Source organism: Anopheles marshallii, chromosome 2 (assembly GCF_943734725.1).
Source record: "Anopheles marshallii chromosome 2, idAnoMarsDA_429_01, whole genome shotgun sequence".
NCBI lineage: Eukaryota > Metazoa > Arthropoda > Insecta > Diptera > Culicidae > Anopheles > Anopheles marshallii.
The window spans coordinates 66,009,740-66,078,564 of record NC_071326.1 but is presented as its reverse complement, the minus strand read 5'-3'; the positions used below and the strand labels follow the sequence as shown (position 1 = coordinate 66,078,564).

The 68,825-nt window shown below is 43.1% G+C and overlaps 12 protein-coding genes across 13 annotated transcripts; 8 read left to right on the top strand and 4 right to left on the bottom strand.

Annotated features, from left to right (window-relative positions):
* Window positions 1-12,456: 12,456 nt before the first annotated feature.
* LOC128709967 (phospholipase D2) lies at window positions 12,457-19,472 on the bottom strand. The gene is made up of 9 exons (XM_053805004.1): window positions 19,409-19,472; window positions 16,531-17,020; window positions 16,275-16,464; window positions 16,024-16,206; window positions 15,173-15,952; window positions 14,222-15,107; window positions 13,282-13,852; window positions 12,968-13,208; window positions 12,457-12,897 (listed from the first exon to the last, which is right to left on the bottom strand). Exons 1-9 carry the CDS (start codon window positions 19,470-19,472, stop codon window positions 12,457-12,459), a joined length of 3,846 nt encoding a protein of 1,281 aa, XP_053660979.1.
* An 8,433-nt stretch (window positions 19,473-27,905) lies between these two features.
* On the top strand, window positions 27,906-39,054 carry LOC128707771 (uncharacterized). The gene is made up of 7 exons (XM_053802728.1): window positions 27,906-27,930; window positions 29,213-32,192; window positions 32,609-32,903; window positions 33,422-38,340; window positions 38,406-38,529; window positions 38,603-38,782; window positions 38,863-39,054. Exons 1-7 carry the CDS (start codon window positions 27,906-27,908, stop codon window positions 39,052-39,054), a joined length of 8,715 nt encoding a protein of 2,904 aa, XP_053658703.1.
* An 801-nt stretch (window positions 39,055-39,855) lies between these two features.
* LOC128715503 (aladin-like) lies at window positions 39,856-41,387 on the top strand. The gene is made up of 3 exons (XM_053810412.1): window positions 39,856-39,918; window positions 40,004-40,955; window positions 41,047-41,387. The coding sequence occupies exons 1-3, from the start codon at window positions 39,856-39,858 to the stop codon at window positions 41,385-41,387; spliced, it is 1,356 nt and encodes a 451-aa protein (XP_053666387.1).
* A 1,063-nt stretch (window positions 41,388-42,450) lies between these two features.
* LOC128715492 (zinc finger protein 28) lies at window positions 42,451-44,061 on the top strand. The gene is made up of 3 exons (XM_053810401.1): window positions 42,451-42,657; window positions 42,733-42,972; window positions 43,042-44,061. Exons 1-3 carry the CDS (start codon window positions 42,451-42,453, stop codon window positions 44,059-44,061), a joined length of 1,467 nt encoding a protein of 488 aa, XP_053666376.1.
* Window positions 44,062-45,850: 1,789 nt separating this feature from the next.
* LOC128707971 (troponin C-akin-1 protein-like) lies at window positions 45,851-46,330 on the top strand. The gene has a single exon (XM_053802928.1). It carries the CDS (start codon window positions 45,851-45,853, stop codon window positions 46,328-46,330), a length of 480 nt encoding a protein of 159 aa, XP_053658903.1.
* A 519-nt stretch (window positions 46,331-46,849) lies between these two features.
* LOC128718413 (putative gamma-glutamylcyclotransferase CG2811) lies at window positions 46,850-47,302 on the top strand. Its single transcript, XM_053812040.1, has one exon. It carries the CDS (start codon window positions 46,850-46,852, stop codon window positions 47,300-47,302), a length of 453 nt encoding a protein of 150 aa, XP_053668015.1.
* A 1,404-nt stretch (window positions 47,303-48,706) lies between these two features.
* Window positions 48,707-50,282, top strand: LOC128706977 (7-methylguanosine phosphate-specific 5'-nucleotidase). Its single transcript, XM_053801921.1, has 4 exons — window positions 48,707-49,071; window positions 49,566-49,758; window positions 49,846-50,079; window positions 50,166-50,282. Exons 1-4 carry the CDS (start codon window positions 48,707-48,709, stop codon window positions 50,280-50,282), a joined length of 909 nt encoding a protein of 302 aa, XP_053657896.1.
* Window positions 50,283-51,469: 1,187 nt separating this feature from the next.
* LOC128708004 (nuclear exosome regulator NRDE2) lies at window positions 51,470-54,558 on the top strand. The gene is made up of 2 exons (XM_053802960.1): window positions 51,470-51,521; window positions 51,605-54,558. Exons 1-2 carry the CDS (start codon window positions 51,470-51,472, stop codon window positions 54,556-54,558), a joined length of 3,006 nt encoding a protein of 1,001 aa, XP_053658935.1.
* Window positions 54,559-54,859: 301 nt separating this feature from the next.
* Window positions 54,860-55,217, bottom strand: LOC128719979 (mitochondrial import inner membrane translocase subunit Tim10). The gene is made up of 2 exons (XM_053813624.1): window positions 55,067-55,217; window positions 54,860-54,994 (listed from the first exon to the last, which is right to left on the bottom strand). The coding sequence occupies exons 1-2, from the start codon at window positions 55,215-55,217 to the stop codon at window positions 54,867-54,869; spliced, it is 279 nt and encodes a 92-aa protein (XP_053669599.1). The 3' UTR covers window positions 54,860-54,866.
* Window positions 55,218-55,327: 110 nt separating this feature from the next.
* Window positions 55,328-55,618, bottom strand: LOC128708773 (uncharacterized). The gene is made up of 2 exons (XM_053803752.1): window positions 55,581-55,618; window positions 55,328-55,481 (listed from the first exon to the last, which is right to left on the bottom strand). Exons 1-2 carry the CDS (start codon window positions 55,616-55,618, stop codon window positions 55,328-55,330), a joined length of 192 nt encoding a protein of 63 aa, XP_053659727.1.
* Window positions 55,619-56,413: 795 nt separating this feature from the next.
* Window positions 56,414-57,832, top strand: LOC128707113 (uncharacterized). Its single transcript, XM_053802059.1, has 3 exons — window positions 56,414-56,455; window positions 56,573-56,645; window positions 56,757-57,832. The coding sequence occupies exons 1-3, from the start codon at window positions 56,414-56,416 to the stop codon at window positions 57,830-57,832; spliced, it is 1,191 nt and encodes a 396-aa protein (XP_053658034.1).
* Window positions 57,833-59,505: 1,673 nt separating this feature from the next.
* On the bottom strand, window positions 59,506-64,819 carry LOC128719670 (ankyrin repeat domain-containing protein 13D). 2 transcript variants are annotated; one of them, XM_053813297.1, is made up of 5 exons: window positions 64,712-64,819; window positions 64,251-64,383; window positions 63,105-64,181; window positions 62,676-63,021; window positions 59,506-59,770 (listed from the first exon to the last, which is right to left on the bottom strand). In XM_053813297.1, the coding sequence occupies exons 1-5, from the start codon at window positions 64,817-64,819 to the stop codon at window positions 59,506-59,508; spliced, it is 1,929 nt and encodes a 642-aa protein (XP_053669272.1). The 2 variants fall into 2 exon arrangements, with proteins under 2 accessions (XP_053669272.1, XP_053669273.1); XM_053813298.1 differs by having other exon boundaries at window positions 64,721-64,819.
* Between the last annotated feature and the right edge of the window lie 4,006 nt (window positions 64,820-68,825).

Genomic DNA, 68,825 nt, shown 5'->3' with positions numbered 1-68,825 from the left:
CTACTTTCACACATTCATTTTCATCGAAGCAACCCACGCTGGTTGCCTATCGCAAACAGGCTATTACTTATTTTGTTTAGGTGTGAGCTTTATCGTCCTACACAAACAAATGCTGGCAGGTGGAAAGAAACGTTGTCAACTCATGGAACTCGTTTACGGAATGGTTGTTTTGACGGTGCACCGTCTGTGGGATGATAAATGAATGAATGAAAATGCGTTAAAGGGTATTAGGCGACTACTACTACAGTCATCCCACACTGGTTGGGTTTCTCGATAGTTAGTACCTCAACTATCGAGAACCCTTCATAAAATAAATCCAACTAGTGAGAAATAATTGTACTTGAAATAAACCTGTTTTATAGCAGAAACATTTCATACAAAAAAAAAGTTGCAATATTGCAGTGGTCCGCTTTATTCCGCGAATGATCCGCATATCTCGAATTTCCGCATATGTCAAATCCGGGACTACAATTGTTTATACTTGCAAGTTATAAAATAGATTTATTTCTTTGCTCATTATATATTCAACATTTCAGGTTGACATTGATGAAATCATTGATAAAGATATAAACAAAAGAGTTGCATCGAGTTAGAAAGCATTATCAATATTTTATCTTGGAGGCCTGAATTTTGAACTCAACTATCAAATTTTAAAAACTAAATATCTCGGTAACCGAATGCAAAATAGCTTCCACTTATTTAACTTACGATTAATCAAAAGTATACAGCTAAAAGGACTAGAATCCCTAACATTTGTGCATTCCTGTATAAAAAAACTATAGAGGCGGCACGGTGGTGTATTGGTAGCGGTGCCGGTCTTCACACGATAGGACCGGTCCAAAATCCCGTCTGTTCCAATCCCCCGTATACATGACTGACTATCCTGCTACTAGCCAGAAATGGAAGGGTCAGAAATTACGAGTACAGACAGTCCCCGAAATACTCTATTATAGCGGTCCACTTTAATCCGGGAAAGATCCAGGTATCTAAAATTTCCGCGTATGTCATCCGCGTATGTCATCGTATGTATCCTGGTGCAATTACATTTATACTTCAAAGTTCAAGAATTCAAGACTTCGTTCGTCAGAGTCGACTTCCTTCTCTGCTTGTTTATTGTATATTTAGTTTTCTTTTTGAAATAAAACAATAAACAAATGTTTTATAATCCTAATTTACTAACTTTTTTCTTATAATTTTTACTAAGGGCTAATTCAGTTGTCAAATTTGCCAAAAACGACGTATCTCCGAATTCGCGTATAAGACAAACAGGGTATCTGAGGAACTGCCAGTATTAATATGAAATACTATTTTAAACATTTTAATAAGCAATATTTTATTCAATATTTTTAAAAGTACCGTCAACCAACGATATGTGAAAATGTTAATACTTGTAGAATTAAAGTGTCTTCATGAATAGTTGTGCAAATATTTAAAATCTGTTACAGAAAGTAATTTATAGTAAAAACGAACAAGCTTTTTTTATTTTTTTTTAAACATTGTCCATATTTGTTTAAACTCACTATCACACACACACACAACAATACAAGCAAGAAAAAATCAATACGACCATCTGCTTGCAGCGTCCAAGTGATGGGGGATGAAGCTCATGACACACGCTGTAGACAACCGTTACCGTTCGAAAAAAAAAACACGCTAACTATTTCCGGACGAATCAGCTTAGGCGATGCGAATGGGTGGTGTTAATTGAGCTGAACGTAGTAAAACCGAGAAAACAAAACTCTCAGCCAACCCATGCGGATGGTTAACGAATTTTAACGCTCCATTAGGATGAGCAAAAAAGAAGCAGAAGGTGCGGAAGGTTCCGAGGACGAGTACGAGGTCGACGACGATAATGAGCCATTCGACAACGTTGATCACCGAATTATGCTCGCGGGTAATGTTTCGAGGATTAAACGGTTCGTTTGGTATGACAGCATCCGATGATGATCATGCAGCTGTTGGTGAATACCAAACGTAATGTTAAGGAAAGTATTTAAGGAAAGTTTTTGGGAGTGCACACATGCATCAACGATATTTTTTGTACATTCGATTAGTATGTATTTATGCCTCAATCTCAAACAATCTCTCTGCTAGATGTAAGTTTATTGAAATCTTTCTCATTCGCTATACTATAACTATGAATCTCTCTTTCACACCTTCCATGCACAGAAAATCTATTAGCCCAAATCACAAATAGTACATTGTCTCGCGTGATTTATTGTGCTGCTCATTAAAACCAAGCCCCGCCAAGAACTCGCTGACATCGGGCCGTTTACACTGACAGATGCTCGTAAAACTAAACTTTACTTCCAGAGCTCGCCTTACCATCGACACCACGGTGCGAATTCCAGAAGCCACACTGAGCAATCTCGTCGTAAAGTTTTATGCATGTCTTCATCTCGTCTTTGAGCGAGCCACACTGACCGAACCGCGACTGTGGCCCTAAGCTTGGGGGCGGAAAAGTCGGCACGGGTTAACGCGGTCCATGATTCATTGATTTCTAGCTTCCGATCGGAATTCCTGTGAAGAGTTTTGACCGTAAGGGCGTGCGGAAAATCGACGTTTTTTTTGCATTTATGGCTTTCATTCTTAGAACCGATCAACGAAACTGCAATCAATTTCCTTTCTTTTGCGCTATTTTATCTCTGCCCCTCCATGTGTAGGATCCGGAAACGACACACGTTCCGGTGTAAAATCGCTAAACGCCCATGGAGACGTCTGCGTTCGAGAGGACCCGGCCGAAACACAATAGAGGCACTGTTGGGTATAAACAAAGGATAATGAGCAAGTGGGAATTTATGTTGTATGAAGCAGAAAATAAGCATTCAAAATCATTGCTAAAAAAAGTAGACGAGTAACAGGAGAAACAGGAAATTCTTTCATTCATGTGGGACGTGCTGCATGATTTGGGAGAATAAGATTTGGGGGTTTCCACTGGTCTTATAAAGTGCGCTGTTTAATGCATGTGGAATGTTCATTACATCCTTTCATTACAAATCTCGAAGTTTTTAGCGCATAATCTTTACCAAAGTAGAATCTTTAGCTTTTACTTGTTAAAGCTAGGTTGGGCAGACGGATTATTGATACCACCCTACAAACAGCGTTGTCTTCTTCTAAGCATAGAAACATTAGAAGTCAGGCGCAATAGAGCTCAGGTTATCTTTATCGCTGGACTGCTACTAGGAACCATAGATGATCCGTCGCTAGTATGTTGCATTTCGTTTGCTGTCCCACGATCGGTATCTAAACACCGACAAATGTTGCACGAACCTCGCGCTAACACAGTATACGGTACTAACGCCCCACTTAAAGCCATGATTAGGCGATTCAATCAATGTTCGTGTCAGTTCGATTTTACGATGTCTATGTCCCAATTTAAAAGTTCTTTGCGTTTATTGTAAGTTCCTCGTTAAAGTTCTATAAGATCCTCGTTAAACCGTTCTCGGTGGACGAATTATTTAATAAGCATTAAACATTAAACTTGCCTTTATAATACTTACTACTACTGATTCTACCATTCTGATGATAACTTTGGCTTGCAACTGTGCTTAGGTGCTTTACGTATGTGAAGACGAAACCATACGATTTTAAATTCAGGCCTCTTTTGAAGAAAGCGTTGTTTATCTTAAAGTAAAAAAGCAGCGCCCGTCTACGCACAAAAGCACCGGTCCAAAATCCTTTCCAGACCGATCCTTCGTACGCAGGACTGACTATCCAGTCACAAGTAAATAAATTCGAGTTAAGCCAGCAAGCCAGAGACCTCTGGAGGTTGTTGTACCGATAAAAAGGTAGAGTAATAAAACAAATTGAAGAGATAATCGATTTCTGAAACGTATGATTCCGTACTGAAGAATCGTTTGAATGACTCTTTTTAAAAGATTAATGAAGCACAGTACTAGGTTATTTATTTTGTTTGTTTAAAAATAGTTTTTTTATTTAGTTATTCATTTATTTAATCGAGCATGCGTGGGACGAGGCAATAGAAAAGAAGGGATGCCTTGAGGAATTCGTACTCTTCGCAGTCAATATATGACTGATAATACAGCTAAGAGCCCTTATAATTGTTTTAAATAAATAAATATTGAATCTACCCATCTAATTATTCATATGCTTCACAAAGTATGACATGCTTCTAGGGCTAATTAATGTGGATACTTATACACTAAAACAAGATGGCCAAGGAAACGGATGAAGAGGAATCAAGATGGTCACGTAGAAGAAATCGAAAATGGGATACAGGAATGTTGAATTCGAACAAGTTGTAGGACTCCATCAAAACCCGACAGCGTCTTTAGAAAATGATCGTTTCGACCGTACCACCTGACCCGAGTAGGAATGGCGATTGGAGGCGAGAATGGGCATAGATGGAAGGAAAGCGACGTCGATATATATGTAAAATTAAATTTCTAAACGTTGATCCATTTTTCACAAATTGTAGTTTACAAAAATGATCCCTTGTGTCATTCTTTATGTCAAAATGCGATGTCCTTTACGATTCTGTACAGAATGATACAGCCCGGTACCTGGATTATTTGGCAGATACAGGCTTAAAGCTTAACCTTTCTAACTTAGAGTATGATCTGCCCCATTATGGAAAAGGGAAATGAAAACAGCATGGCATGTGGAGTGTCTTCTCTTGACAGAATCGAGCCCGCGGAGGTGGCATCAAATCGGACACTGCGGACACTGCGGTAACGTCGCTCGAGAATCGTTAAGGAATTGACGGGTAGCTACCACTAAAAATCACGAAAAAAGGATCCATTTCTCCATTAAAATGTTCTTCTACCAAGCTAAAAAAATGTGTTTGAATAGCTTCTTCTACTCATCCATTCCCATTAAACGGAAGTAAACATCGATGCGGTCCACTTCCAGAACCATTCAGAATATACTTTGTAAATAATCAACGCTTATCTAATTATCTTATTTAATTCCCTTTCTTTTCTGAAACCCAACCACGTACTTGCTGTTTGCCAAGCATCTGCCGCAACACAATAAGTTACCTCATATCCTGCATTAACGTCCTCCGCCACCAAGAGCCAAGAGGAAGACACCACCGTATGCGACCCAACAGAACACATTCACTCAGATGGTTTACTACATCTGACAACAACTAATCCAAAGAACACCAAAGGAAGTGTTGCGAAAAAAAAGGTTCACGCGGGCTCTCCGGGCCCACTTAAAGTCAGTGACCGAGCGACGTGGTTGGCCCGGAACCGGGAATAGCGGACAACGAAATGCGATTGGGCTATACGCGGGTCGCAGTGCGAGTGCAACATATGTATGCATGTCGTGCCGTGTCCGCCTAGCGTCACGCACGAAAGCGAAAACATGCCGCCACAACCAAAGCACACAGCACACGGCACGAGGATGTGGCCGGATGGATGGGGAGACATAAAACGGGAACGTGGCCAGCATAAATATAGTTCGGGGGGGTTGTGTGTCAGGGAGAGCCAAAAAAGCATCATTGTACTAATGCGCATCCTATCGCTTTCGAGGCGATGTTTTTTGTTCGGTTTGTTCGAGATGTGAACAATTTTCCATCACGGTGATAAGAAGCAAACAAACAAAATGATACATTGGGAATGGAACATTTGTCCTAAATGGTTTAGTATTTATTTTAGTTCGACGATTGATATTCTTTTTAGCGTGTTGATCGTAATTTATACTTTCCGGGTTCTCGCTTGCCCTGCAAGACAGGGTTTTCGCGAACAAGTGGTAAAGTTGGAACCATTTTGAGGAATATTTTCCATATGAATTCAATTTTTGTAGAGGAAAATCTCTTTACCTTTCTTAAACCTTTTCATTAGAGAATAATTGTTAAGTTGATCTTTATACAAATTCTTTCCCGAATTCGAGACGCGCGAAGCTCGCAATTTTGACAGTTCGTGTAATTTTGTATGCTGAAATGAACTTTTTCAAATTTCAAATTTTCCCAAAAATACGATACATATTACTATTTTAAAAATCAGTTTTGGTATGAATTTACTCTAATTGTCAAAATGAACCTAGAAATATCAATTATGAATGTACTTCGTAACGTGAAAAGAAGTATTGAATCCCTGAATACTAAATGTTTATGATATTATAAAGAGAAATCGACTTACGTGAAAATTCGAGTTGCGCGAATTTCTCTGGCACGCATTATTCGCGTAACTCGAGGAAAGACTGCTCTCAATCTGCATAACTCAACACATTCCAGCTCAACTTGAAAAGAGTCCAGCTCCGACTGTAACATTCGCAAACACGAGTGGAGAACGATCGGATCATATGATTAATCGGTGAACTAAAACTATTTAAATACTTTCAAATTGGGCAGCTAACCTGGCTTCTTCAAATATGTAATATGTTTTAAGAAGTTTATGTCTTTGTTTTGTTATATTTTATTTAAGTTTATTGTGTAGATAACAATGTAGATAACAACTGAAGTCTATTCGCCGATGCCAAGCAACAGTGAACCGAATGTTCCAATAATGGACATTCTGATGACAAGGGACCTGCCGTACATCAATATCATTTTCAAATTCGTCAGAGAATACTACTGTTTAAGACGTGTAAATGTCTATCTTTCCTTCTACCTAGACTCCCAAGTAGTAAGTGTTGTATCGCCTGCTCATATTTACGTGAGTATTGTTACACGTGCTGCGCATCGAGGCACAACAGACACGAAATGTAAAAGATTCCAGAATGAAACCCCAGCGAGATGACAACCAATGAACAACTGGATCCTGAGGCACCATAAACTAGCCCGGAATAAGGCCATTTTGCAGCAAGAAATCTCCGCTAATGAATTAAATTATTCTTAACCTCAGCCGAGATTTGGCTAAACAATACAGCATAGTGCGTAATACATTAAATAAAAAAACAATTGACGTTTAATTAAATGTATAGTGAAACTGGCTATAATAACGAGGAAGGCAGAAAAATCAATAATAAATAAATTAAAATCTAATTACCTTAATAAGAGTCAAAATAAATAAATAAAAAACTTATAAGCTCCAAAAAATTAAACCAATAAATATTTTAGTGGCTCTCTGTGCTAATGTGTGTTTCAATGTAAGGAAAATACTAAATTATTCTGACTTTATCACTGCTTTCTGTATGAATTCATTTAATATTCCCTTCTAATCCGTGTACCGAACGATGTAATTTCGAGATAAAATTAATTAACCAACCGCTTCAGCACTTTACCTCCAAACTGGGTTCAAATTTGGGTTTCTCTACCATCGTTGAGCTGTAGCTTGCCTACCTTACAGTGTCGTAATTCACTTCGATCCCAACACTTCACAGCGCGGTAATCTAAGTCAATGTTTACCGATAAAGATTCTAGATTTAACGCCATTCAAACCGTCTAGCCACATCAGTTTTGTGTTCCCGTTTTTTTCGTTTCTGATACACTACAAAAACAATGTTTGCCTAGCACGGTGCACACTTTTAGCCCTTTTTTTTTGCATCGACGATTGTGAAACAGGATGGCATTGGACAGAGCAAAATAAAACCAGCCAGAACGCCACCTCGCGACAGTGTCAGGAAACAGCGTTCGAGCATGAAAGGTGAGTAAACTAATAAAATTTCACCCAAATGGATTCTGTCTGGGCTACTGAACTGGCGCGCTCTGCTGTTACTCCTTACCATCAACGCTTGAAAAGGAACGAGAGAAAGAAGGCGAGTTTGCAGCAGCACGGAAAAGCTCACCGCACCGTGCGATTAGAATGCGAAAGCCACTTCAACGTGCCGGTGCACGTGTCCTGTGATGGTCGTTACATCGTTAGAAAGTAAGTTGGTGTCATGGGAATTAAGGTTATCAAATCTAAATGAAGGGGCGAGAAATGGTACCTATAATAGAGTTAAACACAAACCAGATGCTAAATAGAATATACTAGAAAACATATTAATGGTTATGAAAATTGACACGACGGAAAAGCATGCTGTAATTGTAACCGTCTTAAATAAAAAAACGGGAAAACAAACACATAAAAGATAAAACATATAAAAGCACTTGATATCGTATAACTTATCTTATAACCTTATTTATATACAACTTATAACTTGATAAAGTAATGAAATCGTTTAATTACAGTAAAACAAAACAAGATTTTTATTATTATTATTAAAATGTGTTAAATTAGATTTATCTATTTCACAAATGAATACAACAAACTGATCTTTCTAGCTGAATGAGAGATGAATAGGCAAACTTACGTATACACTCGTGTTTACTTACTTTCTATAAGGTTTTGCTAATTTTCTCTTTCACAGTTAGTTGGTAATATGGTTTATATTTTTTATTTCTCTTTTAGACTGTTATGTTTGTTATGACTGTTATGTTATGTTAAGTTATGTTTTTCATCTCATGGGATTCCTCTTTTATTTTATATTATTTTTTAAAAACAGCTATATTTACTTACGTACAACTGCTTAACAGTACTTCTGGGATTTTATTAGTGCATTTTATCAATTTATTACAGTGCGAAACAGAACTATAAATTTTTTTAGATAACAAAAAAAGAAGATACAGCAATTGGAGAGAAAAGTAAAAATGATGTTGTGCAAAGTTATCAAAAATGCATCTTTTCATGAGCGGCACATATTTTTGCGCACACTTCTACGTAATTTTTAGCAAGGTAAAAAAACGCTCCATGTAGCATAACTATAAAACGAAAAATCGTAACGAAAAATCGTTATTTTGGGGTGCGTATTCCCAATTTAGAAATCGTCAAAAGCGTTCACTAACTTAAAAGCGTTAAAGCTAATATAAACACGCTTTTTTACCATTTTTGTTACAGTGTGGTAACTCCTAGTATGCAATTCTAAAGCGAAGTTTCATATGTTTTGGTTATTTCTTTTTTGCTTATTTTATTTTATAGCTTATTTTATAGCTTTTTCTATAGCTTATTTTATAGCTTTTTCATTTTTTTTTTCATACAATACTCATAGCAAAACCATTCAAAATATGCATTAACAGTGTTAGTACAACACCTACAACATGTGCAAGAATAAAATTAAAACAGAGAAAAAATGCTAATTTTTCGATGCTACGCGCTTCAAATGCATCTAAAGCAACTGAAAATCGTAACAAACTTAAAATTGTTAATATTAAATTAAAATTATTTGTGTTTCGCATGTTATCATCGATGTAAGAGTAAAACGATTTTCTAAACGAATGCAAAAATGCATTAACAAAAGTCTGTAATGTTTCTTAAACTATTGATTATTTATTCTTCGAATGGCTTAATGCTACTTTTACTACAACTTATAATTTATTTAGAATCAATTAAAAACATTATTTCAGAACTCACCCAATTTTTCCACTTCGTTATTATCTCTAGCTTTTCGCTTTTCCGCACCTTATTTCCTTTCCTCCCCTACTCCACTACTGTTAATCGTAAATTCCACCGCTTCATTCGTAAACTGCAACGAGTGCATAATAATAAGCCAACATCGCTCACCACACAAAAATGCAAATTCGGTCGCTTTGGGTTGAGCTTTTGATTTTTTGACGATTTTACCTTTCCTTCGTTTGCTCTTTCCGTGCGAAACCGCCCCCCTCAAACACAAAGCGCAAAACAACAGCCAAAACGCAAAGCGCCACACACCCCACCCTTCAACCAGGGTGTGCGTCTGTCTGGTGGCCTTTGTCTGGTTGTCGCGGCTGCTGACATAATGCGCGAAACATGCTCCACGCCACTAGCAACCGCAACACCGCCAACCGATCCGCGTTTGTTTTGGTTCGGTGTTTTGCTGTTGGGCACCGGGCCAACGGGGCCAACAAACTGATGAACGGCTGCTACACCTGCACCTCGACCCTGCCTACCTCTACCCGTGGGGGAGAACCCGATCAATACCGGTAAGCTGACCGTGAAAAAAAAATTGCCCACTTATCGCTCCGCACCGCTCGTTGTCCGCTGCACAATTTTTGGACATCATCGTTGCCAAAAAAAACAGAAAGATCTATGAAAGAGGCAGAAGTGAACGGGCGAAAACGCGGTGCCGGGAAAAATGATGGGGAGGAAAAAAACATTAACCTTTGCCTTGGTTCGAATTTCGGGGCATTCGTTTTCGTGGGCCAGTTTTTGTTGTCGTCTTCTGTATTTGTTGTTTTTGTTGATCCCGTAAATAGCCCTTCATCACTTCATTCATTTTTTGCGATGTGTCTGCGCACACATGAATCTGATCGGTGCTGTGTGATATTGCAGTAATGTTAGCATATGCTCAGCGAAAGTCTTTTTTTTTTTTTTTTTTTTCGTTAGAACGGCCTGGCCGTATCGACTTATTTTACCACGTAGCCGGATAGTCAGTCCTTGCTACGGGGGGTTGGCCCGGATGGGATTTTGGTCCAGTCCGTTCGTGTGAAGACCGGCGCTGCTACCATCATGCCACCGGGCCGCCTCAGCGCGAAAGTCTTTTTTATTTTTAAATGTATCTACAGACTTGTAAATACATTTAAAAATAAAAATAAATAAATAATCGCTTCTCGGCCTAAAGGCTAAGATCAAAGTGTAGCGAAAGTCTTTTTTATTTTTAAATGTATCTACAGACTTGTAATTTTGTCGCTACAGTTTATTTCTTTTACTGTTTGTAGACCTGTTTTTTTTGTTTCATTTCTCTGGACATAAAGTTGGGTAAGTCGATATTAATGTTTGCTTCTAATTAAACACCGTCCTGTACACCATTTTTCCTTCTCAATTTTATTTCCTGAAGGGACCTACAGATTTTGATCATCTTTACACGCGTAAGCCTGGCGTATCTTAAAGGTGAATATGAATAACTATTCTCCTTGATTTTTTTACGTTTATTTGACAATTTCTCTCCAGATTGATGGTAAGCAACCTTGTTTTAAAATTCCACAACCGCATAGATCTTATTATTATTTTGATTGATATCGTCTTCATTTTATTTTATTTTGGCTAATATAAAATGGAGATATGAATGTTTAATGTTTAATTTATTTACATTAATCTGCCTTCAAAGGCTCAACAAAGTACGCTTATATAAAGCTAAACCTAATGACAAGAACAAAATTACATAAGACAAAGACTACCGTAAATTACTTATGTACTTCATCAACGTCGTTCATCAAACGTTAAACCTGAACGTAAAGTAGTAATTGCTTTAAAAAATAATAATCTCAAGAAAATGTAAGAAGTTAAAAAGTTTAGTGAAAATATAAAAAAATATAAGTGCAAACGGAAAAGAAAGACACAATACCACAATCAGCCGTGCATATGCGAGACCCCCCTGAAAGCCCTTTCCCTTTGGTAACATCATAATTGAGAGTGCGAAAGAGAGACGAAAAAAAATGTCTGCAGCGAAAAGTGAAGTTGCTTTCGTGTGCGTGCCGGCAATCAACGAACTCCAACCGTGAGCTACGAAAACGTCAACAGATGGCAGTAATAGGCTTAGCAGCTTGTCATTTTCACATGAAGAGGGCGCTAGCAACGATAATTTCCGTTTGAAATGCAATGTGGGATATTTTTTTGGCGGGATTTATGTTACGATCTGTGCAGCTTCTTTTTCTTTATCACCGTAACAACCGCTTCGTGGTATTGGGCTGCTGCGCGAGCTCTCTAAACAGGTCACAGTGGAGCACCGTTGTCTACTAATCTAATAGCTAGCGAACACATCTACGTCATCGCCCCAACTCAATTTGGTTATACCTATACAAGGACTGTACGAGCTGGGTAATCCTCTGTCATTCTAATGACGTGACCAGCCCATCAGAGCATGGTGTTCGTCGTACTACACGTAGAGCTTGTCGTTGTAGTGGGTTCTCCATTGTCCTTCCACATATGCGGGTTCCAAAATTCTTCTGAACAACTGCCTCCATGTCCATGTCCACATGTAATGCTTTTATAAATTTTCTTTCAAATCTTTAGATGATGCAGAAATCATCCATCTGAGCAATACCGATACAAAAAAACACTTCCTGCTTGAATTTAAGTAAAATGTGAATGTTTTATTTTCTGTATAAAAAAACCTCCGGTACTTCTATACAATCTTGACAAACTGTGTTAATCTCTCTATTCAGCCTGCTTTTGGCATCCTGTTGGAATACGGTCCCTAATTGCACTTAAACCGTGTACAAGAAAGGTACGAGAAAGACCAGAAATAATTTTAAAAAAGAAAAACTAAAACAACATTTAATGTGTATACTGCAGTTCCACGGCAGAATACACGCTTACAGGTAGATACAAAATAAACGCGACGAGGACATCCTGCTTACACAAAAGTGCACTACTTCAACCAGGTTCAATGTTTCGTTATAAAAGTTCCCTTTGTTCACATAGGTTGTTACACGTTACACGAGAGCAAATAAATATTGATAATACAACAAAAAACACACACACACACATTACAAACACGTAACAGGTAAAGATTAAAGCGTGACACCATCCATTGAATGAAAATAAAAAAAAAAACGGCATGCCGGTGCTAAGGAATGGACAGTTACAGCCTTGCTTAGGTCCACATGTAGGTCGGCATGATACCTTCTTTGCTTGTGTTGGGTGGAGTAAGTACCTCGTTGCTGAGAAATTTCAGCGGTAAATCTACTACATTGCCCTCGATGCGTGCAACGGCCTGCTGAATGCCGTCCGGGTTCGACTGGAGCAAACTTTTATCCTCCAGAAACCGTTTCATCATGGCGAACGATTGCACATTATCGGACGGGATGCAACGGAACACTTCGTCGTAGATGAGCGTGTTGCGGCGGGACGTCCGTCGCCAGACGTCATTCCAGAACGAGTGTATCACCGGATCCGTAACGTCGATCGGTTCCCGTTTCGGGTCCGGTTCCAACAGACCGAGATGCTCGCGGAACAGGAACTTTCGCAGCTTCCCCGCATAGACACCACAGGGGTACGATTCACCATTCATACGACCCTCTTCGAATGATTCGTCCTGCAAATGAGAGGGAAGGGATTAAGCTCTGGGCCATATTAATTGTACGTTACATCAGGACATTTCGTACCGTTATCATAACACAAACTTCCGAGTCTCGCTTGCCCAGCAGCGAACGATCGTTGATGTTGGCAGACCCACAGATCACAACCTTGTCGTCGGCAATCAGCAGCTTAGAATGCACATAAATTAACTCAGTCACCGGCACCCCATTCAGCGTGGAGTTTGTCCGCAGGCTGTGGAACGATATGTAGTCACACGGTTTCTGTATGCCGGCCGCTCGTAACCGTTCGAGAAGTGACGATTTGCCCCTTCGGAGTATAAAAAATATGCACCCGTTAGTCGATCGATGGCTGGGATATTATGTGGGTGTTGCAGACATACCTCGAAATAGACGCATAGTTCCAGTGGGTAATCGCTCGCAACGAGATTCCCGACGATCCGCCGACGTCTCCTTCGAATCCTGGCAACAGTGGCATCACGACGTACACCCGAAACACTTTCTTCTCGCGGTGCGCACGCACGATCCGCTTAAACAGATACTCGGATATTTGGTTCTTCACCACGCTGTTCCCCAGCTCCATGCTAATGAAGAACTGGTTCTCGATGTAGATGTAATGCTGTGCCTTGGAAATCGTTTGCACGTACGCCTCGTGGATGCTCTGTTCCACGTAGTCCGGTTCGATGAAGCCACAGTTCCAGCTGGACGCACTGCGCAACAGCTGGCAGGTGACGTGATGCAGCGGCACGTTCAGGAACTTACTGTCCACGCGGATGTCATTGTAGCTCTTTGGCAGCAGGTACGGGTAGTTGGCATTTTCGCGACACTTTTCCAGCTTGACCGCGTTCCACCGTTCGATGAAATGGCGGGCAGCGTCCCGGGCCGCTTGTCCCAGCACGACAGTTGCTACATCGTGCCATGGCATTCGCACTGTCGTCGAACGATCGACCAAATCTGCCGGGATAGGGGATGACCATTAGAAAAGGGGAGGCTTTTAAACCACATTCTACTGAATTCAAACTGAATCCGTTTACGTCAAAAACATCCAAAGATCACAAGTCCCAGACTCAGAAGATGATAAATATCTAGATCAAGTTTCAATTTGTTCTGGATTTCGGCACCTTTTAAGTACACATATTCCTTGGGTATTGGAGGATCTTCACAAAGTTTGAAGTTTCACATGGCAATTGAGGTTTACAACTATTCATCTTCACAACCACATCATATCACAGAAGGCTTAAGCTTCAAGGACATAAACTTCATATTTGGACTATCACTGCTCATTGCTCACAGACATCTTTACAGCCACACGGAAACACTTACCCACATACGGCATGTCAAGGTTTGTAAAGTCTTTAACGATGAAATTAATGTAGTCTTTGCCAATCCACAGCTTTGCCTGTCCGTCCAGCTCAAAGATGGGCGCATTTTTGAAGGGTTGCGGGCTGGCCACATCTTGTGCGATCGCACTCTTATCGCCCCCGTAGAGTTGCTTCTTGCGACGCTCCTCCTCGGAAAGATACACCGGACTGCCGATGTTACTCTTTGGACCACCGCCCGCCGCAAACACCTCCGTCCCGTGCGAATGTTCTGGATGTTCCGACAGAGTGATACGGTTCTTTAGATCCCGGCCCATATCCTTGATCATACCCATAATGTTTCGGCGCTCCATTTCCGGCGTGTTCTGTTTAATGTTTTCCGGCAGTTCATCCCTCTCCTCCGCCGGCAGCTGCTGGTCGCCCAGTGCTTGAGCAGCTGCCTGTAGCAGCTTGTCCGGTGGTTCACCCATCCCGGCCGGTGCTTCCGGGTTGTTTTGTGCGAGCTTCTGCTTACCGTTCGGTGTGCCATCTTTGGCGGATTTGGTGGTGGAAGAATCGGTACGCTTTACTGCGACGGGCGTTGGCACCTGACGGTCCACTGCCGTTGCAATGGCAATGTTTTTGCTAGACTTGAGCAAATTCGCCACGGACCCATTCTCGTCCAGCTCGACCACCGTCGAGGGTTTGCGGGTAGTGGTGTTGTTGGCGGAGCTATTCGTCGACGAGGAAATGCTTCCCAGATCGGTCAGTCGGTGTTGGTAGTCATCCCAGCGTCCGTAACACAAATCAATCCCACCCACAAACGCGTACGTTTGATCGACGATGACCAACTTCTCGTGATGGGCCCAAAACAGTATGCCAGCCCGGGCGTGATCCGGATGTCGAAGCACCTATGGTTAGAGAAATGGACGCTGAGCATAACTACTACTTTCACAAATCATATAAACAACCTTACCTTTATGTTTTCATGCTGTTCCACCAGCTTCGCCTTGCTGTAGTAGCTGTTGATGCCTAGCGCAAAGTCCAACTCCTTAAACAGCAACACAAAGATCTTGATGCCTTGCTCTGCCTTGCGCTTCAAAATCTTATCCAACCGCCAGTAATCACCATCGATCGCCGGCCGTTTCATGTAGATCTCCGGGCTGAGCATCCAGTCGGTGATGAAAATTTCTTCCGTCGCACCTTCCAACGCATCGGCCACAGCGCTCATGTATCCCGCACCGTCCACGAACCACCCCGCTTGAACACCCGGTCGGGATGGTGCAAACGATTGGTGCGGGTTCGGGAGCGTGAAATCGCGTGCACTTTCGTTGACCACCCGCTTCATATGGGTCATCCACTCTTTCGCCATACGACGCGTCGGGTACTTGATGACGAGATACCGCGAATTCGTTGCTATCTGCAACCCATTGCGCATGCCCGTACTATACATCCCGGACGAGATGTCGAAGCCCTGGTCGAACAGGACGACACATCGCAGCACACCGTCCTTTGGCCGGTAGTACCCGAAGCAGGTTTCCTTCACGAAGAACCACCGATTCCGCCACTTGCTCCAGAGCACATCCGTACAGAAGTAGCTGCACCGCACGCAACATCCACCGGCAAGACACCCGCAGAAATTGCAACCGGACTGGCCGGGGCGTGTCGATCCGGTGCGCTTCTTGATTGGGCCCTCCTTTCCCTTCTCACCCAGTGCGGATATGAACGAAATGTGTGACACTTCCAGGAAGTTGATCTGCGAACGCAAGGAAACGCCCATTGTTAAGGCTCGATTGTAATTCATTACAGCACCGCGGCGACTCTTACCGTTCCGTGGAAGTTCCGATACAGTGAGATGTTAAGCAGATTGTACAGGTATTCCTCGAGTTGTTTGATCCGCTGCGGAATGGCGTCGAACGAAACGAGTGAGTCTGGCTTGAGCGGGAAGCGAGGCAGTGCACTTTTCTTGATCTTTTTCAACGGTTTGCCAAGCTTCTGCTGCATGGCAGGCTGAAAGTAAAAGTGTACTCATTACTTGTTGTTTCCATCGTCCATCTGCCAGATGCCGATCCGCCTACCGATGCCGTTGCCTGATGCACGGTATGCATATTCCGGAAGCTATCCCTTCGCTCTTTGTGGCTTTTCGTCGGAAACGGTATGTGCAACGATGCCCTGTATGTCGTCAGTTGCTGGTGCAAATTTCTGAAATGGTTGTATCGCTTCTGTATCGTCCACGAGAATGGTCCATGTGTGAGCTTCACTGTGTATCTGGAAGGGAACGGAATTGTTGTTAAACTGGCACCATGCTATCTGTCAGTGGATGAACAGGCTTACAGATTAGGGTTAAGCACGTGCGACGTTAGGCTACGCTCGTAGTCGATGATCTCCACAATGATCTCCAGCCCCGGTATGAAAATGTGGCGGCGCATCGAATCGAACTTTACCGGCGCATTGTACACGAAGTTGTACGGGATCTCGGATGCAGGGCTGACACTGTCCGCATCACTTTCGCGTATCACCAGCACAGGATTGTTGCCACCGATCGACAGATAGGTTACCGAGTCCGGTGCGTCCAGATTTTCGTCGTACTCTTCCGGTTCGCTGCGGATCGAGTAACAGGCCAGACTGGGATCGTGGTGTCCTCCTCCACCGCCGTTTGTTCCTGCTCCTTCGCCACCTCCATCTCCACTGCCACCGTATGTACTCCTGTCTGCGGTACGACACCCGGAATGATCATGCCGTGCAGTGGGATCAGCTGCCGTACCGGTATCTTCGCAGTTTAGTGCAGGATTGGACGTGCCGATTTCGCTCAGCGACATCTGATCTATCCAACAAAGAGAGAAAGGGTTTGTGGGCGCGTGTGTGAAAAAGAGATGAGAACTTGGTTTGCTTAAAATCACGCAAACATCCATTATTGGACCGTGTACCGATACGTTATCGTCAATTCTGATAAGCCCGATCGGTGGCATAAAAGTGATAAATGGACGTCGGTTTCTCGAACTAATCATCGAAGTTGCCCAAGATGTTTTGCACAATATTAAGCGTGGCCATGTGTTTTCATGGATGGATCAATTGATCGTCTAGACCAGGGATCTCCAAACTTTTCGGCCCGAAGATCACATTGGTTGAAACTATCGTATCTGAGGTCCGATTACTAAGTAATTTGCGGGAACATTTATGCAGATATTGCGCTCGAGATCATTTTTTATCTACAAATTATGCTTTTCAAACAACAATCAATAGATGAACGGTTAGAAAATATTACAATTTCGTTTGAATATACCGAGTTTCGTATGTTCTAAACGTTAGCAACGGCGTCACGGGCCGGTAGTTTGGAGACCTCTGGTCTAGACGAAGGACCAGCAAACTAAGCTGTATCAATTCATGTGCTTTTCCAAATAACGATTGATACCGCTCGCATTACTTTTTAATATTTAAGATTAAACGTCTAAGGGACAACCGAGGGCCAAACACCCTACCTCAAGTATTCGACGGACTACATAAAGCTCTGGGATTTCTCGTAGATGACTCCTGTCCCAGAGCAGGACCGCGAGCCACTTGATAAGTAAGTAATTATTCGTCTTTCAATGCAATGTTACTTGGCTCAAAATCCTTAGAATTACTACCGAATGTGACAAAAATTTGCTATTCAGTGTTTAGATGTTGAACTAAATTCTGCTATGCTTAAACCCCTTCACATGGTATCAATGGCAGTTACATTAAGGACATTAGGTTACGATTTGTACGTAGAATAACTCAAAAACACAACTCCCTGCATTACCACATGTGTTCTTGACATTGCATGAAAGCAACTGTAATAAGCTTTTATATCAATATTTAATTGGTTGGAAAAAGATAATCAAAGACATGGCCGCCTAGGACCTCGTCATGGGATGGGGTCACGAAAAAGCTGTTCAGTAGAGAAAAGTGTATGAATTATGCCACAATGGGCCCGAAAATCATCACTTTAACACTTCTCCGTTAGCTAGAGAGGCCCCCAAAATATATCACAATGGGTCTCTGGAGAAATTGGCATGCCACAACCCCCCAGCATTCCACCCAGCACCTTCAAGGGGATTGATCCTCCACTGACGAGACGAGATCTTGTGCTCTTTGTGAGTTCTTGCACGATTTTTTCCATTTCCTGCGCGGATTTGGTCCACGCGCTACATGCTTTGCCGACCCCTGGCCTAGACGGCACGATAGCTATTATCTTGTACCACTTCACACTGTCACTAGCAAGAATCGAAACTTTTTCAATTGATCAGTCCTATCTCTCTAGAGCTGTTCAAACCACATCAGTCCTCGTAAGGTGATCAACGGTAACGCTAAGCACAGACACATGAGCACAACAGAGCATAACTTGCACTACTTCTTGCACATCCTTACCACCAACAAGATGTTCGAATTCTTCTGCCATTGGTTGGGTAAATTCCGTTTCTTCTCAAAAAAAAAAAATACACGCACAAACGTAGCAACCTGCAATCGGTTCACATCGCTACAGAATGATTTCCGTAACACACTAACCCACAGCGGACGGTGGAGCCCGCAGTTATAATTCCGACCCACTGCCAATCGCGAACAATGATTCAGTGTCGGGGTTTTCAAATCTTATCGTAGATTACGGCCACATCCTATCGGTCACTTCCCGTCGCCCGTACCGAAACACTCTGACACGCTCTCCGCATGCCACATTGCCAGTGCGAAACGGGAGCGGTCCACCGATCGGGAATTTGGCGGTCTATGGCAGAATACGTTGCATAAATACGGAAGGTATAAACATTATTACATCCGGTATAACGCACACGCACACCTTTTCGCACTTGTTTCACCACCTGTAGCACCTGTTGTACCCTGGCGGTGGAACGGTGAAGTTTCGGGGGGTTTTTTTTAGTACAACGCTTCACATCATCTGGCCGTATGATAAGCAACGCTGATAGTAGGTGTGAAGCGTACAATCACATAGCCAGTATCGCAATCGAATCTGCGGGGAACGGGGAGCAGCCAGGCGGGTTGGGTTGATGATACCATCCCGATTAGATATCGGGCCCTTGAAGCACGACCCAATGGGCTGAGTGGACTGACAACACAACTTCGTCCAAAGTACCGGATTGTGGTGGGTGCCGCAAGAATTTGGCCAACCATTGGAGATTATCAGCGGGCAAAAGCTGCACACGGTCAAGAGCATACTGGCAAAGGCTTCTACACCTACCAATATCACGCAGCAGCAGCGAGATACTGCGATGGATTGTTTTTCGCTTGAAGTTAGCATCCATCCTCGTTGCGATCGATTCCTCACTGTTGAGGTACTACCGTACGCTGCCACCAAACACTACGGCACGTTGCGGTTTATGACGCTGCACCAAACACCGAGCCAGCCTGCGTGGAACAATCGTACCGCCGGCAATATAACGCCAATGCCGGGTTGTTGACGCGTACCTCCTTCAGTGAATGGCACCAACTGACCGGCACGTACGATCGTACCGGCAGCCAAAATAATACTACACTCATGAAAACAAACGCAACCACCGCCAGCGCTCAGGTGCGAGCTGATAAGACACCACACCGTGCGACAGAGTCCCCCAGACCGGAGGGCCCCGCAATGGTGCGGTGAGGCCCCGCAGTTACGCGCTTATCATAATGACGACCATTTTTCTTGCGCTCTCCAGCTGCTAACGGACGATCTGGAGGAGCTTTCGGTGGAGGGGAACCGCGCCTGGTAGAATGGCACGTGCGCGCCTCTATGGCGAAAACCAGTGAAATTAGCATCCAAAAGTTAGATACCATTTAAACCAGCGGAACATTTACCAGCTCTAATGAGGGTGATGTACTACTTGTAGGGCATCAAGCTTGTGACCCTAGTTCCGAGGACCTTCAAAACTCAAAACTCCACCCGAAAAAAAGCTCTCAACCACACGACAGTGGATGTGAATTTAGTTCAAGGCTACCGGTGTCTGCCGCTCTTAGTGAATCATTCTGATTGGTGCTAGTGAAGGTGGTGAAGTTAACAATTAGTAACTCACTCCCGGTATGCGTTTGATTTCGTATAGACTTCAGCTTTGCTTTTCCTATCGTAAACCGGTTCACATTCCCCTTTTTTCGCTAGCCGCCCTGGGGCAATTACTGTACAGTTGAAAACGAAAAGGAAAATATTACTCGCCGTACTTATAAAGCTCAATTGAAGTTGAATTGGTTATCTCTGGTAAGGTTTCGAGTGGTAAGCAAGCAGATGCATTACAGCAGCGTCCACCACACGTTACTTAACTTCACATTTAAGTAAACTTTCATATTTTCTGCTCTTCCCCGAAATGATCTAAGTAACTTAACACAGATGACTGACTGAGATGAGACTTAACTTGTAGAGAAAATTAATTGAGCAATTAGAACGGTTTGGATGTGAGTAGCTTGCCACATTCCTTTAGAATTGCAACAGTCTAACTATCTGTAATTTTTCCCAACGGGGTTTTGGAACGCATCGTTAATAAATGTCACGCTCGCGAATGGCGATGCTATCGGTCAGTAGTGTAATTTACTCATTCAAGAATGACTTCATTCAAACACTGACAGAAGATGTTCATGCCGGACATGTATTCCACGACAGATAACGAGGGCACGACGAATGTCTTTCCTTCGTTTTTCATTCACGAATTATCTAACACTGTGGTGTGATTCACTGCGATCAAACAAGGCAGTATGATCGCTTATTGCGTAGTTTGGCCTCACCCTTCCGGAGCTTAGAACATAAATGTTGCACAACAAAGGTATGTAGCACTGTGGCACCACTTTCACGCACGACACCAGCACCAGAAAGCCGACGCATAAATGAGACGACTTGCCATTGATCTGAGCTGATTGCTGCCGAGCGTGAACTGATACGGCGCTCTGTTACTATCTCGTCTGTCCGTCTTTTCTAAGCAACGAGCTTTTCTAACGCCTTCTTCTCGATCTCAATTGAACACATCGCAACGTATCTGGAGACAGGCGTACAGTTCAGAAGAAAAAAAAGACCAATTCCATTGTTGGGGTATCAGTATCAGTATTGAATGGTTAACAACCAGAAACAAAATGCGAAAACAGCATCGAAGGGTATTTTAACGAAGTAAACAAACAGCGGCATTGGAATCAATTGCCGAACAAATTTATATCATTTGTCTGCTTTTTTTCTCCTTTGGGGCCACTACTACCACACATGTAAAGTAAGAAGCTATTTCTGAAAATTAAAATTACGATAGGGTGAATGTTCTCCTATTCCATTTCAAGATTTAATTTAAACAAATCCACAATCCACACAATTCGGTCCGGCTATCATGTGTTTAAATAAAATAAAATTAATAGTAAATGGTGCAAAACAAAATTTTTATTTAAAACAAACAAACAACAAGCCCTATAGATCATTGTACCAGGAACAGTTGGGATTTGAGGTATTTAAACAGCGCTTAAACAGCGTAGATGCTGCGTGCGTTGTTATGTTTATTAGGGTAGTATACTGTGACAACAAAAAATCTTTTGAAGATAAACATAAATGTAGGATAAAAACGGAATACATTTGTTTATACTGCCGTTTGCAGCTCCGAAATATTTTTTTTTATCTACATTCCGTCAACTTTTCCAGCTCCCTTGGATTTGAATCCTATCGCCTTTTTTGTGAGGTTCTGTATGATGTCGATTCTCAACGAATACAAAGACATTGATTTGGACCAGTTCAAAAAGGTAATTCTCAAATCTTGGATAAAATTCCCATACATGTCGGGCGTGCCGCTTGTTTCTGGCTCGAGAAATTATACGACGTACCGAACTAAGTCTTAAGATATGTTGTATAGGTTTTATACAAGCATAGCTTCTAACAACAAAAACCAGATGCAAACAATTTATTATCTAGCTTTTTTAAATCGTACTTCGAAAGTGTATTCGTACTTTTTGAACGCTCTGTATAAAACCCCCTTTAACCCATAAATTGCCTGCTGGCTGTTGCGGTGACAATCGGGTGTAGGTTAATTTGTTACCGAACCGGTTTTCCATTCAGCTGTGAGGTGCTATTCGAGCAGGTTCTTGCCGAACTAAGCGCCTAATCAGAGGCGACGGCGTGTGTTGTAAAGCGCCAAAGTTCTACCAGGGGTTATATTTTGCCTTGGGAACTTGGTCACTCAATGTTGAATTCTAAGTTCAATGTATTGATTTGGGTCTTTTTACACCTATTCCATATCATTTGACCTCTGCCACTCGAAAGTAACCAGGCAAGACATTTGAGAATGTGAAAAATAAAAAAAAATGGAACTACAGTCCGTAACATAACTAAACGATACCGAGTTTTTTTTTAAGAATAGAAATAAGAGGTGAAACGATGGAAAAAAGGAATGTTGTGTAAATTTGTGGAAATGTTTCTATGCAGTGCGCATATCTGCATTATTATTTGTTTAGTTTAACGTTATTTTCTACAGTTCGTATCGGTTATTTAAGTACAAGATGAAGCGAGATGCTGCGCCGTAGCCGCAAGTTATGGGAAAAATCTAAAAAAAAATACTGCAATAATTCACAATATTGAGTACTATGTCGTTTTTTTTCATAATTTTACGTTCGAATTTTGGTTTGCTGAAGACGCTTTTAACGAATTATTTTTTCTTTTTATTATTTTCTTTAAACATGTTGTAAAGCGCTGTATCAGCAAAAGTTATCTTTACAGCATTGTAAAACATATTTTAAAGGGTTTTAAAAATGAAAATTCACACCCTTAACAAAGCTTTTTCATATGGTGTCGAATAGTTATGCTACATTGAGCATTTTTCAGCTTTGCGATAAACATTCTTATTCTCTACTACATTTCAGAACACCGTTTTTATCGATCTCTTAAACCTTTTTTTTTATTATGCTCACAAAAATTGGGAGTCGCTACTAACTTGGTACGGACTGTATGCTAGTGCATTAAAAGAACGATTTTCGTTGTGTTGTGGTTCACCATATACCATTGAGATAATTAGAAAAAAAACTATTTTCGTTTAGAACTCGAAGGAAAAACATTTATTTGAACAACTACAAGGTTGAACGTGTGTCGCCATGACGACGAAGGGCAACGCACAATACACAAAAATAAATGTCAACAAAACGCTGTCTTTTCGGCAGCGGTCAACATGGAGCAGTTGAGAATTGATCATTCAAACAGATGATCGACTGTTTTTACCCTTTTCCTTTACAATTTATGTCTTTCAAGCAAGATGAATTTTTAATGCACGCGGATTTCAATTGTGCCCCCAAAGTGAGATCAGACGACAAGCGTTCAAAAGGTGCAGGAATTGTGGTCAAAAAGAGGAGGGGGGAGTGATCACTACCGAACACGTGCACAGTGTTAATTATCTAACACAACACGAGCCGCCCTACGGTATGGTAACTGCCGGTGCATAAAACACCACTGCATTCCAGCAAAAGCAGCAAACTCAACCCCTTTCGAAGCGATTTGAATTATTTTTGCAATGTTTCCTATACACTGCCGCACAGGCAGGAAACACAGACCCCTATTACTCGTTCACAATCGGGGTTGCTAATATCAATCCCCACTCTTCAAGCCAGAGGCATTATGAATACCACCACAACGCGACGGTACCACACAAAACAGGCTCGCTTGAAGGAGCGACAGCGACGAGCAAAATAAAAAAAAACACGCCCTTTACAACGGTTTCTGATCGTAGGTGACGTAAGATGCCGGAAAAAATGCTGCGTTATAGGGTATACAGAGAACGAAGTACGTGCCGTTCTTCAATTTAGCTGCTTCGCCACACTGTCACATGCGCAATGGAGTTGGCCTCCAGGATGGGCCCTTCAAGAAACAACATAGCACATCCGATTGGACGAGGCACGAACAATTATACGCCTTCCGTAATGCAAATGTTGCACCGTCGGTACGAGATAAAGTAAATGGTACAATCGCATGATAAGCGTACGAGATCTTCAGCCTGAATGTTGTCCCGTGCTTTGCTTTTTGGCTATTGCGGGCTTAACGTTTGACACATGCAGCAACCGTCTTGAGGACCGTTCGGAAAGGAGACCCAAGGGTCATCAGCAAAGATCACTTCAAAGTGCATCGTTGATATAAGGGGTTGTGGTTTTGTTACTCATCTCGCTGATTGCTGATTGCCGAGCGTGATCTACATCTGTGTAGGTGCCTTTTGTTTTCTATACTGCAGCGGAAACACTCTGCGTGCTGTTTCGTCTAAACAAAACACCCTACGGCACCGTGTTTATTAATTTGCTCTTAATTTCAACAATCTCCTCAAAACACGCAACAGAGGTTTAGCGAGATCATGTCGTTACGGTTGCGATCGTTTGGGCGTGATTCACAAATGATCACCTCCGCCACAGTTCGTCGTGCCATTTGTTGTGGGTTTCTCTCCTTCGTCAGCCAAACCGACACGTTTCACATAAGCATATTGCACACACAAACGTAAAAAAAATCACTCGATTCGCTCCGGAACGGTCTGATCGATTCGGTGAACATTTCTGCCCCGTTGCACTGTTGTAACTTACTGCTTGCTATTTACCACCACGTTTGGGACCGCAAACTCTTGCCCGATGCCACACCACTTGCACACATCACGAGCCCACACTCCAGAAGGATGTCGGATTGCTGTACACTTTGTTGGGTCCCGTAGCTCTACGCGGATAAACGCGGACGTCCGAAAAACTTCACCGTCAACCACCGTTTAACAGCGCGCAAATGAGCAACGCGAACAACCACCCTCTCGCTGATGCAAAACCCAACAGCAAGGGGGGAGATGGTTGTTTCGCGATCGACGGTTTGTTTCTCTGCCGTTCGCTCGCGCCGTCTTCGAAGGGGCGCTATGACTTCTGCTCCAACAACACGCACGTACAGCGCGGTACCCGACGCTATCTGCTCCCGCGAAATACCTTCTGCATTCATCTCTCGGTCTCTCGCGCGTTCGCTAATTTACGAGCAATCTTTGCTGAGCTTGGGTCGACGCTACGTTCTCCACAGCGCTACAGCTGTATTGCTGCTGTTTGTTTTTGTTTTCTTCGGCCCTCCATTGATCGCTGACGGAAGGGATCTGAAAAGAACAAGAATAACAAGCAGAACGATCTGCGCATTTCGTGAATCACGTGTATTTCTGTTGTCCTAATCCCAAGGACATGTAGCATTCGTAAGCATGGACATGGTCAGCATTGTTGAAACAGTTGCGTATAGACTGTTTAACCGCTGGAGCGTTTTTCTCCATAATGAACATCAATGCATTTGTATCACACTCGATATTACAGCCACAACTCTTCAACAATCCTTCTATAATGGTGAATATCGCTTGCCTCCTACATTATAGTGTGTGTTTTCCGTTGTATTTCAATGTTTAATCTTTAATGGAGAGCAGTCATTTCGCAATAGTGCAACAACTACAGTTTGGGCGCTTTTTCCACGCTGTACAACGAGGAAAGTTAAATCATACGACAACAATGCCGTTCCAGCTTTTTTGTTTAATTCTAGCAAATTGTTTTGATAACAAAATGAAATCGCCCAACAAGAAAATTTAAGGCTCAGGCAAGCATTTTTTTTATTTTCACATAGGTTGCGGCGTGCAGGAACTGTATTTGTATTGTTACAACATTACCACCAAAAAAATGGAATGTAGTAAATTTAATTAAAAATACGCAAATGCTCCGTAATCGTGGCGACAAAAGAACTAAAATAGTAAATTCTATAAAAGCAAACTGCATCTAATTTATAGTTGGCTGTTTCTGGGATCATTTCGCAGAAACTTGTCGACATGCCGCACCATCTCAAGCCGGCTTCAGTTCAATCCACCGGCATGTTTATGCGCTTCCTGTCAAGCTGTACGTGTGAGCAAATCAGGTGTTCGCTACTCAAAATTACGCTTGAAAAATGGCGTAATCGTTTGATCAGAATCTCTGTTGAAAGTATTTCTATTCTTTTCAGTAAATCGATTAAACACTTCGGAGCGTTTAACACATTCCAGCAGCTGTAAACGTCAATGAAAGTTTAATTTTCAAAACCACCCTTACCACGCACACACACGCGCGCATTCAAGCTTGGGTGAACATCAACAAAAGAGCGGCTCCGTTTGACAGTTCGGTGAATGTTGTTCTTTTTTTCGTTTTTCTGCAACAGCAATAAAAAGGGATTATTCTTAAAACCACCCGTACCTGGCACGACACGGTCGTCTGTACCCAGGTTGAACGAAAGTGCACTTTTGTTCTGTGCGAAACTAGTTTACCAGTGTCCACTCTTACGCCTCGTCGAAGATTCATCCCGTACCGTTGGCTAGCGCCCGTACGGAACAGAGTTGGCGAAAAAATCTGGACAATGAGAAGGGAGCACTCGTTTCGGGTCGTCGCAATGGGTCGCCATTTTTGAAAAGATGCGTGCTATTGGATACTGCGGTTGGAGCATTCGGATGTAGCTGCTGAACGTCCACTGGAAGCTAATAGTGAGTATTTGTTGGTGCAGGTGTGTCGAGCGTCGCGAAATCGAATTTCATCCAATGTGTGTTATCTTAACACGTTCGTCAGTGCTCTTTTCTGTTTATATCACTGCTGTTCTCAGTTCTCGTTCCCTCCGTGTCCGTGTAGCTAAGTCGTGTCAAGATCCCAAACACAGCTTGATCTTCAAAAATACAGTCCTAGATTGTAAAGTGCAAATCACTTTAGTACGCGACTCAGGTTCAGTGTCTAGAATCGTATGACTTTCTGCTGTCATTTTTTACGACGTAACCTCAATCGTTCAGACGCTTCAACCGGAAGCAGCCATCCTAGCCTCACATCTGGCATTGTCGTACGCACGGGGTCTGCTGAGATTAGTCAGTGTTGTAATGTGGAGTTTTCAGTCAGTTATCGCCGTGACAAGCTCATAGCTTTATCGAAAAACTGACGCTGAGTGTAATTTTTGTGATCTAGTTGGCCGATTCCGCACCCCAACTCCTGAACCCGTGTTGACATCGCGCGATCGCCATTTTAGTGTTGCCTGATGGCAAAAAACAAGATGGCGGCCTGATGCTAAAGGAAATGGTAAACTTCTAGATCTGGGAGAACTCGCGTCAGTCGGAAGTAGGCTTAGCTCTGAAAAGGTGACACTTGCGAGGAGTGTTGGTTACGATTGTGAAGTAAAAAAAAACTCCCTCTACTATTGAAATGTAATTAACAATGATTTTGAGTTGCTAATAAGTGAAGGATTTTTACGTTGGTGAGAGTCCGTTGTGCGTGTGTGTGTGAATAGGTAACTTTTGGTAGGAATACTCTTGCATAACAAAAAGGAAGGTGGTACATTGGGTTAACATAATTTTTCTTCTTTTTATGTTGATCTAATTTACCTGTCATTCTTATGCTCGCTCTCCTTCCCACCACGTTTTCCCTCTTCCTCCATTCGGATTGTTTTCCCATAGTTTGTGCTCACTGTAGCAATGTGTTTGAAGTATCGATTGCCCTTGTCCCCGGGTAGGAAGCAATAGTAGCAGCAGCCCACAATCATTCGCGATGCTTCCTGCCGAAAGCGATTGATTGTTTTGTCTGCATATTTTGTAATTATTGTAGTCGAGCCCATCTTTTTCGGTGCGGTACATTCGATTCTTTTGTGACACATGAACATTTTCACAGCATTTCCTTCGGCGTCTCGCGGTCGTGTCGTGTCTTCGCTGCTGTACTGTGACAAGGGAAACGTAGCTCATTTTCACGCATTTAACTGGATGGATGCGACAGAAATGTTAGAGCCATTGCTGTGGAATGGTAAGACAATGCCATTTCGTTTGGTGTGTGGTGCAGGGTTTTCTGTCTGAGGGAGGTTTTTGTTGTTGTTGCTGTTAGCTCTCCTCCGGTAAAGGTGGGTGTCTTTAAAAGGGATAGATGCGTAAAGGAGTGGTGCGGAGCACGGGCACAAACGAAGAGGGATGGTGTTATAAAAACACACCGTTTCTCTGTCTCGCTGTACTGCTACCTCTGGTGGGTCCCGATATGTGTTGCGCTGCATCGCCACCGCGGTGGGTTTTGTTGTGCGTGTGTAACAATGACTAACATTCAATACGTCTCAGTCCGTGACGCTGTGAAGGGTATGATTTTTCGGAACTATTTTTGCTGCGTTTCGCTTCCTCTCACGACACCCCTTGGGTTTGGCAGAATGTTTTGCGCGTGATTAATGTCTCCTCGGATTGATTTCCTTCCTTACTCAATGTGCATATGCCGTGGTAGTAATAATTTATGTATTGTTTATCTATTGTTTAAGTATGAAGCAATCAGTTGTGTCAGTGCTTAACACAGGTGCCAGCAATTGTGACAAACAAGTTCATCGTTCTGGGTGTTTAATTCATGATTTTTTTCCGGCCCTCGTTGGTTTCGCTTTTCCAATCCCCATTCATCTAATTGATAGTCAGCCATTTTATCTTTGTACGACATTTGTGCTTTTCGTTCCGTGCCGCACCTTTATATCCATGTGCCCTGCAAAGAAGTGTGTAGAATTAAAGTAGAATAAATATATACCATCATACGGTAAAAGGAACTAAAAGACAGTTGTTATCAACATTAACTTATTCTCAACGAAAATTGCCTAACATAAGAACAATGGCGTATTTCATTTAAAGTGAAATAAAATTTTAACACTCATGTGGGCTAATAAAAACAACATTCATGCTGGACATATTTTTTCGTCACACAGAACCATCGAGATCGTTGCAAAATTGCAAAGTTGTATGTAAACATGCAGCGCAATAATATTTGTACTAGTAGCTCTCCGAACATTCACAATTTTAATATTCTTTTATAGTGTAGAATATGCAAAATTGTATTTTGGCAACGAATTACTTGCAACAGCACGATCACGTAGTTCGCGTCGGGTCAATCTTGTGCGGCCATCTTGATTTCGTAGTTTATCGATTTAGCTGAACCGTGTAAATCGTATGAAATTTGCTTACGTGTAAAATAAATGGTTAATTTTTTTTTGGTGATAAAATGTCATTTTCTAAATATAGTTTTTTTTGGTTTGTATGTAATATGATGTGCTTTCGTATCGTTGCAGACTGTCGTTCTTCTTCGGGTTTCACAAATACGAACCAATCCTGCCGTCAAAAGCCTCTCTGTCCTCATCACTGGAGCTGGAGGTCTGCACTAGAACTGAAAGTGCGTTTCGCTAGAGCACCGGTTGGCTGTACATCACCCATCCCCGGCGCTAAGGACGATAGTCCTGTAGCGTTTCCGTATCGGTTGCGTATTTGCCGTTTGATGTATAAGCCACTGCCACACGGGAGTTGTAAATTGGATCCGCGCCATCATCGAAATCGTCGACTGGCGCTGGTCAAAAAGAGGGCCATACAATTAACGCAAACGTTTGCCGCGCGTCGTGCCATACCACAGTACTTTCAGAAGCGCATAAAGCATAAATTGCTTGCTAGAAAAAGTGCTTTGCCGAGAAACTGTTCGACCGAAAGTGCTCCATCCGTTCGTGAACGGCCTGCTGGAAACGGAGAGAAAGTTTTGGGCGAAACTAGGCCCAAAACACCGGAAGCTGAACCGTGTGACACCAACAATCGAACAGAGGTAGCAGATTCAACTGAAACAAATACCCCTGAACCACATATCGGTACGGATAGCTTTGGCAGTAGAGTTGTTACTGTTGCATCGCCTCAGAGATCCGCCGTAGATCGGGCAGACGCACTCAAGACCTTCAAGGAATACTACTCCATACAGTGCGCCATTAGGCTACTTCTTTCAATGTTACAGGAACGAATGGAAGAGGTAGAAACGATGCAGAAGATAATTATACCCGTGTCCAAGGAAGAGGTGGTAGACGAGACTGCACTCGTGATTGCGCACGACACCGAATCCAACAAAGGTTTGGATGACAATGATCTAAATGAGAAGGAAGTGTTAATTAAGAACGAACCCAATAGAACACCTGAGCATACGGCTAAGGATTTCGATCCCAATAAAGAAAATAATGAGCCGCTAGTAAGTACCGTGGAGGTAATGTCTCTGGCAACGGTTGCCTTAAACCGCGTGAACAGCACCCCCACTAAAGAGGAACCCAAAGAGGACACCAAACCGTACAGCTTCCTCGAAACATCCAAAACGGACATACTCGATCCATCCTACACTTGCGATATTGAGCTGGAACCACTGGAGGAACGCAAAAACCGTTCCATCGTAGATTCGCTACTGAACAAATTTAACCTATCGCCTCCGGTAAAGGCTTCGGTGCCGCCCTCATTTTCCGACAACAGTATGGATACCATCGACGGGCGCCGCAGCTTGCGAGATCGCACTAAAATTGCCGCTCGGCCAAGGTACAGTGAAATACCGGAGGAACCGCGCAAGATGCGTGTCTCGAAGGTGTTTGGGAAGCTGCACAAAACACTCAACATTGAGCTCGACTGCACAAACTCCAACTCGTCGACGGAGTTCTATGGGTTCGATGAGGGTGAAGTGGTTAAGCTGGATAAACCGAGCCTTCCCGGCCTGTTGCCTACACCGATTGTTAAGAAATCGCAGCCATTTGCACCATTCCTCACCTACGGCAGCAGCATTGAGGCGGAGCATACGAAAGGCGAAAGCGAAACGCGAAGTGATCTTTTCCGCGAGGAAGGATTGATATCGTTCGGTTCGGTACCACCACGGCTAGAGTGTCCACAGCGTCCAAACGATATGGTTAGGCCGCGAACAGTCGCTCAAAAGCGCATCCTAGTACAGCGGGAAAACGATATTAGGTACCTGATGATCGATAATGAATCAAAAATTTTCCATTTCCTGAAAAAGCGTAGTAGGAACATTGATGTGGCGCTCGACTTTTGTCGCATGAAAGAGCTGCAGGATCAACCGATTCCGTTCACCCACAGTACATGGCGAGCGCTGGCGTGGTTGCGAACGGAAAAAGGAAACTACTATTTCCAAACAGTGACTATTGACAATCGGACGATTAGGCTATCCGGATGCCGAGGCAATCATAAAATGAAATCTCTTTCGCGAAACTCACTATACTCTAGTCCGGTGATAGCGTCCCGTGGTCATCGTTACCATTACGTAAACAACTGTCATTGTCCGCCTCATCCTGAAGGAGTAATATTAAATATCTCACAAGAAAATGCTACTCGGAACAAATACGAAAATGATGCATCTGAGCAAAGGTTTCTACCGTATGACAGTAGCAAATATCTATTTCGCAGCTCGTCCAGCAATACCGGATACCAAAGCAAACGTTCCTATCCAGGCACCAAACCAGGCCCTCTGTCCTCAAAATGTCTGCAACCTTCGCCGGATGAAGACCCATGTCTTGGACCGTTGGAAATTTTTAAAATGCCAAAAGTGGAGCTTGAGGTATTTCCAAAAATAAATCGCCCACTGGATGGTTTCGTGAAACCATATTTGAAAATGATACTACCCCACGATGATATAACTGAGAACTGGGCACGATTTGCCGTTTCCACCTTAACTACTCTAAAGGAAGCAAAGAAAGAGGATAAAAAGTGTACGGACGAAAGTGAAGAGCGATCTTTCATTTTCGAGCTACCGTACACTAATGATCAACACCGGATGTTGGTAAGAAGGCGTCTGCTGGCGTGTCCCGGTTCACCGATGAGCGTAGACGTTGCACGCTTCACGAAACTTATGGACGAGAAGCTAACGTTTCGGACTGCAATTGATGAAGCATTAGCGCGGGGAGAACAGGATCAAATCGATCCGGATGAGTTAGTGTGTGCTGATATGCTTAGCGCCATCACAGATTCGGTGGCTATCGCTCTAGCAGAAGACGTGCTCGTGAAGGACGATCCAGATATCGAATACCTGAAAAAGAAAGACGATATTCGTGTGTATCATGAGCAAATGAGCATGCCGATAAAAATTGACACATCGTCGGAGCAAGGAGCTGGTGTGAAGACTGGAAATCCATCGCCTTCAGCTGACGTACCCAACGATGTTGGTTCGGATGCCGACGCTATGGCTGCTGGCAATGGCAATGGAGCTGAATGCAGTAAAACAATCGATGCTGCCAAGGCGAAGCTACTGTGAGTATTACATTCCATCCCTCATCGGTTTAGGAGCTTGTGCATGTTCGTAGTTTTAGTAACTTTGGTTGAATTTGGTACAACATACATGACACTTACATGGCTGATTGTTTTTTTTTTATCTTGCTACGGTCGATCATTTATGGTTATAAGAGCTGTATTAATATATTCTCATCTAGCCCAATCTAATATAATGGGCTTCGTGAAATGGTACTCTACAATCACTGCTTTTTTACAGGTTGAACATAGTTTATCAGGTGTTTGTTAGCGTAAACAAAATAATTGGACATCTTTCAGTCGATGTCCAGGGTGTCAATTGACTCGAAATAGAGGAAACACCATAGTGCTGTTATTTAAATTAATCCCACTGTCATGTTCCGCTATCATCCCATAACTCGCATCTCATCTCTGAACAGGTGTATTGACGCAATAAACGTTTCCCCCTTCCCCACTAGCCGAGAAATGAAACGTCTCAACGCAACCATCATCGAAGGACCCAGCGAACCTACGCAGAGTCCTTTCGAACCTGGACGGCAACAACGATGTGATCCACAATACTGTTCCAAAGGCTGCCTTTGTGAGGTGCTGTCTGGTTCGCAATCCATATCGATAGCCAACATTCATAGGAAGCAACACTGCGGACAGATTGACTGCGTATTCGGGTGTACTTGTGGTTTCACCGAAACATCTAACATGGCACATCCATCCAAGGTAAACATTTGAATGACTGTAATCACATATTATTCATAAGCCAATGCGATTCTGTATGTTTAACAGTATTACATAACCAAGAATTAATGTTTGTGGATGAATTCGTTTAATTCTTCGAAGCAATTTTTGATTGTACATGAATACGCTGTTATAAAAATACGAGAAATAATGGTTACAAGGATGGAGTACCATTTTCCAGACTCCATCATAAAACGCTATGGATAAAAGGCGAAAATAAGCAGGAATGTCATGGCTTTCCATGAGAAGCGATATCAAATTGTGCTACTCTAGGTATCAAATGTTCTCGACTTAAGATGTTTTCCGAAGTACCAATTGCCCGAACTTGAATTGACTGCTAGATACAATCACAATTTTTTTTTTGTTTCATCCAGTTATATAAGTAGTTAATGTCTTATAATATCCAGTTTAGAGTCCGCCTAGTTTACCCAATTAGCGCAATTGATAGACAAATTATTAATTAAATTATAATGCAACACTTATTACTATCCATTCTTCAGGTGGACCTCGGGGACGATGAAGAAGGTGATACAGCGTTGTCCAGAGCGGAACAAAGATACCTTCGGGAGAAGGCTACAGCATGTCTGGCGAAGGAAGAACGTGAATTCACACCGACCGTCATACTGACCAAGAACACTACGGTGCTGGTGCAGAATAAGGAATCTGAATGCAGAAGGTTGAAGAAAAAACCGAAAAAGTATGACGATTACTACAACGATCAGAGCGTCCAGTGTTTGCTGAACGGTGGCAGCGTGAAGGATGTGTCTGGATACATAAGTAAACCTCCACCCAACGCGAAACCATTGTCCGAGAACGAAAGAATGCGGCATGCGCACGTCTTGCTGAACAAACTTCCACAGCTGACCGATATCGAACCGCTATGCATGGTTCACGATCTTTATCGATGCTTTTGTGGTGGCAAAGCGACCCAAGGCAAACCGTTTTCGTTCACCGAGGAAAACTGTATTTCAATAGCGTCAAAATCATCTGGATCTGAGGGGCTCTCGTCGGTCGGCACTTCGTTTGAAGTTACATCAAGTGGCCGTATGACAAAAGGTGGCAGTCATACATCGGCAAAACCGCGCAACAAAGACCAGGAGGTGGTAGAATCCCGTATCGACACTACACACTGTTTGTCTCCGTTGGTGAACGTCCGGAAACGATTGTATTCTTTCGAAAAACCGCAGGGCGAACGTAATGACGGGAAGGTAATGAAAACTCAACAAGGACCAATCCAGCGTAGACGGCGTGATAGTTCTGAAGAATCGTATAAACCACCAAACGAGCGCAAAATGGCAAAAAAGAACAACAAAACAACGAATGATACTTCATCGGTTTCGTTTGGTGGTACCATCCGAGCACGGCGTGCATCGATCGCACCAGCTTATATATTAGCCCAGCAAGATTTGACCCTACGGCGACCATCGGTGGCAACGCAGCCAGCCTCCAAACAACTCTCCATGGCTATGAGACGAGCATCGGTGGCCTCGCCTCACTTACTGTTACAGAAATCAGTAAAATCTTCTAGCGCGTCATCTCGTCAAAGCGAAGCGTTCGAACAAAACACTGCGGACAATTCACTTTACACCATTGTTAAACCGACGAAAGCTTATGGTTCGTCCAAAATCAATAATCTCATCTTGAAACGCGTTACTTCACAAACTGCGATGTCCCAACCGGCAACGGGGCCGAATCTAGCGAAATCATCTTCACCGTCCAAAGATGCAAAACAAACCACCAAAACACCTATCAAAGCGCAGGCAAATAAATTAAACGTCCCCGTATTTACTGTTCGAAAAGAGATGTCGGTGCGTGAACTAAAACAACTAATGATGAGAGAATGTAAAAATGCAAATGCAGAAGAAAAGGATGCACCGACAACTTCCAGCAGCAAGCTGACAGGTCCTGTGGTTAACATTTTACTGGTTGATAGCGAAGAAAACATTGACAATGAACCGCGGCTAAACATCCTTTCCGAAGGTACGAAGAAACTAGTCATCAACGGCAAACGCAGATCGTTTGTTGAGAACACCGAATTTAAGAATGGTTATCCACCAGCACGAACCATCCAATGCAGGAAGCGCACAGTTTATGTAGTGCAAATGACAACCGAAGAAGCTACTGTGCCGGAAGGAAAATCAAATACGAACCAATCACCGAGCACAAAAAATGTCAAAATACCGCGGCAGAACATTGAAGCGGACGCCTGTAGCAGTAGCAGCAGCACGTTTAATGATGATCCATCCAGCAATAATGTAAAACAATTTAGTTTTGCATCGAAACAGAGCCATCCGATTCCATCGCAGGAAGGTGGCACTACGGAAGAAAAAACAGATCGTCTGCTGTGTTCGTTGATGTGTCATATTAACGAGTTGCTTCGGCGTAACAACCTTGACCTCAGCCCGGGCAAGAAAGGCATCTTGCACATCTGCCGCTGGAAACAGTTGCTTAGCTCGTTCGTGCTTGGGGAGATTGATGTGTTGGATCTAACGCTTACGGACGGAACCGTTATGACGATTGTTACTAAAAATCCGTCCGAACACCAGCTGATGCCGAATGTAAAATATCGGCTCAGCGCGACACGACTTACGATCGATAAAATGATGGACTACGAGCAACCGTCGCTGCTGATGAAAATGTTAGTGTGCCAGGTTGACAATGTGAAACTGAACAATCTCGCCCTGGTGCTGTACGGTAATGAAAAGTTCTGGCACTTTTGTGGTTTCCTCAAGGCTAACGAAAAGAGCTTCAAGTCCGATTCCAACGTGCCGAGTAATCCATCGAAACAAGCTAGTGCAAAGATCAAAATGCGCCTAAAGGAGTACTACCAGAAAACGTCCCCAGATAGAAATATGATGGGCAGCATCAGCGCCAGAAGTGAGCGTTCATCCTTACCATATGCGGTCACCTTGCAAGGGCAGCAACAAAGCAACAAACAGACGCCATCGACAGTTTCGCTTAGCACGCAATCTAACATTGAAATCTTACGCAAAGGCCTGCAACAGGTGCACTTTCCGCTGGGGATACTTCCGGGTTTACCGGGCAATGCGAACAGTTGTCGCTGGATGCGGCTAAAAATCGAGAACGATTTTAGCCACATGTACCTACCGAGTTGGCAATGTTGCATTACGTACGGTACAATCAAGAAAGCGATATATGATGCAAATCGGATGGCAAAACCAATCTGTCTGGAGACACCAATCCCGAGGGAGCAGCTTAAGACGCAGTTACTACCATACGTCTACGCTTTGCCTAAGGAAGGACATGCGCTTTTCCTCGGCCCATACAACAGCTCAGAGACCAAGATAGACGTGATTCTATGTCAGAGTGTACAGGATAGTTTGTACGAAAGGGAAGTCTACGAGCGGCTGCACGGTATTACGTCGAATGGCAACCTTAAAAAAACCTCAGGATGGTGGGTCGATGCAGTTACTTCACGGGTCGCTTCGGTAGATATGCTGGATGTGCTGGACAAAAAATATAAGCCGACAGTGGATCCGAAGAAAATCAGCGTCCCGAACGCACCGACATCTACTCAACGATCTCTGCTCAAACGTAATAACATCTCAGCGACAGTAACCACTGGTACGCCTAACGAAACAACTATCATTGACAAAAGGGCAGAGAAAAAAAGGCCCGATAAAGTCAGTGGTCAGGACGATTCAGACAGTGATGATGTGGTTGTGCTGGAGTCAGATGTAAATGATGATTTCACGGTATTGTCAGCCAAGGACATGGTGGAACAGGAAAGCAACGTTGTAAATGGACAACACCCGCGCAAAGAATTTTCTGTTGAACATAATGCGGTAGATCTGCTAAAGCTGGTGCAAGGTACGATGAGACAAAATCAGCAGAAGAAACGCGAAATAGCCTTAAGCTTAGAGCTAAAACGCAAAATAGCTTCTACACCACTAGCAGATGGTGACAACGATGCAAACAGAAAGCGGATTATAGTCGGAGGATCGCCTGCGGTTGAGTTTGCGATGCCTGCTAAGGTTCCACGCCGTTCAGACGATTTGAATCCAAATGATAGTATATCCTTACATCAGCAGCAGCAGTTAAATAGTACAATTCAGAGGAACAACTTTAGGCGACTATCGTTGTCGGGCCCACAGCTGCTGAAAACGTCTTCAACTATGAAACGGAACAGTGCCATTTCGATTACTCCTTTCAAATCAACGGAAACGACAGTGCCGGCTGCATTGCCACAGAATTCAGTTCGACTATCTCATACATTAAATAATCAGGCACAGCCGGAAAAAAAAATAACGACCAGTAATGTAACCAATAGCTCCAGCTTTAGGAGAATGTCGTTGTCGGACCCACAGGCATTGAAAATAGCTTCCGGCATGATTCGCACTAATGGAACCGTTACAATCCCTTCTATTAAGTCTCCGGAACTGACAGTTCCAGCAAAAATGACTCAAAATTCAGCTCGACCATCCCATACGTTGAATAGTCAGGGACCATCGCAAAGGAATTCGAGCTTATCGAGTGTATCAATCACCTCCGTCGAGGGTAATCAAACAACGACTCGAGCGCCAATACCGAGATCTAGATTAAACTCGGTCGCCGTTGAACGTTTCAATCGAACACCTCCGACAATGCTTCAGGTAGACGAGCAGGAGGACGATGTTGTGCTGCTCGATGACGACGACGATGATGATACGATGGTGAACAACGGTGCGGTGAAGACATCTTGCCCAACCGCATGTGCACCACGCTTGGTACATAGGACCTCAAACGATGTGTTGAACGGTATTGCTACTCAAGCAACCGGGCAACAGACCTTACTCACTAAGGAGCAGTTAGCCCTTATATCGCGCAAGTTAGATCTTAAAAAGACGGGACAACAGGATGGCTACAATTACAACAGCGCAGAAGGTGTGCTGAAAATTTCCCGTTCTCTGTTAAACACTCTCCAAAGGGATGGGATTTTACAACAATCCGTTGGTAAGGAAGCTACTAGCTCAGTTGGTAACGAATTGCCCAGCAATGAAAGTGTTGCCACCGTCGCTTCGAAGCCCAGACCAGTAAGCGCGGCTCCGGCTGCTACACTATCGACGACATCCATCACGATGCCTCGAATGAAGGTCGTACCACGGTTGTCGGTTACACCTGCCTCGACTAAAAGGTCATCCGACAGCGGTAGTGGTATCGGTGCCACCGTACAATCCGGTACCTCTGGCCCAAAACCGGCTATCAACTTGAAGTACCTGAACGAAGAACAAAAGGAGAAAAAAATACTATCACAACCACACACAAGGGGTGTGCTGGAATCGAAAATTCCCGGACTCGGACTGGTGGAGGCCATACGGTTCAACAACCAAGAGGTGATCATAAACTTGAAGGAGCTTACCATAAAGAAGCAGCTGGTAAGCGTTCCTAATCTGGAGGCTGCTGTCACATTGCTAAATCAGTACGTATTGCGCTATGCTTAGACACGCCAACCGAGTAAGCTCACAAATGTGTCTTCCCTTCTAGGTTTATCCATCGCAATACGTATGCATTTAAACCGCTGGACCTTGTCATTAAGTGGCAGTTCAAGGAGCGAACAACCATGGTGAAATCAACGGAAAAACTGACCAGCATTATCAGCCAGTGTTGCGTAAGTGAATTCAAAACAAAAAGGAACTGAATAATGTTAATCAATTTGCCCTCTTTTTCACATGCTACTACAGCTTGTCACACCATATGGATTGGTTAACCTGTTCAAGTCGGAACAGATAGAAATGATAAGACATAACGCACCGGGATTGTACGAAGATGTATTGCAGATGAAGCTATCCATGCTGTGCTTGGACAAAAAGAGCTACGAGGAAGCAAAGTGTCATGAGCACGAGGACAAAATATATGAACGGGTAAGTGTTTGGGGTTACTGTTTCTTTTCATTTGATAAACCATACTTTCTAACGCATCCTATGTCTCATTCTCACCGTAGGCTTTGCATACTATTAAATCATTGGAGAAAAAGCGACATTATTTGTTGCAACAGGTTGGGTACATCAGCAAACAGGTGAAAGCTAATGAAAAAAAGCTAAACGATCTTAGAAAAGCCTCTACTTCGACGGAAACAAACAATGAAGCAACCGGTGGCAGTCAGGAATCTGTGATTGTGATTGATGATGACTAATGACGAAGACGGTTAAAAGAGCAGCAGTGTTTTTTAAGTTGTACACCGTATCGGGGATCGCCTGAGGATATGGATGTGTATTCAGTCAATAACGCACTAATGGTATAGACCAGTTCCATTTTCGTTTCCGTTTGTGGCGCAAACCGAAGGAGGCAAGTTCAGCTAGATCATCATAAATTGAATAATTTATATTATAGCTAATGTTATGTATGTTCATAGTTCCTTCGTACGTGGTTAAACTTAAAATAAAACAATTCTAATAAGAGTATGTGAAGTCCATGGAAATGGCAAAATGCGTTATCTTCTTCATTGTGGCACTACAGTGTCGGATAGTGTTGGACAGTTATTTTATCCTAGACTTGTTTTGTTTTGTTATGTATAGGATTTGGTATTGGTCCCTTGTGAGAAATTTCCGTCACTATTAGTCCTATTATAAAACCACCACAAACCTTCTAAAGCTTATAAAGGGTTCCATGCTGCAATTTCAAACTATTCGCATTTGCACAACCTTGGATGAGGAAAGATGTTAGGCTTGTTTCATAAAGCTTCCTCCCATACCACCACAGTGACCACTTTTTCCATTTTAGACCGCTCACGCTTGAACGTTGACTCCAAGATACGTTCAAAATGAAATTCGTGATCCTGCGCCATCTGACAGCGGTTGACAATTGCACCTAGTTTGACAGCTCAAAAAGAGCGCCATTGGAAACGGCTGCAAAGAGCCGGTATTTGTGTTCGTTTGTAAACAGTTTTTGCTCAACTTTTCGCAGCTTTGTTTGTTGGAGGAAAAATCCACAGAAAATGAGTCGTTCACTGAACCTAAGTAATTTCCCACCCAGTGCGGAAGCCATTGGATTCACAGCAGTAAGTGCATTTAGATGAATGGCCTTTTTATCTATACGTTCAAATTGCCTCCAGTTGATGGTTTTCTTTATGGCGTTGATTGCAGCGGGATCACTATCCGGATATAGTGTTCACGCGTGAAATGTTACACCCTCCCGGACACAGTCGACGGGCGGATAGCACGCGTGACGTGATGGTACCGGTAACGGAGTCACTTCCCAAGCGCATTCTAAGCATCTTTATGGAGCTTGGCCTACTGGAAGCACTGGGAGAGGCGGCACAATCCGAGTCTCGGATTGTGTCCCGAGCCGCCACATATCTGCAGCTGATCGGCAGAAGGTTCAAGCAGTACTGGCAGTCATACCCGTGTGAGCTAACGATGGATCTTGTAGCGAAGCACTCGCAAACGCGCAACTGGCACAAGAGCACGATACGCTGTATGTGCTGGCATCCGTTGTGCTTCAAACTGGCAGTTGCCACCATCGATGATACGGTTCGCATCTATACGCGTAACCCAGGCGTAACACCTGTTCTGCGTAGCAGTCTCCAGAAGGCAGTCACCTGTCTCGCGTGGCGACCGTTCACGGGAGGAGAATTGGCCATCGGATGTCAAACCGGTGTGTTGCTCTGGAGCGTCGATCCGACAAGCCAAATCACCAGACCCCTATCGCAGGCGGTCCATTTACAGCACGGACGGCATCAACCGGTCACGGCGGTCAGTTGGAGCAGCAATGGCGAGCTGTTGGTGACCGCCAGCATCAACGATACGCATCTGCTCGTGTGGAACGTTGATCAGCAACGATGCGTTCCGATGCATCGTGTAAAGCTACCATGTGCACTCGTTAGTTATGCACCGCTTGGATACAACTTGATCGCTAGTACCATTGGAAGAGACTTCTATCTCTGTACAGTGCCACCGGAACGAGTAACACGAGCCGGCTGGAGTACGGCTAATGGCTCTCTGCAATCGTTCGCTTGGTCCCGGGACGAAAGGCATTTACTGTTTGTCACAACAGATGATATGAAGCTGTTCTATATGCGGCAATCCGGCCTAAAAAGTAAGAATATTATGAATATGACCAACGCACTACCATACCTTCGATACGATGAACAACTTAAAAAACCATTTACTGCTTTACTTCCCAACAGATGCATCGTACGAACTCGCCTTTCCGTTGGTGGACCTTGATCAGAAAACTACCGAAGAAGGGTTGACGATTGGTGGCAAAGCGCAGACAATCGCTTGGTGTCCCCAGGATCGCTTTTTGGCAATTTCGTTTAAAACCACATCAGCCATAGCTATCTTCTTTACAAACCTAGCCGGACTGCAGATCAACATTGACCCATACTGTCTGATATTTGGGGCCGGCGTCGAGTATCCTTCATGTATGTGCTACCAGGAAAACTATCAACAAGAATACAATTCGGACGCACAATCCGTGCTAACGATTGGATGGTCGTCTGGTCGCATCGAGTACTATCCCCTGTAATGAAGCGACCGCAAGAAGAAATATTCGAGATCGTGTTATATAAAGCATTGTTCAACTGAAATCATACACCTGGCATTTTGTTTGACGATACAACCGTAGTTGGTATCTACGGTTCCTAATCTGCGAATGGAATAGGGCACTGCTCAGTCGAGAAAAGCAACGAAAGAACGCAACCAAGGAAAATAATTTATCGTAATAAATAATACTTTCCAATTATTTTGTTCTGATATTGTATTACGGAACAGTTTTAAACATGGTAGACTAATGGAGGTACTTTTATTAGCTACTGAACTACTTAATAGCGAACCCTGTTCTAAAGCGTCTTACTACCTATAATGGCCAATCCCTACGTTCAAAGAGCTATTCGTAGGAGGAGAGGTACATGATGAGTCAGAAGTTGATAACCCTTCTAATAAATTGGATGGTCCCTCAGGATGACATTCTAGCTATTGAATAGACTATTGATCCAAGGAGTAGAGGCTATACCGTATAGATCAGAACGGAGGTAGAGCGACTGTGACTGTAAGAACTTCTATATGCAACTATCTATTCCGGCAATTCTACTCAGTAGTGTTCAATAAAGGCAATGAAGGCGAAAAGCAGTCGTTTTGCATGTTATCGTCTACAGAATCTGTACTATGCTGGAAGTCTGGAAGAAGAAAAAGTCAATTCTTGGTCTCTAAAATCGATGCAGTTTTTTTAATATGGGGAAGAGAATACCAAGAATCTAAACATAAGGTAATGATTTGCTATCCAGCAACACAGAAATAATTTCGTGAATGCCGTTGTTTAGCTTTCTTCTCAGTTCCAGGTCAGCTCAGCCATTATTTACATGCTCGAAACATCGTTATCGGATCATTACCTCGTGGCGGAGGTAATGGCGGACGGGAGCGTTTATTCAACAATCTAACTCAAAGTGAACGTCAGAGTATAAACGTCTTGTTTCCAAATGACAGTCCGGTTTGTTGGTGTTGGTCATTGTTTTGTTTACATTTCAAACATTCTACTTCGCTGCGATTACTGATTGATTTTGGGGGTTTGAAGCAAATACATCGTGCCGAAAATGGACGCAGAAGTTTCATCGCTTGAGCAAGTATCCCTCGAACGCCAGAAAACCAGCTGGCAATACTGTACGGACAATTTTCACCGTTTATGCCGGCTCTGTTTGTCGCAAAACAGGTTGGTCTCTATCTACTATAACGTGCAGGGACGAAACGTATACTACATACGCAATTTTGTGAAACTGGCGCTTGATTTGCTGAAGATTAAGGTAAGAATTAGATTGTTGATGCGATGCCCACAACATCAAATAGATAAATTTACATGTTTGTGTTTCTTTCATCAGATAAATAAGCATGATGCACTGCCGAACTTTTTGTGTGAAAAGTGTGAGAAAAATCTCAAGATTATTACTAATTTTAAGCGAAAATGTGATGAGTCAATGAAAATGTTGAGCCAGATTCGCGATAGCACAAATAAACGAGATCACTGCAAACCTGTCCCAGATGCACTACTCAAACGAAAGCGAAGAAGGAATGCACCTACCAAAAGAATCAAGCAAGATTGTGCAGACATATTAAAGAAGGTACAAAGTAATTGTAATATTTTGCAATCATCACATTGATTATGCTTTTTCGTAAATGATCAATTGCAGTTACCGCAAGAGATTCACGTCGAAAAAAAGGTTATATCCCTTATAGAAAAACGTGTGAAAGATAGCACGGATAGTAACACACACTTTCAAATACCTTACGAAACAGAAAATAAATCAATAGCTGTGATCATTGAAGCTATAGATCAACGAAACCTTGAATGTTTGAAAACCAAAACCCATCACCAACTAGCACCAGCAGAGTTATTGATTGAAGATCAACCAGCCGAACACCTGGGCAACGATGAGGAAATAGAGTTCATCACCACGGACGACTATTTCGACGGACAAGAAGAAAACGAAGACACCACAGAGGCCACACACAATACGCAACAAAGCGATCCTACTTCAAGTACTACAAAACACAAGCAAACGAAAACATCACCTCACAAGGAGAAAATCGTCTGTTCCGTTTGTGGAACAAAGGTGAACAATATCAAATCCCACATGGTCATCCATTCGGTTCGAACACACAAATGTGACCAATGTCCAAAGAGTTTCACCTCCCGCAACAAACTTCAATCGCACGTGAATGGGGTACATCTGCGGAAGCGTGACTTTAAATGTGATATCTGCGATAAAGCGTTCCTGGAGAAAAATAATTTGAAAGGACACATGCGTATACACAATGGCGAACGGAAGTATGCATGTAATCTATGCCCCAAAACGTTTCTGTTCGCGGGTACTTTACGCTGTCATATGCTAACCCACACACAAGAGAAACGACACGAATGTGAGGTTTGCGGGAAGCTGTTTCTTTTGCGAACGACACTCAACAAACATCTGCGAGTACATTCCGGTGAAAAACCACACAGTTGCAGTGTGTGTGATAAGCGTTTCCGGACCACGACACACATGGTTGTACACATGCGTACGCATACAGGCGAGAAACCGCTAAGCTGCCGCATTTGTGGAATGTGTTTTGCACACCATAAGGGTCGTAGTGTTCACATGAAAACAAAACATCCCCAGGAGCTTGTAGAGTTGGGTCTGATCGACGAGAAAGGTCATTTGAAATGTTAGGCTGATGGCTAGACGGTATGGATCTAAGTGGTCGTGGTCTTGCGATGCTGCAGAAGTCCTCTAAACAAGCGTCGCTGCCATCCAGTGAATTACTCCGGCCTTACTAGCATATGCATCAACTCGATAACTCTTTCTCATTTTGGGCCTACCATGTGGATGACTTAAAAAGACTTTTTGGGATAGGTTGTACGGTGCCATTTTAATGGCATAACCAGCCCACCGAAGCATTACAGTGGCTCTTCCATCGTCATTCCCCACCAAAAATTCTTCTGAGCTTCTTCCTCTCGAACGCGAAACAAAAAGGCTTTCGTCAGCCACTATGAGTACTCGAACTCGATAAGTTCTTTGTATTATCAGCTTTGTTTGATCTTCAGTAATCGGTGTCATTGGAAATCATCTTGCAGAACTTCGCGCCATTAGTTGATCAGAAGGACATTTAACTTCATAATATGCCTAAGGATAATGGCGATGGTGAGCTCTATCCAGCTCTATCCTTATTCCGTTTTGCCAGAGACTAACCATTTTGTCCAAACTTATATATACCAAAACGCATGTTGTCGCCACGAGGTTATGGTGGAGTAGACTAGAATAATATACTCACTACTAGAGCAGATTTTGGATCTTGATTTGAAGCCTTTGGCTATAGAAATGGACCGGATAGAGAACATACATGTAAAAACTAAGGATAGTTAGGATCATACGAAGATATACCCTCGATGTATTTTAAGGATAAATATAAAAAACAGTTTGCATTAACGAAAGTTCAACAAACATGGCGCATCAGTTTGTTTGTTGGTTGGCTTTACTTTAATGAGACAACAAATGACTAATTTGCAGACTAAGTATTTATGGAAGAACATTTTCAGGAAGAATAGCATGTGAGTAGGCTAATAAAAAATCATCAAAATTTCAAGTCCATACGATTCACGTATGATTTAACATCAATCAAAAACGATTCACAATACCGTACGATAGCAAACAAAAACACACACAATTCGTTTCTGTACGTGCTCTACCCCCCGAAGAACTATTTATGGTAATTAAAAAGTTACACACGAGAATGGAAAAAGAAGTCACAGAGCAGAGAAATAAAAATTCCATTCCGGTATTGGGGCTGCCATGGATACATAAACCAGCGGCAAGAGTAACAAAAAGAAAAGAGCAGAACCAAAATAAAATAGCAGAACACACACACACACCGCCACAACAAACTGTCAACTGGTCGTCGTGTAGCGCGAATACCGAAAGACGAAGAAGACCACGGAAGAGCATTGCGCCCAACCGGTTTATCAAAACCCCGGAGAGACGACCAAAAAACCGGTGTGTCCTTTCTGTTCCCTGCCCTGCCGTGAAACAACGTCCTGCTATTATCCCGTACATGTTCATCCGTGCAGTGATTTTGAAGTTTGAATTCGAGTCACACCGTTTTATGTCTCACTGCGCGGCTGTTTAGTTCGTGCGGTGCAACTGTGTTCCTATCTCGAACCATATCTTGCGTCTTGTGATTTTGGAACGTTCGGGAGTGGTTACCGATTGTGAAAGCGCGTAGCGTTCAGTGTGCTGTGTGGTTTCCATCACAAGAACCATAAACTACCTCACTACAGAAACTGGCCGTGATTGAATTGATGATAGTCTTCCTAGTCAACACAACGATCTTCCAAAACCGTATTGCCACTTCCGGCAAGCCATACATCGTCAGTTAAGGTCAACAGCAGTTAGCACATTCCCTCTAGCGGATCTCGTCGATACGACGCCCCCAGTTTCATCTACAACTTCAGTGTACTACGGAATGGCCCAGCGCGCGCTAAGACGAGTGTTTGTGTACGGTACGTTGAAGCGAGGTGAACCGAACCACCATTTGCTAGCGGATGCCGACAACGGGTATGCCAAGTTCATTTGCAAAGGGTCCACGAACCGCCGGTTTCCGCTGGTGGTCGCTACCCAGTACAACATTCCCTTCCTACTGGACAAACCGGGAACCGGCAGTTACGTAACGGGTGAAATCTACGAGGTGGACGATCCGCTGTTTGCGCAGCTGGACGTACTGGAAGACTACCGGAAGCTGTACGATCGACAGATCGAGGACATTAATGTTGGCATCGAGGGTGGAAATGTGCCGTGTTGGTTGTACCTGCTGCGCAACTGTCCGGACCGGCTGTTAAAGTTGCCAATGCTAAGCGAATACCGGAACACGCTGGAGCGGCCGTACTCGCGCAGACCCCCCGGGAAGGTGAACATCTTCGAGGAGTTGCTCAAGGGCGATGAGTAGCGGACGCAGTGTAGTGGATGGGCGTGGAGCAAAGGGTTGTGAAGCCGAAGGAACCGCCGAACTCCTTCTGTGCGCTGTCGATAAATATCCTTTTTAACCGGTTATCCTGTAAGGACGTAAAGTTTTTGTTTGCTTCTTCTGTACTTAACGTTACGTACAATGGTGGAATGTAATAATGGTAATAAAACAAATGTCAATTCCGAAGTTCCCAAAACCAGTGTCATTGTATGCCGTATATAATCCCGAAGAAAGAGTCACAACCGTTCACGTAGAACGATCTCTAACTAGCTAGTGTAATAAAAAAAAAGTAATTGCACGAAAAGATCACTTTGTGCATGAAAACAAAAAAAAGCTTCCTATTTCAAGGCGTTCTTAGATGATAATACTGCAAACAAAATAATCTGTTTGTACGACCCCCTCGGTTGATAAAGCTCGCTCGCTTAGTGTGGCTCACAACTCATCACGAGATCAGTGCCAGTGTTTTTCGCCCCTTTCAGGACGTCGTTCATTTTCCACCAAATGTCCACCTCATTGCGCCGTGTGTTCGTTTATGGTACGCTCAAAAAGGGTGAACCCAACCATCACTGGCTAGCAGATGTGGACAACGGACGGGCTCGTTTCATCGCCAAAGGCCGTACGACCGTGCAGTATCCGCTGATTGTCGCAACCCGGCATAACATTCCGTTCCTGTTGGATGTGCCCGGTACGGGACACTTCGTTGTTGGGGAAATTTATGAAGTTGATGATCGGATGCTCAGCCGTCTCGATGTCCTGGAGGACTATCCGAAGCTGTATGATCGCCGACCGGAAGTGATACGGAACGAAGAGACCAATACCGTCGAGAGTTGTTGGACCTATCTGTTGCGAAGCTTCCCAAAGCGTTTGCTGGAAAAACGTCTGCTGGAGGAGTACAGAGACAGTCCCGAAAAACCGTACGTGGAGGCTGATGACATCGAGTTTGATGAGCGATGATCCAATAAAACGAAAGGGCAAGTGCAAAACCAGCCGGCACACTAATTAAACACTCAGTTCCAACTTTAATAACAACGATAATAAAGTACAAAACGAGTGGGAGAATCGTGCGAAAAGACAGGCATGGCTACAAGTCGTTAAACATTACTGAAGGTCATTTATATGTAATTTTACAGCGTAAATAAATGACGATAAAGCAGTTCCGCGATACAGCGAGCGTTTGTAAATAGAATGAAATCGACCTAATCGTATGTGTGAAGGATCATCACGAAAAAAAATGGCAAAATCATACTGATACTACTAACACGGTATTTGAATGAAATTTCTATAATGCTGCTCACTATCCCATTTTAAATTATACTTAAACAAAAGTAAAGCTTTACTTATCTGAATGCGATCGTTTTGGATAAAAAAACAGATGGATTTTAGATCACTTTCGCACTGACACTATGGAATCGATATGGACAAAACGTGACGTTTAATTTTAGGTAATTTGTGTAATATGTACCATTGGCTTATTACTTATAATACAATAAAATTAATCTTCCGACGATATTACGTTTTAAAATACGATACCTTTTTTACATTAATTTCTTTTTGTACTCGCTAGTGCCCACTGTTTCCCAAGCAACAAATCCCGCACGATTGTGCTCCCTTTTGACAGCATTTCAATGTCTGCTTGTTTACATCTTTGTTCTCCTCCTCCTGCGAGCACTTGCAAATATATCCGCCGAAAGTGAAATTGGATAAATGAAAAGTGAACCCGTTTTTGTCTTGTTGGAATGCTGACTCGAAAAGAAACGTTATAAATGTTTGTTTACAATTCACGTAACAAATAGCATTGCATCGAGATAAAGATACGTGGAACATTTTGTTAAAAAAAAACCGCCACGAAGTGTTGCTTTACTTCTGTGTACGCACAGAAAGTGTTTGTTTATCCATGTTTTGAATCACACATTGTCGTGTGCGTTTTCTAAACAAACGATAGCGTCGTCGTTTCGACCTTCCCACCGATCGAGTGCAACAAGTTAGGAACGGCAGGGGGAGTACAGCGAGCGGGTGTAACCCAACGCGACAGCATATCTTCGGGAGCTGGCGTAAAAATAGCATTTTCTTTACGTACGGGACACGGGGGTTGCGCGAGCAAGTAGAAGTAGGCAGTGACAAGGTCTTTCTGAAACTGCACCAAAACCCCCATCTGTTGAACGACCACAACAAGCACTACGCGCTAGCATCGCATCGGAACATCATCCTCCGCACTGCACCACACACAACCACCCAGAGACACGGGGAACGATCGTGTTGTCGACGTTGTCGTTGTCGCGGTTGGGTTTCGGTTCGTGCGTACACAGAGCACCAGTCGGGAAAATTACGCTGTGGCAAGTGGTTCTGCGGCGCACGATTATGGTGGGACAGCGAAAGTTTCAGCTAAGTGAGGTGGCCGCCCTCCAGCGGGACCACGTAAAAATCCGTGACCCGGCCCGTGTCGAGCTGATGCTGAACGAGCTGGTCGTGGGCGGCACAGAGAAGCTGCAGGTGGTGACCGATTTCGATTACACAATCACCAAGCAGCGGCTCAGCAACGGCGAGAAGGTGCTGACGAGCTTTGGCATGTTCAACGAGTGCAAATCGATCCCGCAGGATGTGATACTGGAGCAGCGCAACCTGTACCACAAATACCGACCGATCGAAATCGACCCGCACATGGAACATGAGGAGAAAGTGGGCTACATGATTGAATGGTGGGCCAAAACCGGTGATCTGCTAAAGTAAGTTCCTGTGTAGTTTTAACGGAGTAGTGAAATAATTACGGAGTAATATTGCCAAACGAAACTGTGCAGCTTATCGCAACCAGCTCTAAAGGCCTCAGTTATCTGCAGCATCGCAATCACATACGCAAAGATTGTTTCGGTTATGCTTTAGAAATTGGGTGGCATTGGACGCGTTATCGATTATACGCAAAAGGTTGACAGACTACTTTGTCCGATTGTTGATAACGTGTCGCGCAAAGCTAAGACGCACAGTTGTCGTTGCTATAGCAATGCCGTTGCTAATTTGAACCGTTTAAAATATGTGGTAACATTGCGCAATGCATAATTTAAATTATAAACAAATAGTTGAGGCTAAACGTTCTTTTTCCCAAATTACTCAAATTAAAAAAAATCGCTTATATTCGCGGGATATGTTTATCTTAGTTATGATATATAATGGTTTTGCATAAGTTTCGTTAAAAAAATAATAACTTTTTCGTTGTTTTTTTTAGAGGGTTCAAGCTACCCCAGGAAGATATCGACGAGGTGGCAAAACGGTACAAGGATGGTCTGCGCGATGGAACCCATGACATGTTTAAGGAGCTGCACGACCTAAACGTTCCGTGTCTCGTATTTTCCGCCGGTCTCGGCAACTGTGTATCATCGGTGCTAAAGCACGCCAATGTCATGTATCCGAATGTAAAGGTAAACAATCGTCTGATAGGTAGTAAATTACCACCTGCTACTGCAGAATGCGCTAACGCATCGCTTTTTTGTCATTCATTGTTACAGCTAGTGTCTAATTTCCTGCAATTCAGTGAAAATGGCTTACTGAACGGGCTGCAGGATCCAATGATTCACACATTCAACAAAAATGAAACCGTCCTGGACGGTACGGAGTACTACGAAATCGTACACTCGCGCGATCACGTCATAGTAATGGGCGATTCACTTGGGGATGCCGGTATGGCTAGTGGGGTGCCATCATCGTCGCACATTCTGAAGATAGGTTTTCTTTTCGACCATGTAAGTTGTACATCCCAGTAGGCGTCGCTTAAAAACATTGATTGTGCTTGTTTTAACACGTGTTTTTTCTGTTTTTCCTTTTTTAGCCGGAACTCAATCTACCTCGATACATGGATGCGTTCGATATTGTGCTAGTGGACGATCAAACCATGGACATCCCGCGAGCGATCGTCGACATGGTCAGAAAGCAAACACACGAGTGAGCGTGCGTATTGTTGCAGACGGCCAGTACACTTTGCATTCATACGGTTGCATTAGTTTCGATGTCCCCTTTGTTGTGAAACGCAACCATCATCACCATATGCCATACGGGGTTTGCTGGAGGGACCGGCACCACCATCTTCATCCGGCCTAGGTTGACTTAATAACACAACGTTTTGCTCTTACTGCCGAGAATACATCTCAGATATAATGTTTTTTGCGTTTTTACGGTGGACAAGAAGTGTTGCTTGCGTCGTTTCACCAGAGTGATTGTGATTCGTTTTTTTCTGCTAGGGAGTGTTAAACTTATCTTAACTTTGTTGATCTAGTGTTCCGTTTTTTTTTAAATTAACCGTTCGTACTTTGGTGACACATTTCTTAAGCATCTCCAACGTGTTAACGGTGTGCATCAGAATTTCCCGTTCGAAGTGTATTCGAATTTAAAGCAAAATATAAATTCCGGACAAACATTGGGTGTTGTTGTACTTGCTACATTATTCTGCACGCGTTTCTTAGTTTGAAATAACAGCAGTGGTGTTTACTTTCTCTCGATTGTTTGACCATAGTTACCACTAGGTGCAAAGAAATTCCTACACGTGCAAACTTTCGTGCACGTGCAAGCCGCATAAGAAATGCCATTGAACTTAGATTATAAAAGTTAAAAGCTTACGTTTACATACGTTCCAACACTTACCGTATGACCGCCGGTTGGGCAAGGGTTTTTTTTAAAATTCGTTTTCCTGTTAACTGTTAAAACACTTTTCCGTATTTTTCTATTTTCTAGCTTTCACTTGCTGTTGGGTGTGCACTGAACAGCATTTTGCAAAATAGTATTCGTTTTATAGAGCTCTTCCATAGAATACATATTCTTTTTTCATTTGCTGTTTATTATTTTTGGGTTTTTTAAAATTATCATTTTTTATCATTTTACGATCATTTTACGTTTATCTTGAATTGTTCATTTTTTTACTAATTTACCATATTCCAAAGAAAAAATAATGTTCGACACTCCAGATTAAAAAAAAAATTAACATTAATGTCAAAAACATATGGTGCACGGAAAATCGCGACCCGGATAAACGGATTCGTATGAATTTTGTAAACAAACAGCAAGCGATTACGATTGTAGTTGCAATGCGCGCTTGATTTGTGAGTGATTTTTTTAGGATAAACTTGGCCTTTTTAAAGAATGTCTCTATTTCCCGCGTACAACACCGCACCACAAGTCACAAAAAGCGAAGGTAAGTAAAGAGAAGCCCTTTATATTCTACAAAAAAAAAACATCATCCTAAATCCAAGTTGTGCTCTATTCCCCTAAAAATAGCAAGTACTAGTGCACCATCCGAACTTGCATGGCTATCGAATCAAAGTTTTATACCTTTTGGAACAACGGTTGAGAATGACGAAACGGATACTGAAGGGTCCGCCCCAGAGGACAATCGATTGGAGCGAACGGATGTGGAACATGAAACCACGGTTAGAGCGGACCAAACCGAAACCAAACTATCGAAACCGCAGAAAAGCAAACACAAAAAGAAGCACAAGAAAAAACGATCCAAGCGTAGACATAGTTCTTCCTCCTCGTCGGAAGCTACAAATGAAGAACAGAGTTGTTCTGCCTTAGCACTACCGGGAACTTCTTCGAACCATATTTCCGAAGCAGAATACTACACCGATGTAGACCCGTCGAAGATTTATTTCACGGTTGAGAAGCTGCACCGTCCAGCCTGCCCACGGTATCGGTTGGGTACGCTGAAAGCGCTCGGAACACCTTCTACTGGTACGAACACTGGCAAAGAACGATACAAGCGATATTTCAGGGTAGTGAAGGGAAAAGAACGTGACCAACACGGGACCAGTAAAGTCGGGCAGGAAGAAATATTCGCCCGTGAGGCAGAACTGGAACGCTCCATTAGAACGGAAGAATCGGTAGGCAAATGGATCGAACTCGTGCGCTTCCGACAGGATCATCCAATCCATTTCGATAGTTATCAAAATCACAAACGCGAACTGTCCCTCATCGAACGAGCGCGTCGACATTACCCGTACGATGAGAAATTGTTGCGCTTGTACCTGGAAGCAATTGTGCGCGTACATCCGACGGATGAGGTTCTGAATCTAATACGGCGCGCTATTACGAAGGACGAAACTAACGTAACCCTCTGGAGATCGCTGATTCGCAACAAGCAGTGTGCGATGGCCCAATGCATCGTACCGGATGTGCTGAAGCTGTACGAAAAGAGCACACGCTCACTGTTTATGGCGCGCCGTAGCGATGAAACGATGCTGCAACTGTTTCGGAATTGTGCAACCTTCTGCCGACAGGCAGGCCTTTACGAACTGATGTTCGGTATGGTGCAGCATGCACTTGGGATGAATGTCAGTGAGCGTTACGGAAATGATGGTACATTTTCGTCACAAGAACATTTTCAACAGCTGATCGAGTACGAGGAGCTCATACTGAAATCGGGCCTCCCGATGAACGAGATATGGTTGAGAGTGGAGTTACTTCGAAGTGCCTTCCATTACCTTCCGTTCGAGGGAGGACGGTTGGCGAGCGATCCACAGCGAATGGTGCTGACGGATGATGTTGTAGGATACGTGTATCCGCTGATAAACAAGTCGTACGCTTTCGAACTAACGCTTGTGGCGTTAAAGTTGATGAAATTTCCTTTCCCCCAGCAGTATGATGAAGAGGAAGCGTACGAAGTGGATTATTCCGAACAGCTACTGCCACTCTTTTTGCACGTATTCCGCGATCGAACACTGGATGGTGAACTATACGCGTTTGTAAAGCAATTCAGTGTAGCTCCTTCATATATTAGAGCAAACATTGCCCACGAATCGTATCTCGAACTGGTACGAAAATGTCTTGCTCGAGCTGTAGACCACTTCGAAGGCCCACAGAGTGCAACTTTACTAACACTTTCTTTACAATTCGAACGAATGTTAGTATGTGAAGAAAAAGCAGCATCGACACCGTCAAAAATGCTTCTCGAGGAAGCGAAAGCAAAAGCCGTACGTGCGAGGATAAAAAACTTGCTGAAGCACACCCACAGCACCAATCAAAACAATCTCCGCGTGTACGCAGAATATGGATTGTTGGAATACGAAATGACCGGTCTTAGTGCGGCGTGTAGGAAAATATTCTCCACATCCGTTCAGGTGTATTGCTCCAGCGAACAAAGCATACCGACCACCTGCGACAACTCGGTGGAAGATGATAACGATCTTTACCATCTCGTGCTGACGATGGTTGAACTGTTACTGTTGGATAACTGCAGAAATGAAGCCATTCGTGCTCTAACGAGTCTTGCTCTTAAAAGAGATGAACTAACCTTCCAAAGCACGGCAGAATCGGTGATAGTGCCGGACACCATGAAGCTCTCCGCCTTGCAAAAATTTAGCGATCGAGTAAATCGAGCGGTTCGCCATGAATCACAGCCAGATGCCGACATAAGAACGCCAACGGACCAACATTTCAGCCGGAATGCAATGATCAATGCGATCAAAGCGTACGTGATCTTCCTCGCACTCATAAGATCGAACCTGTCGGAAGCTTCGAAGCAGCTGGAAACGTTCCTGTACCTTTTCAACGACCTATCAAACGCAAGACACAGGTTTCTGCGCCAGCAACTGTACGAACTCTACATTCAGCTGTATGAGATAGCACGATTAGGTAGGAAGCAAGCGCACTCACCGCTAACAGAAAACCTTCGCAGCTTTCTCGACATCGTCGATCGTGCTCTGAATGAGTTTCCATCCAATCTGTATACTCTGCGCACGGTGGTTTTTAACGACAATCTTCCCTGGCTACGATTACGTGGCGTTCTTGGGAAACATCTCACACCAAAAGCGGTCCTACTGCTAGTCATTGCTGCTCGGTATCGTGAATCGTGCACGGTAAACAATTGGGAAGATTTCATCCCCACGGAAGCATCTCCGTATAAGCAACGTATACTGAACCTACTCGGAAGCGTACTGAAATCTTCCAGCACGGATAGTGCTTCTGTGCTATATCGAAACGCCTTGTTATGGCGGTTGTATTTACGCGAGCTGTTCGATCAACCGAACGCTCCACCCGGATACAGTGTGCTGGAACAGTGTCGACGAACGTTGTATGCGGCGCTCGAGGCATGTCCGTGGAATAAAGCCCTTTATCTAGATGGGGCTTCCTGTGCACCGCAGGAGCTATCACAGCTACTAGACTTGATGGTGGAAAAGCAGCTGAGAGTACATGCAATTCCGGAAGAGTTAGCTATCTTGCGCGAAGGATGAAACAAAAGAGCGAAGAAATAAACTGCATCTGACGGTAATAATCAAGGCGATCCTTTATTCATCCATTCCCCGCCGATCGGTTTCGAGCATATGTAATGTAATTTACGCCTCATTGTGTAAACTGACGAGCAAGATGAATAGACGGACCGCTTGACTGAAAACTAACGCGCGTAGTCCTTTCTCTTAGACTGCTGCATCAAGAATCAATGGATGAGAAAACGTTTAAAATGAAGTACAAAATCAACATAAGAAGGATTTGTGGGGTACAAACATAACGCTAATAGTGTAAGAAGCGCGTGCTTTATCCTCTACACGCCCATCTTCTTTTTCAGGTCCTCGTCTTGCGCTGACATGGCCGTTAGTTTTTTGCCAATACGCTCGTGTACCTCCAGATACTTTGCCACACATCGGTCGATGCACACGGACTCTCCTTTCCCTGTAGAATGCATATTGCTCAATCCATCAGAAACTTCATACGTCGTTTTTCAAATGCATTTACACTACTTACCCAGTTCCGAGTCGGCATACTTTGGTGGGATGCACTTTTTATGGCAAGCCTGTGTCATGCGACTATACAAATCCGACATCATTTCAATTTCCATCTCCTGCATCAGCTGCAGCTTGGCTTGCTGTGCCGCGTTCAGGTCGGCCATACTCATCGTGAAAATGTTTGGTTTTTGGTTGCTTCACTCAACGAATGTCGCTTTTGCTACCTTTGCCCACTGTGTACCAGAAGAGGTAGAATATTTGAATGCTCTTTTGCTCCCCGCTAAACGTCGAATCGGCGTGATTCCTTTACTTCGTATTGTCCAACGTTCGATTGACGCATACGTTCCCGAATTTTCATATTCTCATATCGGTTCTTATCAACTGATTGTTTCGATGCGACGAACGCTCCAATGCCCAGCACACTGATGATGCCCCTGGAATGGTAACAAGAAGGGAACACCATGTGCAGTGTTGTGTTTTCAACGTTGTAAACAAATTTTCTATGTAAAAACTCCGTTAATCAGTGCACTTACCAGCCTATTCCGATCTTGCCCAGATGTCCGAGGCGCATAATCGTGTGTAGCTGCTCAAAATGGTACGCTACATCCACTAAATGCGTTGAAAGTAGATCTTTTCGTCTGATTTTAACCCGGTGCGTGAGGAAAGTTCTTACGAAACACACTACAGGCACAGCACACGGTTTTGCTCGTATCGTAGTGACAGATTAGAACGAATTGTAAACACAGCTCGTGCGACACTTGAAATGACAGTTTGTGATATGGATTATTGCTGATTGCACAGATTTTGAGAGATAAATATTTTCTAGACAGCATACACGAACACGCAGGAACTAAAAAGCTTTCTCTCGAGTACCTTTCCAAACTGAACATACGATTTGTTTATAAAATTAACAACTTAATTTCCCTATTTCCATGCGTGTTTTTTATCGGTCACCCTGTTTGTTGAAAAGCCCTTTCGTACTGACAATTGCTCCGTCTGTCAAATAGATATTTTTGGACAACATTTTGCTTCTTGCAAAGATTGTGTGTGTGCTTCTGAGAACGCCAAAAATTTTAAGCGCTCATATAGTACTCGCGAACTGTTTTGTTTTTGTTTTGCGCGATATAGAATACAGCAGCCCATATTAATCGCGATTCGTGTGCGTCTTTACAATCCCAACATCGTTGTAAAGATCGTCTAAAGGACCAGCACCGTTAGGAGAAACTAGATTTCGGCGGAAAGTTGATAAATAATATCGCAAGACGCTCTTCGCAGATAAGCCTTTGAACGGTGCACGGTTTTTGCTGGGACGAGTTGCTTTTACCAGCGCAGCGAGCTTTTTAGTGAAACTGTTGTCTTCCGCACGATGCCTTCGAAGAAGAAAAAGTATAATGCACGTTTTCCGGCGGTAAGTATGCGGCAGGTGAAGCGACAACACCGGCTCACCGTTTCGATGCACAAGCACTGCTTTGGTTTGTGTATGTATTTATGCTAATGTGTTTTCCCTCGGTTGGTTTTGTTGTAGGGTCGCATCAAAAAGATAATGCAAACGGACGAGGAAGTTGGAAAGGTGGCCCAAGCTGTTCCCGTGATAATCTATATCCTTTTTCAATTGCACAGAGTTTTCGAGTGTTGTGCGCCGTTTTCGATTTGTCTATAGTTGGTACCTATTTTCCTTAACCAACATTTGTCGTTTTCCGCTAGCGCACCTAGGACATTGGAACTGTTCGTGGAATCGTTGCTGACAAAAACGCTGAAAATCACCAACGCAAGGAACGCTAAAACGCTCTCCCCATCTCACATGAAGCAGTGCATTATATCGGAGAGCCGGTTCGATTTTTTGCGCGATCTTGTTAAAAACATCCCGGATATGGGCATTAACGAGGAGCTCTCCGGATCGGAAGCTGGCTACGGTAATGAAGGCACCTCACCGGCATCTACCTCGACCTCGTCGTCCTCCATGTCGTACTCGAATGGAGCGGCAGCGGCAGCAGCCGCTGCTGCATCGGCCACAATCGGCAGTCACCTGCCGTACGAAATGCATCCAGTATCGCTGCAACGTTCTGAATCGTATTCGCCAGCATCAGTACCCTTCTCGCTGCTACCACACCACAGTCAGTCACACGGCAAACGAGGCCTCAGTCAGGGTGGAAGTTTAAACTTCTACAAAGAGATACCGCTCGAGGAGACGGGGAGTCCGCCGCCACCCAAACTGAACCGCCTCAATTCGGCCCCGGCCGGCGGTGCACCGACAGCTTTGCCATTTAAAATCGACATCTTACCAAACCTCCCGACAGCGGCCGGCATGGTCACGTCCCCTGCCGTATCGAGCCCGACCGTCAAAAGTACGACCCAAACTTCCGGTGCCATAACGCCACAGATAACGTACAACTTCGAACGACTCGCAGCAGCACCGTCGACGATGGTGCCATCGACGGTTGCATCCCTCGAACCAGTCATTAAGCTGGACTATTCTAACCTAAGATTACCGGCGACGAGCGCGTCCCCGCATGGGAGTTCTCGACGGTCGGCGACAACGCAGCCCACGATCAAAATTGATCTCAGCAGCTTAGCAACCGGTGGCCCTCCGTCCGGTGACGGTGGGACACCGAAGAAACATACGGAGGCTGGAGGTGGTATGAGTAAACACTATGCTTCACCCACCACCAGCTCCACAGCGATCAGCCCAATAGTTGTCCAAAGTCCGGTGGCAACAGCACCACCGCTCTTCGCAGCCCTATCCTCTACCATCCCAGGAATGGATGAGGACTACGACGATATTTAACTTACCAGCTGGCGCATGAACGATGCGTCGTTGTAGTTGCATTTACTGTCTTGTTTTTTTTTCTTTTTTGTTTGCTTCTTCCCTCTGATGCACTAACCCTCGGTTTACGACGATTGGATGATGGATGTGGCTGAAAGGATAAAGCGTTACTGGCGTTACGCAGTATAGCAAACAGGCACCTCACGATCACAAGTAAAAACAAAAACCCACTGTTGCTATGATGTGATGATTGTAAATAGTATATTTTGTGTGTTCAAAAGTCAAGCAAATGGTTAACAAAATACTTTTACGCGTGACCTTCCCGCACCACCCCTTTGGATCCCCCCGCATAGCCTACTAGCGTAGACTGTTCCTCATGTGTACAAGTGTGTAAACGCGTCAGATCGGAAGAAAGATACGATATATGTTTTACCAAAACATTTAATAGGTTTCAGTAAGGAAAATAGACACAGAACACGTACAGCCAAACCGAAAACACCATGTAACACCGAACGGCCACGTTGGACACGTGGACACAGATTTGCGTGGCGTACGAAAGGAACAAGATCGTACCCTCGTGGTACGCGGTTTCGGTGTAACGTTTCCTTTACTCAATTTTGTTGCCTTTAGACAACACAAAAACACACACACACACACAAAACAGTAAACTGTGAAAAATGATTGTATTAAAGCGTAAATTAAACAAAAAAAAAACAAACATACCATGAAATAATGTTGCTTTACAAAAGGATTTTGCAAATCAATAGTGAAGGAAAGAAAGCAGTGTAAACGTTGTGCATGCGTACCAGTATTTACAACTCCTCAATTAACAGCTTAATAGTAAGATAGACCAAAAAACACACTTAAAGTTTAATATAAATAGATAAAATTTATTGACTGTGATTATGAAGCGATTAGTATAAAATAGTTTTTGTATTTCCTTTTAGTTTGCTTTGTTTAACTCTTGCTCTTATTTACGCGTTTCAGGTAGTGTACAAACGATTAATAGCTATACACGCAAGATCAGCTTTGGCGCACATGATGATCGTAGTCAACATTACATGTTACCAGGAAACATTATACTTCTTTGTTTGCTTATACTATTAGCACACCTTCCCTATACAAAAGGTGCTGTACAATGTACGTTTAATCTGCGGGCAAATAATATGGGGGGTTTTGTACCGGATGCGTGTTGCGTCGAATGTTTCGAAACGGGAATGGGCCATCAATAAAGCCATACTTTGCATTACTGCTCTACAGAGGCCAATCAAATCATTTGATTCGTACTAATAAATAAGAAGCTACTGGACGTTAAGTGTTGGGTGGGGTTCCCATTTACGCACTAGGGAGGGCAGCGCCACCAATTGGTTTTTTTAAAGTGGGATGGTTGGTGTAGGACAAAACCTACTACGTGGAACACGCACACGCAACAGTTGTATGCGAGGTTCAACAAGTTTGGCGCACTACACGCGACAGCTGTACGCAACGCGTTACCGCGGGAATAGCTACGGTTAAATAATACGCATCTTTCCGCGCCTAACCGACATTGCCTTCCCATCTAGCACCAGGGAACTTTGAGGTCGTCTACACATTTCCTTGCTGATGTCAACGCATTGATTCGCCGCCACAGTGAGACATCAGGACGCGACAGCCAACCATCATCCGGAAGCTTGTGTTGCTGGTGAACGGGTGTCCTATTTTTCCTGCAAGCTAAGCCGTAATACTTCGGCCAACATCTCCTCCTCTCGCTGTAGTTCCTCTGCGCGTCGTGTTTCCTCCTCCTGGCTGAGCTTTATCGCCAGCTCTAGGTTCGGATCGAGATAGTCGGGAACGCTGTCGGATTCGTCGGCGGCGACCGCCGGTGCCGCTTGATGGTCGAGGGCTAAAGCGGGTGGTAGTGCTGTACCGGTCGTTGTGCTACTGCTTAGAAATCCGGTTATCAGTGATTCTTGCAAAGCTCTGTGAATTACACAACATAGAGAAGCGAACCATGGTGTGGGTTTTTTTGATTCTGTAACTAGCGATACTCGAGGAGGGTGGGAAGTTGTTTATGAAGGTGAAAATTGAAAGACGCAATTACGTTTTTTTAGCTAATACAGCTGTCAAGCCTACATAGTAAAAAAAAAAAACAGTATAGAAATAGTATGATATTGTTTTGCGACGGTGCCAATCCTGTAGAAGGGATGGGGGGAAACAGAATACTAATTCATCTAATTTCTTATTATATAATAATATAGCTAATGTTGCTTAAGCAATAAATTATAGCAATTTAACTCAATTCGTGTTGTTTTGCGTTGAGAAAATTTATTTTTTACCACGCTAAATAGTTTCCCGTTTGGGGAAACGTTAAGAATAAATGCATTATTCAGCGCTTCATTACTGCACCTGTTCTCGTAAAGAAAATTTGATTTTTCACCAGAGTATTTCAATCGTTGAGAACTATCAGCAGCAGGAGTGGACATTAGTCAGTTTCAGAACTGTTTCTGAAGAAGATGGATGTGCCCTGACCTGATGGGGTCCACACCCCATTTCAATAAACAATGATTATGTGAAGATGATTGTGTTTTGCAAATAGTAGTATCAATTAAATAATAGCATAATAGTAGTAGTACTGGAGCAGCCCGGTGGTGTATCTGTATAGCGGTGCCGGTCTCCACACGATAAGACCAGTCCAAATCCCATCCGAATCAATCCCTCCGTACGCAGGGTTCTAGCAACGGTTCAAATAAAGTAAAAGAAAACCAGAAGTAACAGACCTTGGAAAAAAGAAGTATCTGTGACAAAATATTTACAGAAGACAGTATCGTGATCTGTACTAAGCACATTCAATGTTGCCATATATGAAAAGTGTACAATAGGTTAATGTCTCCTGATTTGGTGCATTGGTATGCTAACTAGTGTATTGGTAGATGCGCCGCTCTTCATACGGCAGGACCGGGACAAAATCCCATCTGTACCAAGCACGAAGGACTATTCGCTGAGCTATGGAGAAAATAAAGTCAAAGAAAGCCATAAATGGCAGGCCTAGACCTCTTGCCTCACAGTGTTATTTTCCAGACTCAGATTCCCACAGGTTGTTATGACTTGTGGAATTACAAGCAGATCCATAACTACGCGAGCCTTCGATACATTAAACAACTTTCTAAACATATTTTGAAGTAAAACGGTCACGAATTAAGTTAACTGCAAGAAATAAAGCTATAATCATCGCTAAAGCACATTTGGCACAACAATGGATATTTGAAGAAACTGAAGCAATAAGCAAAACAAGTATTACCTTTAGCACATAAGCAAATTCAATGAGATTTATATAATTTGTGGCTATAAAACAGGGTTCCATGGTAGCCTTTCTTTAGAATTTGTTAACTACACACAATATCTCCGAGGCAAGCGATAATCGTCCATTTAAATGTATATACTAATCCTCGAACGATACAGTGCCATCATCAGAAGAGTATTGCCAACATCATCATTCTTTTCAATTTTAAATATCACGTCATAAATGAGCATGTGGCACAACTCGCACGGAGGTTATGTTTCTATAGTAAGAGTCTACACTGAATGATGTCTTCGTACAGCTTCTAGAACTCTTCATTGGAATGGTTTTTTTGTTGTCGTTCTACACATACGAGGAAAAAAATGTTCGAAAGGATGTTATCCTCGAACGCCGCTGAGAGATATTCGACAAGTACAGACACAGTTCATATTGAAACTGTAAACTATCTGACAAAAGTCCAAGATTTGACCACGGCGGGAGGTATTTTGCATGATCATCAGTCTATGATGTAATTCCTAAGCATCTTTGTCGTTACTGACTTTTAAATCCGGGATAGAGAACTCTATAACTTAAATAATGACTAGAATGACTCTATAATGTCTGTACCATAAAATGCACGATTCCAGTTCTTTTGCTCTAAAACAAACTCTCCTTGTCTTCTTTCCTAATCCCTCGCTGATTAACTTACTCCGTAGTGTATTGATTGTTGCAGGATGTAAGGCTTTGATATTTTGTCTACTTTATCTCGTTCGGTTAGAGCTTAAAAAGTTACTACAAGAAGATTAAATAAGATTGTTCAAATAAATGGCTTCATAGATAATGGAAAAAAGCCAACTACATGGTCATTACAATAAAATAATCGTTATTGAAATAGTAAGCAGCATCTTGAATAACAAATAGAATTTTTAAACTAATGACAAACTTATAATCCGAAAGTGATTTAAAATTCTGATTGTGATTGCCACTAAAACTAGCTCGTGCTGATAAGGACGTCCCACGTCGTCATGTTGGACAAACACTAAATGGAGCTTTAACTTTTGGAAAACAATTTCTTCAGCGGACTTCTAGCGATCGAAGCCGGCAACATGCCACCCATTAGGGAGCCCGATTTTTTCGTCTCGGGAGACGTGGCTCGGCTCGAGGAACTACCGGGTAGCGTAAGAAGCGTAGATACGATAAGCAAATTCAACATCAGCAAGATAATTTGCGTGCATGGTGACACAACGGTGATAATTGTGCACCGAGAGAACAAAGCATTATAGCAGTACATTGCACAAAGTGCGGAAAACCCGTACGCAATACACATAGCATACAAATGGGGAACGCGAATTAGTTGGTGATTGTGATGAGATCAAAACAAAACAAAGATTCCGTTGTAGTACAAATGGGAAAAGAGAAAAGAAACATAGAATATTAAAAATCCAAATTGTTGGTCACGAATGTTGAGGAAGTAAGAGTAAGGATCGAGAGTAAGTAAATAAGTTTGAAAAGAAATAACAAAGTTAACAATCCATCAACTTTTGAAAATGCATTCCACAGTCTCTGAATGTATCTGGTGGATCGAGGTTCCCTTTTCCCACACCATACCTTTGCAGTTGCTCATCCTCATAGTATTGGGGTGTCAGCGGTCTCGGTGCCTTCAGTGCTTCCCAGATGTCGACCTTATCATTCTCACTGCCTGAATCCACCAAACTCTGCTGAATGGCGAACTGCATCAGTTCATCCTCATCCTCGAACGTGAGCTGTTGCCGGAAGTCGGCAATACCACGCCGAACACCGTATCCACTCGGCGCTTCGAAGCATGCATCATCAATAACGCACGTTACCCGGTCGTCACTCTCGCGAATGTGACTGACGTGCGGAACAGCATGTTCGATCGCAAACACGTTCCCAAACGTAACAACCGCGTTCAGCACATGGAAGAGTGGAATTTCTAGAATAGAATACAACAAACAAAAAATGGAATTAGATTCCAATGCTTCCTACACGACTTGTGGCCTCAGGCGCAAAGGGTACCGATTTTGACAGGGAATCCAGATGGAAGCTGCATCGTTATGAAGTCTTTCAGTTTCGAAACGTGCGGGCTGGCCATGGTAGACATGAGGTCCAGTATCGGTAACACCTGCTCTTGCAGCTTAATCGGAAACTCTTCACTCAGCCAAATGTTTGCCTTAAACATTTGCTCTTTGGCAGTGATTCGCTTTGGTTTGCCAACGTCCCGCCCGTTTAGGTCGATGTCGGAGAAATACTCTTCGGCCGAAGGTGCCGTATCCTGTGTGCCGCTACTTTCTCCCTCCGCCCCATCCGGTGATCGATCATCCTCTGGGCTGTAGGACGACGGGACGGCAGGTTGCTGCTCCCTAAGTGCACTTGTACTCGATCCTGCCACCGCGGCATGATCGTAATCTTCCTCCGTCATGCCGAGGAAGTGTTGCAGGGGAGTGCGCGAATTTTTTACCCGTGACTGCTCATTGCCGAGATGTTCGTTGCGGGTGCGCGTTATAAACTTCACGTTGCTCGCACCGTACACCTTACACTCGTACCCGTTGATCGATTCGACCTTCTCGCTGCGCCAGCCCCAGAAGCCGGATTTGTTGCGCTCGAAGCTGATCTTGTCCATGTCGATGTGGTTACAGATGACCGGTGCCTGCAGACGCAGATTCACCGCCTCCCGGCTCGGCCGAATGCCGTCGATGTTTTCCTCCTCGATGTTGCGCATATGCTCCACCGACACTTCGCCTGTATCGTGATCGATCTCGATCATGCTGGCCGTTTTCGATTGGCCTTTGTAGATGTAGCTGCGGTTGCCCCGCTGCCAGGTGTTGTTATCAAAACCTAGCAGCGTCGTATCGATGCGTACGTTTGAACCCCGCTTGTATACTTTGTACGTGTCGCTCGGACACACGCGCGACATCAGCGGAACCCAGCTGGTAAATTCCCATTTCATTTCGATGTAAAAATCTGGAGTATCCTGAAGATGCTGCAGCAGCTGGGGTACGTGCGACACACGCTTGATGTGACGCTGCAAATCACGTACCTCAAGGATTGCGGTCAGAATGTTGGCATCACCGGAGCAGACGGCTTCCTGCACGACTGTGGGAATGAAAAAGAAAATCCTAATAAAAATCTCAAACACGCAAAGTGAACTTCATCTCATCGTACCTGACCATCCATCGCATTCGACGTTGGCATTGCATTTTGCGGATAGCAGCGCTTTCACACATTCTAGGTGGCACAGCTTCACCGCTAGCATTAGGGGTGTTCGGCCACGAGGATCGAGCGATTCCAAGTCATGCTTAAGGAACGGAAGGAAAGGTTAATAAAGCCGGTGTAATTTATTCGCTTCTACAAACCCTAAAAAAGCAACATTTGAACATCGATCAATGTTTGCCTCGTGGGAAATCAGTTGAATGATTCATTAATTTGCCCTGCTTCCCGTGTATGGCGTGATTATTTGTTTGCTCACACAACATTGCCCATTTGTTGTTACCGGTCTAATCGAATTAGACCGCGACCAATGGGGCCACTAATTAGATTAATCACATTTTCGTGCATACGGATCCTTTTGTATGAGAGTGGACCCGGCCAACACACACACTCCCGGAAGAGGAAAAAGCTTTAACATCACGTACCGTTTTTTCACTGATGGCTTGCTGCAGCTCCTGATAATCATTGTTCCATACGTGCCAGTGGATGGGGAAACTTTCCTTGATCTTATCTACGCTAATCATTTTCGATCCGATCCTACGCGTTCGTCGCACTAGTAAATCTCGGTAGGGTAGAATAAATGCATCAAACGGTGCACTTGTACGCCAGCGGGCACAATAACAAACGGAAGCACTAGGAAACGGATGGCAGCCTGTAACGAGAATTCGTTTTCGGTTGCTGGAAGGGACAAATTAACGATTCTACCTGCTGTCGCGGTTCTGGCACTAGCGTTCGGGAAATGCAGTAAGAATAGCAGCGGAAAACAGGATAGATTTTTGTGTCCGAGTAAAGTTTTTGTCTGTGCCAGGAATACCCAAGTAACAATATTGTGCCGTCTACGTTGACAACTGTTCGTAGGCTGTCAAAAATAATTCCCAGCCAAGGTTGGGATTGGATAGAAGCTGCCGGGTGATTGGTACAGGGTGCTTCAGTCTAAACTTTTTTTTTAATATTCCAAAATACGTTGACAAAAATCTGATCTATTTCTCTTCAAAGTTCGAAGACGAATTATGATTTATATCGTTGGGAGACTCATGTTAATCTTGTTTTCGATTAAGTTATCATGAATTTGTAGTACATTCATTTTTTTATTCAACAAGAACGGCCAGGCCGTATTGCTAGTAGCACAGTCATTCTTGATGAATAATAAACATGTCGATATATGCGGCATTTCTTAACTAAGCCGAAGCATGAAAATAAAAGATTATAGGAAATAGAAAAGGTAAGGTATAAGAAGCAGATTCAAGAGATAAGAAGAACAAATCAGAAAGAAATATAAAAGACAAAATAGAAGAAATTCGAGGACAAGGGAGATAAAAAGAAGAAGAGGACAATAAAAAGTAGTTGAAGAATAAAAAAATACAAAGGGGCAGAAATTAAAACAAAATAGAATAAAGATCAAGAAGAAAATGAAATTTAAGAGCGGAACGAAGGAAAACACACAGCTGAATAAAAAGCAGTAAAAAGTAATATTGAAGTAAAACTAACATGCTTCATAGTCTTATAATAACATGATAATATTTTACTAAACGGAATACCTTGACCTTAGAAGTGATTTTCAGTATTATATCCGATTCCATTCAGAGAATCAATTAAAAAATTAAAAAATTAAAAGCAAACAATAATGTGCTGATGTTTTAATGAAAAGACGCATTGAAATTGTTCCTAATTGGACATCAAACCTGTTTATTAATTGTATTTATTTGCATCACATTTGAATAAAGCAAAGGACTAATCAAACTGTTTCACTTTTGAATATCTGTTTGGTTAATGATTCTGCCATATGTGGGACGGTCATCCGTTCGGATCCGCTTCACGCAATACAAACGCATACATTCAGCTTCATGATTGACCCGCGCAGAATCGTCAATCGTTCGTGATTAGAACGAGCGAGCATGTATGGGTGTGCAGTTGTAGCAAAAACAACAAACCGTTGGGATTCAAATTTCAATCATTCAATTTAGGCACCACATTTGGGACACTATCACCCCGGAATCGCGAAGCTGATAAAAACCGTTCGCGATTGATGTGCTGTTGGCTTGGTAAACAGCTTCAGAGTGTTTCATCTGCTGTCGTTTTCCATCTGATTTTTCTCTCTATTCCATTCAATTTAGCATCGCTTTTATTTTCTAAACGTCGATATCACAAATGAACCATCTGTTTTAATTGAAAGTTAAATTGTTTTCTACACCTTTCACCTGCGTATCAGCACATGCTTATTTAGGATAATCGAGTAAAACGTATTGTTAACACGCGGGGTAGCAATCAATCGAAGCAGCAAACACGTGTTTGAAACAATTGGCACAATCTTTGTTGCAGAACCTTTCGATCGTACCAGCTTTCTCTATCAGTCCACGCCAGGGGAGGAACTATCGCGGCCGTAGACGTGAGCAGATTCCAGTAAACCTTTTGAATGTTTTTTTTTTGTCTTGTGACTTGTGTGCGTGATCACGCATCGCCGAGCCGCCGAGAAGTTTCTTCATACGCATCACTTTTCTTGAGCGATGAATAAATTTACAAGTGGAAATCGATGGACTGGCTGTCAGTTGACCGTGGGTGAGTTGTTGAAGAAATGGGAGATTATTTGCTTAAAATACCATGCATTCAACCATACATCGCCCACAAGTTGCACAGAAAAAGTACGTTTGTAACATTCGTATTCAGAGTAAACAAGATTTAAAACTGTCCATGGAGTTTTGATATATAATTTAGAATAGCATTTAGAACACAGAATAGTGTGGTTCATGATTATTGTGCCAAATTTTAAGAATTAAGGCAGCATTCTAACACAGTATACATTCTAATTTAATAGCATTTTTTTCAGTTCTTTTACCGCGGCTTAAAGTAAAGCAATACCGCGCATTGATTAGAGAGCAAATATTAAACTCACAAAAGTAGAAAACGCATTTTCTCTTTAAATGTTACACTCATGAGAGACATATGTTCTCTCTAAGTAGGTTTCTCTTGCTTTTTCCATAACCCAACGCAAAGAGAGTTTGTTGTTGAAGATACAAAGTTGGTTGAAAAGTAACGGACGAAATATGACAAATTAAAATATTATGTTTTGTTTATTATATCATATCAACGATCATTTTGTTTTGTATGATCTACGGTCTTCAAATAAGGCAATTTAGAATGTAGAAATAATTTCTGTTAATTAAACTATTTGTATTTGTTGTTCAGCTCTGAACAACATTTGAGTCATTTTTATTTTTCTTTTTATTACCGAGTTTAAAGAGCTTTGAAAATTTTTCATTTACCATCCCTGAACATGTATCATGTAGATTGAAGAATATGTATTGGAAAATTTCAACAATTACAATTAGTTAAAGAACATCATTTTGAAATTTCAGGTGCTCTTTTTTCGATAAATTTCATTTCCGAACTATGGACAATACAAAACATTAAATAAATTTTACAATAATTTTTATCATAAAAAGGAGACGTGTCTATTATCCGTGTTATCCGATTATCCGTCTACCGCCGAGTCCCAAAAAGCACGGATAATCGACGTTTCACTGTATTGTGGTAATACAAATTTTCAACCGAGCATGTTCGTAATAAAGCAAAAAACAAGGTAAAGACAGTGCCTTGAGAAAAAATATCCTTATTCAGCCCATATTCGGCTAATTTTGCGATCCGCAAGAATACAAAACATAAATAAATAAATAATTTAATGATAAATTATCAATTAAATTATAAGATAGATAATTCATCCAATATAATAGCACAAAATGTACTACATGATTTTTACACGAGTTTTTTGCAAAGGTACGATACTTTTGAAGCTGTCCTCTCTGAAGTATACCCCTCCAAAAACGTTCGAGCGCGCTGCATGGAGCACGCTCTCAGGTTCGTCGCCGCGACCTCACAGTAGTTCCGACCGTCGCTAACGCAGGGTGTTTGCCGTTTCACGGCGTAAATCAATCCGTTTAAACTAGCGATTGAAGCTAACGTTAACACGCGATACATCGCCAAACTCGTGCAAAAAGTGTCTTTCTCGCAGGCTACAGCAATCACTTTGTTGCCCAGTACGTGATCCGGACGGTACCTGTGCTGGCACCACGAAATGAAGCTCGAACGAGGGGAAAAAATGGAATAAAATCTTCCCCAAAAAAAAACAAACAAAACAACACGAAAGACGCAGGCTCAACCGGCTAGTGTGTGCGTTGTTTAGTCGTCAACGCGTAGCGAGTCACGTTGCCGCGGTACGACAAACGGTGTAGCGTTTGTGTGGAAAATGTAGAACAGCTCGGCGGGAGCAAACACAAATTCGAAAAATAACCCGCTTGTGGATCAACACATATATGATAGAAAGGAAGAAGAAAAAACTCCCTTTCGTGATGGCGCTCATACGCGTTTGACACAAAATAGTATGTTAATCGTCACGAGAAGCATGATCGGTGAATCGTTGCAACCGATGGTTCCTTTATGCGCCTCCAGGAAAGAAAAAGTTTGAAAACGATTAACAGTTCCGAAGATAGGAAACATTCCTTTGGCGGTACTATACGAAAGTAAAACGAGTTGTAC

Bases quoted from the DNA above. Each gene is read 5' to 3' on its own strand.
- LOC128708773 (XM_053803752.1), bottom strand. From the start codon at position 55,618: ATGCGCCTCGGACATCTGGGCAAGATCGGAATAGGCTG. The intron at 55,482-55,580 runs GTAAGTGCACTG...TTACCATTCCAG, and splicing joins GGCAAGATCGGAATAGGCTG to GGGCATCATCAGTGTGCTGG.
- LOC128707771 (XM_053802728.1), top strand. From the start codon at position 27,906: ATGTTAGAGCCATTGCTGTGGAATG. The intron at 32,904-33,421 runs GTAAACATTTGA...TCCATTCTTCAG, and splicing joins ACATGGCACATCCATCCAAG to GTGGACCTCGGGGACGATGA. The intron at 38,341-38,405 runs GTACGTATTGCG...CTTCCCTTCTAG, and splicing joins GCTGTCACATTGCTAAATCA to GTTTATCCATCGCAATACGT.
- LOC128708004 (XM_053802960.1), top strand. From the start codon at position 51,470: ATGTCTCTATTTCCCGCGTACAACACCGCACCACAAGTCACAAAAAGC. The intron at 51,522-51,604 runs GTAAGTAAAGAG...CCCTAAAAATAG, and splicing joins ACAAGTCACAAAAAGCGAAG to CAAGTACTAGTGCACCATCC.
- LOC128719979 (XM_053813624.1), bottom strand. From the start codon at position 55,217: ATGAGTATGGCCGACCTGAACGCGGCACAGCAAGCCAAGCTGCAGCTG. The intron at 54,995-55,066 runs GTAAGTAGTGTA...TGCATTCTACAG, and splicing joins GTATGCCGACTCGGAACTGG to GGAAAGGAGAGTCCGTGTGC.
- LOC128707971 (XM_053802928.1), top strand. From the start codon at position 45,851: ATGGCCCAGCGCGCGCTAAGACGAGTGTTTGTGTACGGTACGTTGAAG.
- LOC128707113 (XM_053802059.1), top strand. From the start codon at position 56,414: ATGCCTTCGAAGAAGAAAAAGTATAATGCACGTTTTCCGGCG. The intron at 56,456-56,572 runs GTAAGTATGCGG...GTTTTGTTGTAG, and splicing joins ATAATGCACGTTTTCCGGCG to GGTCGCATCAAAAAGATAAT. The intron at 56,646-56,756 runs ATATCCTTTTTC...CCGCTAGCGCAC, and splicing joins AGCTGTTCCCGTGATAATCT to CTAGGACATTGGAACTGTTC.
- LOC128715503 (XM_053810412.1), top strand. From the start codon at position 39,856: ATGAGTCGTTCACTGAACCTAAGTAATTTCCCACCCAGTGCGGAAGCC. The intron at 39,919-40,003 runs GTAAGTGCATTT...CGTTGATTGCAG, and splicing joins AAGCCATTGGATTCACAGCA to CGGGATCACTATCCGGATAT. The intron at 40,956-41,046 runs GTAAGAATATTA...ACTTCCCAACAG, and splicing joins GCGGCAATCCGGCCTAAAAA to ATGCATCGTACGAACTCGCC.
- LOC128715492 (XM_053810401.1), top strand. From the start codon at position 42,451: ATGGACGCAGAAGTTTCATCGCTTGAGCAAGTATCCCTCGAACGCCAG. The intron at 42,658-42,732 runs GTAAGAATTAGA...TTCTTTCATCAG, and splicing joins TTGATTTGCTGAAGATTAAG to ATAAATAAGCATGATGCACT. The intron at 42,973-43,041 runs GTACAAAGTAAT...GATCAATTGCAG, and splicing joins GTGCAGACATATTAAAGAAG to TTACCGCAAGAGATTCACGT.
- LOC128718413 (XM_053812040.1), top strand. From the start codon at position 46,850: ATGTCCACCTCATTGCGCCGTGTGTTCGTTTATGGTACGCTCAAAAAG.
- LOC128709967 (XM_053805004.1), bottom strand. From the start codon at position 19,472: ATGGATGCTAACTTCAAGCGAAAAACAATCCATCGCAGTATCTCGCTG. The intron at 16,207-16,274 runs GTAGGCGGATCG...TTTTACTTTCAG, and splicing joins TGCATCAGGCAACGGCATCG to CCTGCCATGCAGCAGAAGCT. The intron at 13,853-14,221 runs GTAAGTGTTTCC...CTATCCCGGCAG, and splicing joins CCTTGACATGCCGTATGTGG to ATTTGGTCGATCGTTCGACG.
- LOC128719670 (XM_053813297.1), bottom strand. From the start codon at position 64,819: ATGATTAGCGTAGATAAGATCAAGGAAAGTTTCCCCATCCACTGGCAC. The intron at 64,384-64,711 runs GTTAAAGCTTTT...CCGTTCCTTAAG, and splicing joins GTGAAAAAACGGTACGTGAT to CATGACTTGGAATCGCTCGA. The intron at 64,182-64,250 runs GTACGATGAGAT...TCATTCCCACAG, and splicing joins CGAATGCGATGGATGGTCAG to TCGTGCAGGAAGCCGTCTGC.
- LOC128706977 (XM_053801921.1), top strand. From the start codon at position 48,707: ATGGTGGGACAGCGAAAGTTTCAGCTAAGTGAGGTGGCCGCCCTCCAG. The intron at 49,072-49,565 runs GTAAGTTCCTGT...TGTTTTTTTTAG, and splicing joins AAAACCGGTGATCTGCTAAA to AGGGTTCAAGCTACCCCAGG. The intron at 49,759-49,845 runs GTAAACAATCGT...TCATTGTTACAG, and splicing joins TCATGTATCCGAATGTAAAG to CTAGTGTCTAATTTCCTGCA.